Source organism: Dromaius novaehollandiae, chromosome W (genome assembly GCF_036370855.1).
Source record: "Dromaius novaehollandiae isolate bDroNov1 chromosome W, bDroNov1.hap1, whole genome shotgun sequence".
In the NCBI taxonomy this organism is placed as follows: Eukaryota; Metazoa; Chordata; class Aves; order Casuariiformes; family Dromaiidae; genus Dromaius; species Dromaius novaehollandiae.
Window position 1 is genome coordinate 57,933,880 of NC_088130.1, and position 60,948 is coordinate 57,994,827.

The 60,948-nt window shown below is 39.2% G+C and overlaps 3 protein-coding genes and 1 long non-coding RNA gene across 10 annotated transcripts; 3 read left to right on the plus strand and 1 right to left on the minus strand.

Annotated features, from left to right (window-relative positions):
• Window positions 1-791: 791 nt before the first annotated feature.
• On the plus strand, window positions 792-18,808 carry LOC112982183 (complement C1q tumor necrosis factor-related protein 3). Of its 2 annotated transcripts, none has more exons than XM_026098380.2 (6): window positions 792-1,493; window positions 6,627-6,738; window positions 9,323-9,477; window positions 12,230-12,359; window positions 13,801-13,900; window positions 15,327-18,808. In XM_026098380.2, exons 1-6 carry the CDS (start codon window positions 1,206-1,208, stop codon window positions 15,484-15,486), a joined length of 945 nt encoding a protein of 314 aa, XP_025954165.1. In that variant the 5' UTR covers window positions 792-1,205; the 3' UTR covers window positions 15,487-18,808. The 2 variants fall into 2 exon arrangements, with proteins under 2 accessions (XP_025954165.1, XP_025954166.1); XM_026098381.2 differs by having other exon boundaries at window positions 874-1,289.
• LOC112982184 (uncharacterized) lies at window positions 5,904-23,551 on the minus strand. Of its 3 annotated transcripts, none has more exons than XR_010385655.1 (2): window positions 23,031-23,551; window positions 5,904-8,127 (listed from the first exon to the last, which is right to left on the minus strand). It is a non-coding gene; the product is annotated as an uncharacterized LOC112982184 (long non-coding RNA). The 3 variants fall into 3 exon arrangements; XR_010385656.1 differs by lacking the exon at window positions 5,904-8,127 and adding an exon at window positions 10,680-11,245 and having other exon boundaries at window positions 23,031-23,534; XR_010385657.1 differs by lacking the exons at window positions 5,904-8,127; window positions 23,031-23,551 and adding exons at window positions 10,680-11,245; window positions 12,001-12,119.
• Window positions 23,552-23,585: 34 nt separating this feature from the next.
• On the plus strand, window positions 23,586-41,653 carry LOC112982182 (alpha-methylacyl-CoA racemase). Of its 2 annotated transcripts, none has more exons than XM_026098378.2 (5): window positions 23,586-23,962; window positions 25,081-25,224; window positions 28,112-28,272; window positions 32,825-33,011; window positions 40,825-41,653. In XM_026098378.2, exons 1-5 carry the CDS (start codon window positions 23,713-23,715, stop codon window positions 41,232-41,234), a joined length of 1,152 nt encoding a protein of 383 aa, XP_025954163.2. In that variant the 5' UTR covers window positions 23,586-23,712; the 3' UTR covers window positions 41,235-41,653. The 2 variants fall into 2 exon arrangements, with proteins under 2 accessions (XP_025954163.2, XP_025954164.1); XM_026098379.2 differs by lacking the exon at window positions 23,586-23,962 and adding an exon at window positions 24,148-24,453.
• A 143-nt stretch (window positions 41,654-41,796) lies between these two features.
• Window positions 41,797-60,360, plus strand: LOC135323505 (membrane-associated transporter protein-like). 3 transcript variants are annotated; one of them, XM_064500235.1, is made up of 11 exons: window positions 41,797-42,589; window positions 42,723-42,847; window positions 42,941-43,078; window positions 43,228-43,811; window positions 44,943-45,119; window positions 46,581-46,715; window positions 46,928-47,250; window positions 51,144-51,287; window positions 52,402-52,525; window positions 53,449-53,654; window positions 56,639-60,360. In XM_064500235.1, the coding sequence occupies exons 4-11, from the start codon at window positions 43,364-43,366 to the stop codon at window positions 56,861-56,863; spliced, it is 1,782 nt and encodes a 593-aa protein (XP_064356305.1). In that variant the 5' UTR covers window positions 41,797-42,589; window positions 42,723-42,847; window positions 42,941-43,078; window positions 43,228-43,363; the 3' UTR covers window positions 56,864-60,360. The 3 variants fall into 3 exon arrangements, with proteins under 3 accessions (XP_064356305.1, XP_064356308.1, XP_064356306.1); XM_064500238.1 differs by having other exon boundaries at window positions 46,928-47,013; XM_064500236.1 differs by lacking the exon at window positions 46,581-46,715.
• The last annotated feature ends 588 nt before the right edge of the window (window positions 60,361-60,948 follow it).

The following is a 60,948-nucleotide window of genomic DNA, read 5'->3' on the forward strand; positions in this document are numbered from 1 at the left end:
TTTAGGGAGCACCACAAAGATCCCAGAGGAGCCCCAGCCAAATGCGATGCAGGGTGGTCAGCCCCAAATAACCTGAGTTTGAGTCAGTCCATCCCATTGCGGGGCTGGGGATCATTCCCAGGGATTGATGCCTTTAGCAATGCTGTTGAAGCCTGTAGTGAAGTCTTTCTCACAGGCTAGGGAGCTACTTGCTCTCGGGAAGGCTGGTGGGGTGTGCAAGACTATGGGTAAGCATTTGCAGAAGGGTAGTCTGCAGTTGCGGCATTCTGGAGGATACTAGTGGGTGGTTCAAAAAATATAATAAGGATATTATTATACCTATATAATTTGATTCTTTTAGTATAAAATAAGCCCCCGGTAATTTATATTTACTTGGCAGCGAAGAAATAAAACTTGGTTTGGCAATTGCATTTAGCAAAACACTGGAAACTCAAGGGAAAAAATACTGCCTAGCTAAGTAGGTTGAACTAATGCTGAGAAACGGGGCTCTGTGAATCTGAATTCAACCCAGTTTTTCAGAGCTGCTTACCCTGTCTCCTTCCACTGTTGGCCAACTGACAGAAATTCAATATTTTTCTTTTACTGAATGAAAAGCATAGTCAGAAACAGCCATTGGGTCAGAATCATATGCAAAAGCTCCTCTTGTGCTTTTGTTTCCTAATTGCTCTTGGAAGAATTTTCGGACTGGGCTGACGCAGTTGTGTGTGTGAATTTCCTGGCAAATAAGGAAGGTGACTGTGTCCAAAAGACATTTTAGAGTGTGAATTCACAGCCTTTCCATGTCTAATCAAGGAACGTAAACCATTAGCCACATGTTCTCCATTTCCATCACATTTTTTCACACTTAAACAAAAACATGCCAAAGAAAAGGTGCTACATTTTTTAATGCCCCCAAATAGGAACCACGGGAGTCCGTTAAATGCTGTGGCCATTTCCAGCATACAAATCAATTTTCCTTGTGGTGGTGAAGTGGTGAATAATGCCTGGTTTGTTTAAAGAAGCATGACTGATTTTGGATGAAGGATCCTGTCAGTTTGGCATTTTTCATTTTATTTATTGCACACAACCGTATAAAACCTGGTACTGGTCTCAGTGCCAGGCTTACTAGTGGAAAAGCCGAAAGGACCACATAACTCCTGGTGCAGCAAAGAGCTTCTCCTTCTGCAAGACATTTGCTGGACTCCTGAGAAATTACTTTGAATAACATGGCAGAGAAGGATTTCATCAGTTGGCATCTGCTGGCTTTATTTTTTCTTCCATTTTGCCTGTGTCAAGATGAATACATGGAGGTGAGCAGAAGATCTTATAAACCAGTGGCCAAAGTATTGCAAAGTCACCACCAGACTGGCCATAAAGGTTCCAGAAGCAGGGAAATATTGAAACAGCGGAGTCAACTTATAGAGTGGACTGTTGCTAATAGCACTTCTACAGACCAAAAAGTCCTGAGACCAGAGGTAGATGATGTAGAACTGACTACCTCAGATAGAGTCCAGGTACTCTGAATTAATCTTCTAAAGATAACTTTAAAGCTAATGAGATCTTTTTTTCTAAGATTATTAGTGATATATTTATGAAATGAATTTTATTAAAGCTGTTTACTGGTCTGTATCCTGCCGGGTTGCTTTATAGGATCTTTTAATGAACTGGTAGAACCAGCAGTGTTTTGGGACACTGTTACCAACATGCACAGCAGCCCTTTGTTTTGCTGAAACTATGGTTCTATGCAATCGTGTATTGTGATATAGAGTCTCTTAATTATTTCAGAATATTTCTTTTTTAATATATTATTACCTTGTATTCTATTAACTCACTTGGATGTGAAGGAAAATTATGGAATTTGCAGAGATATCTGGAAGGATTCAAACAGCAGAGAATAAGTTTACATGAAAATTATGTATAGAAAATATATTCTTCTGAGCTTGAGACAAACAATGAAATTCTCAGTATTCACAATTATTATTTTAAGGAATAGCTTGAAAAAAACAGGCACTAATGTTGTATCTGAAATTCAAGTAGATTTAATAATGATATATATCAAATTGACTTTCAGTTTCAGTGGAAAAAAACATTTGGAATGAAATGTTTTTTAAATCAGCTGTAGTGCCTGCTTTTTAAATTGGAGCTCTTTTTATGCTGTTTACATGGCAATTTATATATTATAGTCATTAGCTCACAGCAAAAGGAAAATTGCATCATTCGATTATACATAAAATACTGCAATCAAAATTTAAAGGTAAATCTTTGAAGGACAGAAGATGAAGCTTTTTCTAATTTTAGGCAAAACAAAGTTCTATTCAAGTAAAGTTTTTGTTGATTGGTGTTTTTTTAAAAGCAACGATATGAATGTTTTGTTCCTATTTCTGATACAAATGATTGAGCTCTGAATGGTTTGCCTTTTAGCATTTGCATTTTACTTTTTCAGACCTAACCATGATATTCTAAATTCCAAAAACCAAGGGCATGCAGATGAACATTGAATAATAACCTACTTCATGATAAACAGAGAGATTTCATTTTAGTACTGTGCTAAGCTTAAGGAACTGAAACACTTCCAAGTATTGGAATAGGTTTAATACACCACTGTGTTCCCTGTAGTTAAATTTTACAGTGCATTGCATTTCAGATTTCTTGGGCAAGAGTTATATGTTCCTCCAATCCACTCATAAAAATAGGTATTTAACTGTAGGTATGTCAAATTGCACTTACAGTATATAAACAGTGTGAACAATCAGATATATAGCCCAAAGAGCCAGCTAGCATATGTTTGTGTGTGCTCCTCTTTCCTGCATAGAGCCTGCATAGAGCACTGCAGCTGCATACTACAGACCCTACAGTGGTGAAAGCTAAAGAAGATTCTCCTTGACTTCAACATAATTTCAGATAATGCAGGATTTAATATAAAATGATGATTTTGTTAAGGGTCAAATTCTCCCTCAGACACAAAGTGTCACTGCAGTCTTTGGGGTGCCTGTGTGTCTCATCAGACAGTTTAGTACAGCGTGTTTGGAGCTGCCTGGTGGGGAAGAAGTTGTGACATTAAAACTTGAGTCTAGCCAGCCTGAGTACAGCTGATGGCAGGTCATTTACCTGCCAGTCTCATCTCTAGGAAGCAATCTTTGCTGGGAAATGATGCCATTTTTGGCTTACTTAAATGAAATGGAGCATTAGCAGATGCACAACAGGGATAATCCACCATAGAGTGGCTGATGCAATAGGTATTTTCCATCTCGAGACTCCCTGGGTTTCCAGGCAGAGGGGGAGCAAAGGTGGCAGGGACATGTTTTAAGTTATATCAAACCTCTCCCTTCTCCTTGAGCTATCTGAAAGCTGTTTGGCAACTGCAACAGCTGAAAACACCCAGGCAGTGTATGGAAAAGTTTCATCCCTAAAATCCCTACTTTCTTGATTATCTTCACTCTGGCTAGAGAGTTTTACCCTTTTGCTAAAGTGTTTTAAACATCGCATTCACTATTGTGCCAAAGACGCGATAAAATTTTTCTTTGCTGCATTGCGTAAAAGGCCAGTTTCCATGCTGCTGGTAACTTCTGAAAAATATAATGTGCATTTCTCAAATGTGAGAACTCTTAATGAATGAGCAAAGCCAGACATGTTCCTCCTTCTTATGTTCCTATGTTCCTCCTTCAAGTACCCCTCAGCCTATTGGCCTTTTGCCCTGAATTTTGGTGGTTTGTTTACTCCTTTGCAAGAGAAGGGGCATGGAGGACTTTGGTGCCCACAGAGACATGTTGATTCTCTTTCAGCCCAGGAGCAAAGAGTGGTGGCTGCACATCACTCTTCTTCTGTATTGCCTTAGGCAATATAAACAGAAACCCAATTATTAACCAGGAAGTGGAAAGAGGGCTGGTTCTCCAATTCTGATTGCATCACAAGTTTAAATTAAAGGAATTTTATAGGCCATCTGCTCCCCAGAACTGCCTCCTATCTGCTAAATCAAAGGAAGTTCAGCAAATATCCTCGATGCCCTCATTTCTAGTTTTTTATCTGTGCTAGGATGTGACAGATGCATTTCACAAGCTGCTAAATCATATTCCTGTCCTGGAGAGCAATGCCAAAGATTCATTGCACAATAAAATTTATGTGCAAATTGCTGCATAGAACCCCTTTGGCAAGTAGGCTGCAATTAATCTTTATGTCCCATTTGCGTGTAATTTTATATTAGGCACAGATTTTTACTTCAAATATACTTTTCACAAAGTCCTCTGTTTTTAGAGATTAGAAAAATCATACTGAATATCCATTGTTCTTGGCAGCTGATTGTGAACATTTTTTTCTCCTAGTCAAAGGATTAGTAAAGATAATAAGTCAATATTACTTCACGGTTTGCATAAGTAGTTGTTTTGAAGTCAGTGGAACTGTTCTAATACAACCAAGCTGGCAGGACTTGCCCCCTTTCACATATAATAACCTGTTGAGCTGTCAGAGAGATAATGTCAAATTAGTTATGACCAGTACTAGCATCCATTTTACAACAACATTGCTGGTTAGCTAATAAAGTTGTTCGGGATTTCAGAGCGTTGCGTAAGGAAACAAGTGTTACCTCTGCAGAGAGAGTCTTACCCACTTGAGTAAGACTTCATTTTGATACAGGAAATCCAGTTTGCTGGACTCAAGCTTTTCCTTACCTATAATCCACAGTTCTAAGCACTTGGGTATTTCCAGGCTGGTACTATCTATTTGCTCTTGACAGATGCTTCTATAGTTGGCCTTCCCACTTACCATGAATATCAAGCACTGTCCGAAAAGGCCTGGAGATTTCCAGCTCAGCACAGCATTGAACATTAGCATTCCAGGGAGTGCAAAACATTTGCGTAATTCCAGTCCTCATGCTTTTGGCACCCCTTCAAGGATGGAAAACTAGCTGAAAGCAGGACTACTTCTTATCTCATATTAGGAAAGCTTTGACCAGTACATCTGGAGATTGTCAGTTTTGGTCCTCCTAACAACTGGAAGAGATATAACAGCAAAAAAGATACACATGGGTCCTCCAGGAGCAGACAGTCCAGCAGATAGAACTCACTTTTTCTCATACAATATAGCCCTTATCTGGAATTAAGGTAAAAAGATAGGACTGATCAACAACCCATAATCCAAAGTCCTTCTGACCACTGGCAGTCGTTAATGTTTCCATGCCTCTTTGAATATGCAGCCCGCTTTCTGAGCTCTCCATCTGGCCTTTTTCCCCATGGCAGCTCTGCTATCAGTGCTTCCAGTTGAACAGTGCGTGTGTTTGATCCATCAGAGCCATTGCACAAAAGGTGTTTTTCTATATCCATAAACAAATTCCTGAGCCTCTTGAAATTAATGACTTTTTGGGGGTGTGCTTGGCATCATTCAAAAGATGGGCAGTAAGCTTCAACATTTCAGATCAAGACAGCTGGTGGCCTCAAGGGTAGGAATACAGTGCAGCTATATGTTTATTTGGCTGTTCCCAGCTCACCAGGGGCTCATTTGCTGCAGTTAAACCCGTAGGTCTGCATTAAGCAAGTAATTTGAGGGTGATAAAGAACACTAGTGGAAAGAAAGGAAAGGAAGACAAATAGGAGAATGATTAGAAGAAAAGTGGCAGTCAGATTGGTGTGACTATCCCCTGCAGAATTCAAGCACTGCAGATTTGTACCTCAGGATAATAGCAAAGAATTGTAGGGAAAAAGCAACAAAGGAGTAAAAATGAGAGGGAGGTAGAAAAATAAAATAAAACCCAGGACCTCTACCTCAGCTGACCCATTGAAAGCTTTGTAACTGCTAAATCAACATGACAGCCTAGTTATAAAATCTAACCAGAACTGAATGAGAATCCATTAGTCTAAATACAGTAATTTGGGAAAGAAAGGCAGTGAAATAAAACTATTATCAAACTATTATTACAGTAGCTAAGCTGTGCATAATGAACTCATTAGTTTATTTATGTTGCTATATGTCTCATCATATAAACAGGTTTTCATAGTTACACACCCACAACTATAAATAATCAAATGTCCATAACACCATGTCTCATGGTCAGTTTGAGTTTTCTCATGTACCTCGGCACTTTGGCAGATTCTCTTAACTTTAATAGCCTGTAAATATGCAAGTCTGGAGTCATTAGCAGGTATTTGCTACATGGACAATTTTGTATATCTCCTTCCGTCAGTCCGATCCAGTTTTCTCCATGTTTAGCGGAAGACAGCTCATTGCTGAAGGCCAAAGGAAGGCCTTTGTTTCCTGCCACTCCTTGCACTTAGGCTTTTTTGTCAACGAAGGGTCTTTGCTGAAATCTGGGATCAGTGAAAAGCAGGACAGGAACCTAACTGATATATCCATTTAACTTTCATTACTCAGTATCATTTTATTTCCAAAAGCCCCATTTTTTAACATGCCAGCTTTTTTTTTTCTTTTTATGTTCATATAGCTCTTGGAACACTTGAAAAGCTTTTTCCTTAAATCTTCCAAAAATAACATCTTTGGGGAAACCCAAGTATGGGAGATTTCAGTCTAGATAAGAAGAGTTTTGAAAACTTATGCAAATATATAAACTGAGAATATATAATGAAGACCCTGTAACCAACATGCATATGATTGATGCATTCAATGAATGAGTTATTTAAAACCTATTTTTGTGCACTTAGCCCCCACAAACGGGACCACAGAATCCAGACTGCAGTACCTGCTGCCGTGGCGATTTTGGAGTTCGACTCTACCAAGGGCCCCCAGGACCTCCTGGGCCCCCTGGGATGCCAGGTAAAGATGTTTAATTGATTCTTGATCAGTCTACCTACAGGCTATAGATTCAGGATATTCTATGAGAATGGTAAGAACATCAGAATTTGGGGAGAGATTTGGAAGCAGGTTTTTCTGTAATTTCAGAGAAGAGAGGGGTTTTCAGTTAGACTCTAAAGTCTACTCCAGTGAAAAACGATTTGTTAATACAATTCAGCTTTCAGAAATTCATGCTGAGAGTAGTCTTTTTGCATTTCTAGGCCAAATTGTTCTCTCTTCTTAAAGCTGCATGAAGCTTCCATTAAAGTTGGGAGAACTTGTTCCCTCGGGTTGATTATTGCTTTCACCATTGAATATCCATCAATGCTAAACTGTGCTGCATTTAGGAGCTTTTTTATCTAGTGTACTGCAAGCCAAATTTTTACAGAGATACACATGCTCTATTCTCTCATGGAAATTTCTTCTTTCTATTCTTTCTTGTTGTCTTCCATAGTATAAAATAATTTATTTATTAAAAATGCACACAGAATAACAGGAGACATAAGAAAAGGGTATAATTTGATCTAGTAATTGGTATGGAAAAAGATGAACCTGCAGAAGGGAAAAAGACAGTTCTATGTTGGTGTAAGTTTGATATGGTGGTTACCTTCATGAAATGATCATTTCTAAAGCAGATGTGTAAAGTAAATGAACATATCACTGACTGACAGATTTGTCTCATCTTCCTCACCTTTCCTCTTCTGTTACTGCAGTGAAAATACTATTTCATTATCCTTTTGTCTCACAAATTTACTCACAGTTAACAGAGGTAACGGATAACCATACACAAAAAATTGAAGCAGTCTTTCCTTACGGTGACTTTAGATACTATGAGAGAAACATTTTCCAGTAATGGGTACATCTGACTTACTGTTCTAAATGAAGCGTTTAAAGAATTAGCTTCAGATTGCAAAAATACTGAAATAAATTGTTACTCTGACATGTTTTGATAATAGGCATAATTAGGTATTAGGCATATTTGGCATTAGCCTGCTATGAGCTAGAATTTATTTCATGCATCAATCCTTTATAAGAATAGCATTGATCATTAGAGACATAGGAAAAATGTAGTAGTGAGGCCTCTCATGCTGAAATATTGATTTATGTATTAATAAAGATTGACTTCTTAGAAGTGGGACAAGACTTTGTGTTATGCCCATACTTTCAGGGCTGCCAGTCAGTATGCTGCTGTGGCCATATCTGGGCACAGTACTGACTCAGCTTCACCTTCCCTCATGTGAGAAAGTAACTCGGTCGCACTCTCATGCTGCCAAAAGACACCACAAACGCTTGCTCCACATGCTCCACAGCATCCTTCTGTAGCCGGGAATTTCTGTCTCCTTCATCAGCTCCATTTTGTATCGTACACACCTAAGAGAAACGACAACAGCTGCAGTTCACTTGATTGATTCAAATATTGCTTGCAAAATTCTGTTCTAAACAGAGAAGTGGTTCTTGTTTTACATGAAGGATCATTCTTTTACTTTTTAAAGGCTATTGATTTCTCCATTCAAACAAAAATTCTCTTATTTACACCTATCATTTAGCTTCCTTGTTTGATGTCAATTTTTTTCTCAATAACTCAAAAACTTTGAAGAATCACTTACTCATCAAATTTGACCTCAGACAATACCATTCTTCTTGTAAACTCACAATTAGAGTAACTAATCACTTTGCATCAAAGAACAAGCAGAGCGGCAAAGAATCTGGTTTCAATTCAGGTAGAATTAGATCACTGATTACATTACCTAATCCCCCTACTAATTAATTTAAGGTCAGGATCTTGCTTCAGGTAAGCATAATAATTATTCAGTTATTCTAGCCTGCTTTAAAATTTTGTCAGTTGCAGACATTTGCTCAGCAATTTCCTCAGTAAACATCAGGAAGTAAGTAATAGTGCAGATGCAGAAATACCTTTTTACAATGACCCCTTTTATATGAAACCACTTCAGAAAAGCTTCATTATAGGACTTTTGTCTTTCTTTAAATCTAGGAATGATCAATCAACCCCTTTGAAGTAACCTGCACCCTGAAAATGTAGACCCTCAAATGTCTTTTAACTAGTTTAAGGTTACTGCCATTCTCCATTTGCAAGATGCATTTTAAAGATAGCAAAATGTTTCTCCAAATTATCCTATGAAAGCAACAGGAAACAAGATTTTACCCACAAGGAAAAGCAGAAGCGCCCACACAGGCTATCTGGTATGTCCCACGGGGCAGCAGCCTTTGTTTTCCCTGAGCCTTGCCTCTGCTGAGGTTTCCTCCTGCACAACTGCCTGGTCCTACAGCTACCAGCATGGGGACCTGAGACATCTGCAGTTTGTGCAGCAACACCAATGTCGCAGGAGGGTTAACTCTTCAACATCTCTTTTTGGAAACTTGCTCATCAAAATCTTAACCTTCGGCTTAACCACACAGCTTGTCCATCAGCAGTTCAGTATGGGTCTTACGACACTGAGAAGCGCATGTGTTGTGAACTGGTGGGAAAGGACCCCATCACAGGTATCTGTTAGAATACATTATGTGAAGTTCTTTAAGTCAAACAGAAAGCTCTGTTTCTTTTAAGGAAATCATGGAAACAATGGAAATAACGGAGCAACGGGCCAGGAAGGAGCCAAAGGTGAGAAAGGAGACAAAGGAGATATGGGACCGAGGGGAGAGCGTGGCCATCATGGACCCAAAGGCGAGAAGGGTTACCCTGGGATTCCCCCAGAGCTGCAGGTACAAAATCTCTGGCTCATGCTGTCTGCAGCAGTGCTCGGGTTATGGAGTTTTCTCCTCTGAAAAGCTGTGCCTGATTATTGTAGGATACTTGTGAAGCAAACCCATCTGTAACTGAATACAGTATAGAGTGACATATACAGTACTTGTCAGGACTGAGCAATGTGCTCTGCCAGATCTTCCTGGAAAAGAAAGACACCAGGGCTTAGCCCTTCCACAGAGTAAGAATCCAGCTGTGAAATGAGCAGGAAGAAGCATATACCGTTCCTTTTTAGGGCAGAAAGCCAATACCTGGATCATTAAAGAAGGATAAAAGGGACCATCATTTTCCCATTAAGCTATGGGGAACACATATAACTCTGCACTTCCTAGGGCATGCAAGAAGAGTAAAGGCATCACTCAGGCCCACGTTTTTGAGGTCTGCCAGGCCCTGTGAGATTTGCAGCAGCATATATATACAAATCCTCAAAGTATTGGGTCAAAATCTTTGAGTGAAGTCCAGAGTTTTTAGGTTTTGAAAAACGCCCCTCAGCAGCTATCTCTGTTTTCAAATATCTCAGCACCTTAAAAAATATTGCTCTGAACTGCATGGGTTATTTCCATACAGCTGCCATGAGGGAGAAGCAGATAGGTTCTGCCTAAGACTGAGCTATCCAAAAGCCAGGTGAGCATGATAACGTGGGTCAGACCTGAGCTGTCCGCTCTGCTAAGGGGTGAAGTATATTTGTTTGGGCTCACCGCTGTGTTAACATAATTGCATAGCTTTTGGATTAGACCTTCTTCATCTCTTCAGAAAAGGCATGAAAATTAACAGGAAAGTCACCAATAAACCAACATGTGTGTAATGTGGGAAAATTGCTTTGGATTTCTTGGCATTGTGTATATTTGAATACTCAGCCCTAGGTTGCATGGAGAGGGGATAATTGCACAGAATAAAATTCAGCCTGAAAATAGTTTCCAAAATTAATAGACTTTTGTGATAAAGCAGAATTATTTTAGCATTCTTAAAGAATTAACTAGGCTTAGTGTTATAGCTGAATATCTTGAAAGACGTATTTGTTGTAATTACATTCAACATAGATACTTGTGCAATTTTAAAATGAGCTATCAAGTATTTTTCCTAACAGTAAGTTAGTGGTATTGATTTAATTAAATACTGAATAATGAAAGGTGATCAAAAACAAAGGCTCATACTGCAATACTTGCTTTAAAGTAAAATTCTTTCACTATATTTAACAGATGTGCTTAAAAATTCTTCACAGTAAAGCATATAACTTCTTGTCAACATCATGCTTAGAATTTTACAGAGGGGATAGGGAGAGGAGAAAACACTTTTGAATACAATACCATTAAGTACAGGATTATTTTGAAAGACATCTGTATCCATGTTGATCTGCTACTTCAAAATAGGACATAGGGAGAAAAGACACCTTTTTCAACTCTTCTGGTGAGCCCAAGAAAAATAGTTTGGGGTCAAAGAGAATGTGAAATGGAATCTAGACAAAAAGTAATAAATCCCATCAAGCTGCCATTGCAGCTGCTTTGCTTTAACACATGATGAACTTTGATGTGATCCTGGCTGAGAAGCAAGAAGTTAAGAATTTGCTGTTACGGTAAACGCATCCATGCAGGGTTAAGGAAAATAAGCCCAGTCTTTCAGCTCACATCTGGTGCTCCTCAGATTTCCGAGCAGATGGCTTATGATTGCCAGTGTTGGATCCGACCTTGCATTTGATTTTGTCTGTTTCAGTTTCATTCTCGTTCAGATCTGAAATCAAAAGAAGGGTTTTTTTTTTCTTTTTAATTCCTATGTAGCTGAAATCTCATGAAAAATGTCACTTTTGTGAGGAGCAGTAACAACTGTAACTGAGCACTTTTCATCTAAGGATTTGAGAGACAGAAATAAAATGTCTGCCAAGTCCCTTCATGGCCTTCTAGCATCCAGGTGCAGTGTCTGTGCTTGTGTCACCTCCGCTGACAGTCAGCTGGGGGACTATAGCCTCGCAGACCAGATAACCACTTTCGCTGCCTAGGTGGATGGTTTTGCACTGCTTCCTATGAAACATTTTCCACAGCCAATATCTCTCACTGCAAGAAAATTAATATGAAGTTCTAGCACAGTTTTCACTTTCTTAGTTTCCTCTTTTGATCCCCACTGCCCTCTATCTTGACTGAGGAATATAGAGCACCTGGTTAGAGAGAAAAGGCAGTGATTGCTGAATCCCAGCCACTTTACTTCTAGGACACCTCTAATAAAAATGCTTCACGCATCTTTGAAGGTAGTTATCAAGAAATACTAATGTGTATGGATTTTATCATGCGTGATTTATTTCACACTTTCAGTTAAAAGCAATATCCAGGTTAAATGCACTGGGGAACATAGAAAAACTAATTAAATTATTTTTATGCAAAACACCATACGTTTCAATACCACTTTTCTATTGCATCATTCTAGAGAGAATTTAAGATTAATAAAATCCCAGACTAAGGTCCTGACCTGCAAATACTTGCTCATACACTTACTTTTACAGTCATGAATAGCCCAATTGAACATAAGGAAGTTAGTCCTCTTCCAGTTTCATTCAATGGGAGTTTTGTTACTGGAGTTTAATGGCCTTGGATCAGGCCCTAGAAGAACATCTCTGTCAGGAAAATAAACAGACCGCGAATAAGAGACGAAATTCTGTAGCTGATTCCTCCGTATTTGCACATTTCATGAATAACTGACTAAATAAGAACTGCATTTGTGTAGGTTGCATTCATGGCTTCCATGGCTACTCACTTCAGTAACCAGAACAGTGGCATCATCTTCAGTAGTGTCGAAACCAATGTGGGGAATTTCTTTGATGTCATGACTGGTAGATTTGGAGCTCCAGTGAATGGTGAGTGTTTGCAAAACAAAATAATGCAATTCTCGGAGCTATGGGGAGAAGCATGGCCAATAGTGATGAGAAAATACTAGTGCCTTTGCACAAGGCACTGATGAGGCTTACGGGAATAGTCTGCATAGCTCTTGCCTTCAGGAAAAATGAGACTGGAAGTGCAGCAAGCCAGGAGAAGGCTCACCAGTGGGATTAGTGCTGGCCCCAAGGCAGGAGGAGGATGCATGAACAGCACTGGGGAGAGAGCAGGACCACCTGCATTGAGACCTTAAGCGCTTCTGCTGCCGTGATGAGAGAGCCACGGTCTCATGTCGCAGTGGCAGCTTTGCAGTCATCTCCTCCTACCTCCTGTCACTTCTGCTGTCGCTACTTTCCCTTGCACCATGAGCTGTGCCAGATGTGGCTAGAAATGAGGCATTATAGGTTTTTCCTGAGTCATTTTTCATCTGTGTCAATCCCCCAGCTCCCACAGCTGTGGTACAGGAGGAGCAATGGGGGATGGATGGCCACATGCCTAACCAAAAATATGTCTAAGGGAAGCCTAAGACCACCTTCCTTCACTTGGCCTTTTTCACCCTTCCATTAATTTATTCCCTGCTGTGAAAAGTGACATTAGCATAAATGAAAGTCAGGCCTCCAAGTCTGTGGTGGCACTTGTCTTCTGGACAATTAGGAGTATATGTGATTTCCCTCACAGATGCCTCCCTTTCAGGTTAATGTATATGTGGGTATTAAACTTTCACCCATAATGATTTAATGACTTTGATACAAAATCTAAGCTCACAGCACTCAGACCATTCCAGGTTAATGCTACAGAACTCACTGCTGAGCCTCCAGAAGCTTGTCCTCCCTCCTGTGGGAGTCTCGTAGACCTCGTGACACATAATGTGGTTGTATTGACAGCATTGATAACGCCCTTCAAAGAGCTGAAAAGGGTGAGGGCAAGGGCTGGCCCGTGCAGGGGCAGAGAGCAAAGACTATGTCCGCACTGTGCAGGACATGGTGTGGCAGGTGTGCAGCAGCGGGTGCTGCTACAAGGCCCATGCCCTGTCCCACCTGGGACGGCCTCTGGGGCTGAGCCGGAGCTGCCCTGGACACTGCCCTTTCGGGAACGGGTGGGAGTGGGAGAGCAAGGTGAAAGAGGGGTCACCAGGCTCAGTCTCCGTGAAACTTCCGTTTCGGAGAGAAGGAAGGGATGGGTGGTCCTGCATGCGCTCAAGTGCTGTCATTTCTCTGGAATGGGATGCAGCTGAACTCTTGCCAAATGCAGAATAAAAATGACTCTCATTTTGGCACGCTGTAAGTGGAAGCGAAATACCCACTGACAACTGGAAGGCAAATCTAGCCTTGGCTGTTAGGTTTTCTAAGCAAGAAACACCAGTTGTAGCATGACTACCTCACTCTATGAAGCAAACACGTTATAAATTTTAAACCTTTTCAGGAGTGTACTTCTTCACCTTCAATATGATGAAACATGAAGATGTGGAGGAAGTGTACGTGTACCTGATGCATAATGGCAATACCGTTTTCAGTTTATATAGGTAAGTTGAGAGCCAAGCCATTTTCACTGCAGAAGATGCATTTGTACAGATGTGGTTGCTTTCTCACATTGCAAGAAATGTGAAATTGTTCCTTTTTTGAAGGAATGCACTAGGGTGAAAAAAACAGCAAAGAAATAGTATCGTATTTTGCCCTACTCAACTTGCAGATTTGGATCATACCTGCCACAGAACCTGTGCCTAAAATTTAGCCTTGATCAGAAGTTCCTTAAGGTTTGGGAAAGCCCTGCAAATCAGGTTTGGAGTCCTGTGGTAACATGCTGTTATTCTGTTAAAACATGTCTTCATCTTCATTTGGCCTATAAGGGAAAGGGAGTAATGAAGAGTTCAGCAACTAATAACAGTCTTATTAAAGATTAGAGGAAAGCAGGTTACTTTAAAATAGGGCATTTAAACTGCAATAGTAAGGAGTAAGTAACTGCAGGAGTCAGAAGCAAAGGTGCTCCATCTACTGGCTTTATCATTAACATATCTTGAATAATTTTTTTTTAACTGTTTGGGTTACTTAGAGAATAATCAGGAACAGGATACACTTCTAGCCTAGCAACTTCTATAAGAACCAGGTCGAGAGTTTGTAGCCAGATTAATACCCGGGAAAAAAAGTTTCTTTATTATTATCTGCTAAATAACAACAACAAACCTGATGCCAAAATCAAGCTTTTCTCTTGAGCCTTAATAAACAGACACAAAAGTTTAGACTCATCACACTGGATTTTAAGCACTTAAAAGACAGCAGCTTCATTGAAGTTGTCTCGGCTTCTTCAACAGCCAGTAACAGAGACATCTCCAAAGGGTATTTTGTTTTCCCTAAGATCTTGCAAAAGAAAAAGTACCCAACTATTTTTCCTGAAGCATTAATGTCAGAAAAGACAACAAGTGGAAGTAAGGAAACCAACACACATGCAAAGTCAGCAAGTGAGCCCACATCAGACAGATCTAGGTTCAAGCAAAGGCCCTTAGGCTGGAGTGAACTCTGTCTACTGGCAGCAGGAAGTGCAGGTACTCAGCTTACATGAGACTCCTGACCTGTGGGCATGTAAAATTAGCTGGGATAAATCCAAGGGAAAAAGAGCATAATGAGAAATCCAGAGTGTTGTGAAGAATGAGCAGCTTCATTTTAAACAATAAATTTGTTCTGTTGCTCTGGATAAAACCTGAGTAAGTTAAACTTCAAGAATTTCAGAAAGGAATGAAATGATGCACTTAAATAAAGTGCAAAATTTGACTAGCAGATCAAATGCACAAGGATGCCAAATTTTCAAGTAAAGCAGATAAAAGGTGTTAGCGAGCCTTGGAGGGAAGTTTTGCTCAGGATAACAACACGCTTTCTTGGATTTTTTTTCAAGTTATTTGCTTGATCATTGTCAATAAAGAAAGAGCTGAGCTGTTCTAAAAAATTCATCCTTAGCTATGAATCAAAAGGGAAAGCAGACACTTCAGGAAACAGTGCGGTGCTAAAACTTGCCAAAGGAGATGAAGTCTGGCTGCGAATGGGAAACGGAGCCCTCCATGGGGACCATCAACGCTTCTCCACCTTTGCCGGGTTTCTTCTTTTTGAAACAAAGTAAAAAAAGAAACAAACAGAAAGATATTCATCTGAGGAAGCTTCTTTTTTGAGCTGGTATTTTTCTCTGGACTACGGAATAGCATTATGGTGAAAAAGATCAAGAAGGCTTGTTTTGATGCAGTGCGTTGCTATTTGTGTATCAGAGATGAGCTGAATACATTGGGTAGTTGACACAATTACAGATTCACAGAAGATATATTGTCATCTAGGTTGCATCTAATGAACCATTAAATGTTGCTATTGCTTTCTTCACCAAAGCAACTGAAAAACAAAGGCAAAGGAGTTTAAAATGATTTAGAGAACAGTTTGCGCAGTTAAGTAAATTTTGTCTGTAAATATACTTAAGTATACATCAGGAATTGAACAATGGATTCGTGTTTTTTTGTTGGTTTATCCAGTTCGTTCTTTTTACATGTTCATTTAAGCTTGCATCATGGAAACAGGCCTGAACAAGTTCTAAGCTCAGCTGAGAGCAGATTTAGAGGAAGAAGTTTTTACTGGCCTAGAAAGAACTTTACAAACAGGAGAAAAAATGTGAAAATAAAGATGTCAAGAATTCAGGTTTACTGCATTGCCATCTCAAACCTCTGAAGGTGCATTTGGGGTCATTTTTGTAGATGTTTAGTACATATTTACTCTCTCTCTCTCTCTCAAAAAAAAAAAAGAGTAATAGTAATTCTAGCCTTAGTAGCAGCTTAAACCTAAGGTAATTTAGCCTGCAGGGTGCATGGGTCAGACAGGGGAACCACAATGTTTCTTCCTAGCCTTCAGATTTTTGAAACCTGATGTAGTTGAGTGCAGGGTGTCAAGGCAGAGTCCTAGATGCTGGAGAGGTTGGGAATTTGTTGGCAGCACACAGAGACAGAGAAACACATGCTTTGTGGAGTCTGGAGCTCTTTTAGAGGGATATACATTGTTATACTGCATATTTACTTAACAGTGAAGTTGCTGATACTGCCTCTTGGCAGGCTGGTAGGCAAAGCCATAGCTAACCCAGTTCAGTATTTAATTGGTGAAAGGAAACACTGGGTAGCTTAGAAGTTCTGCTCACAGTAAATTGGACCATTCTTTAGCATTAATATTTGCCCACCAGTTTTTCAAAGTTTGGACACCTGAAATCCTATCTTGCTATTTTTTATTTAAGAAGGAACCTATCAGCACCAAACAGGCTTCAGAAATACTAAGGTTTGATTGTGTGTATCTATCTTCTGCATATTCTGGCTCTCCACACAAAAACTAATGAAAGATAAATTACATTTTAACAGGGATTTGCACCAGACATTCCCTGACATTAATGTGTAACAAGCAGGTGAGGTTAGGACAAGTGTACATTCTGTTCAATATTTATTTGAACTTATTTTATATTGGATAAAGATACCATTACCAGTACAATAGAGTAAAAGAATCAAAATCTTCCATAAGAATTTGTATGTCCTTGAATACATTCTTAGTTTATGTAAACAGCATCTTGTGATGAAAAATGCATGCTGATATTTGATGATTATGACTTGCGATTTTTTAGTTTTATGCAACAACCACTGAAAATATTAATTTTAATGAACTATCTTCTGATGACTTAATTTTCTCTTTCTGAATTTGGGGCAGGTTTGCACCTGCAGATACAGACTTTCAAAACCTGAGACCATGTTATTTCAATAAGCATTTTAGTGACATTTTGGCATGCCTTCAAACTAAATTCCACCCACCAGGTAATCAGATAATGTTACTCTTTTGGAATAAGTGCACAAAGCCTATGTGATATACAGCGTAATGAGCTGACTTTCACAGTAAGAAAAATCTTGAAAAAATTATTATTTGTTGTGTTAGGAATGTTTGCTTACTGTGTAAAACATACATTTACCCAATAAAGTTTAATAGTTCTAAAACTATAATGATTTGTTCACATCTATATTTACTATAACATCTCTGAGATCAGCCAAGTACCTTTACTATTTGGAGATGGTGGGGATATATCCTTAACACATATTTCCTAAGCATTCATTTTGCTACCGAACTGGAGAAAACCATTACTGAGGGTCAACAACATATTTATTTTTTATACATATACATACATATACACACACGTGTGTGTGTAAATATACATGTATGTATATTTAAATTTAAATCCCTGAGGCCTCCATTGGGGCTTCATTTTCCTGTATGGTTTGGCCACTTTAATTCATTCTGGCCAGAATAAAGCACTTACAAACCGGTCACATATGATACATACAGTCATTGTAAGGTCCTTTACATTTTCTCTGGAAATGACCATGGTACAAAAGAACACCAGGCTTTGCCATTCTCATTTTATGTTTTTTTCACAAGTTTTGTACACCTTGCCCTGCTAAGGCAGGGTGGAAGGCAACTGAGAATCAGCCTGAAAGTTTCTGACAAACCACGGTTTGGTCTCAGTTCCAAGGTTAAAACTAAGAGGTTTTTACATCAAGGTTCAATCTCACGTGAAATCTCTGATATTTTCTCTGTAAAGTTATTGCATGCAATCTCTGCTGACTGTAGTGATACCTTAAAAATAGGCATTAGATATTAATTTTAAACATCCTTCAAAATATAACTGTTGATGTAAAAATCTCTGTATGTATTCCTGTCCCTCAGAATTATTTTTTTATATTCAGTAAATCAGATGAAATGCATATTTGTTCTCAGAAATGTTTATGAATAATAGTTGTCTTTGCATTGTTGTCCATAAATGAAAGGTGCTTCTTTAGTTGATGCTCAAAAAGTATGTTCTCTTTTCAAAGACTCTGGTCCTCCACTTTGAAATAGGTGATATCTTGTATGGTTTGTGTGTCAATGTCCCTGTTTTCTACCACTGGATCGAAAAAATCCAGCTCTTTGATTCTGCCATGGAGATAGCAAAGGTGACAGTGGAAGAGGCTCCATACTGTGCATCTGCATTTCAAATAGGGCAGGGCAAGGTCCATGAGCACACACAGAATAACGAAACCCATGTGGTGCAGAAGAGATTTCTTGTGTTAATTGGCGAAGAATTGCACAACCGGAGTTTTATTCTTCTGCTTTTCTGAAAACAATCCAGACTAGAGAAATGCCACAAAAAAAACAGTGTTTTAAAAGAATCACATTGTTACAAAGCCAAGACTGGAAATACCCATGCTAAAACCATCTTGGACATCTTAGCTTCTGTTTCCTCTGAATGTGTCTCACCATATGTTCTTCCCATTATATAGTCATATGCTATTTCTTAGCCTCATCCTGCAGCAGTTAGATGGTGCTTGCTCAATAAGGCATGGACCATATACTGGAATGTGGTAACAGAAGACAAATATAGGACAGCTTCATTCACTGACTTCACCTAAATGTACAGTTAATGAAGCACGGTCACTATAGAAAATGGAGCACACTAATGTAAGGAAAAACAGAATTAAATTTGCAACAGCAACCTGAATTTTAGCATTTTAAAATTTCTCAGAGCTTCATTTTCTAATCTTAATGATTCTTTGAAAGAAAAATACTCCAGCATACTCCTCACAGCATACTACAGTTGAAGAGAATTAATTGTGTGTTCCACCTCGAGGACTGGAACTTCAGGACAGGAGATGGGGCTTCAGAGTTTGTGCCATTCTGTCATGGGAAAAGTCTTGATTTGCAGCTGAAATTGCTGGATGGAAATTAGTTTGTCTGCTGTTCATTTTTTAAGCTACAAAAGAGTTAAATTATCATTGCTTTGAATAAAATCTTTCAGATAGTGCATCATTTCAGATCAATGCTTTCTTCCCTCCAAGATTACGTGCTTCTCAGAAAGGTCAGTGTTTGTTTTCTCAAATTACCAAAGGGACACAAAATAAACAAGAATGTGAATTAGTTATGAATTAAGTATCTTGTGGCTATAGCCAAGGCTCAAATAAATTGCTTACTGGTAGGGTGATGGAAACAGTTCATGAAAACAAAGGCATATCAACCAATTGCACTAGCAATATTGGAAAAACTGTCTATGATGAATGCTGCAGATGACATTGTCCAGCAGGAATGGCTCACTGAAAATAAATTAGGACAGGATTTCCAAACTGTAGAATGGAGGTACTCTAATTATTTCAAAATGGCAGGTAAATTGTCAGATGCATCTCCCTGGACATGTGTGGTGCCCAGTACAGAGCTGAAGTTCTGTATCCAAGCAAATGAAACCTGGGAATCCCCCAGCCTAGAGTTTTCAGGCCCTAAAATAGTGGTTAATAATAAACTTGCAGGAAAATATTTATTTTCTACTGATGAGCCAATATAAAGATTAGCTATATAAAGTTGTTGACCAAAATTTCTTCATCTAAATCAAAAAAGCACAATAATACCATAAGCCATAACTCAAAACAAAAAAATGAATGTTTTAGTTCAGCTACAGGAGTAAAAGTCCACAGTACAGAAGTCGTCGTCATAGACATCACTAACTGGCTCTCCTACTTTAACTGAGTAACTGAGGGTAAATTTTCTGACACTGCGGATGTTAGCAGCAAAACTCACTGACTGCAGTGAGGCTGAAACCTCACCCCACTGACTAATGGGACTAAACAACTCACAGACAGTAGTTTTTCTAGATATGACCATTTCAGTGAAGCAGCACAAGGCAGCTTGTACAAGTACTTTCTGAGGATGAGAGTAGGCTTTCATTCCTAAATCTACTTTGACAGATAGCACCAGACTCTCTGGAAGCATGAATTCACAGCTACTTTGGAGAGATGTATTTGATCTCAGGATAAATTCACTTTGGCGTTTTATTTTTTGTATGTGTGGCAGAATATACACTTAGAGAGTGAGCAACAAAGTGCGAGTCCACACTCACACAGAAGCAGAGAAACACGGAAAGGCAATGAGAAGCTCCATCTGCAAGCTGAAGAATGTACTGAAATTGCAGAGATTAAGCTGCTCCATTTGACAGAGTGCTGTACAAAGGACAGCGTGTCATAACAACACTCAGTATAAGGCCAGAAACGTGAAGTATGATCCACATTGTCTTTGCAGATATCAGGAAGTGTTAAGAATGGAGCACAGCTTCTATTCTGGCAAGGCATAAATGCAGACATCAGGATAAAGCACTCACGCTTGAAAGCTTTGATAAATTCGGGATACGAAAATACCACCATAAACTTCATGAGAATCTTGACAGTTGAATTAACTAGGGAAGTTTCACACCACCACTGCTCACATTTTTAGGCAATGCTAATTACCAAGTAAGATTTAAAATATTACAACAGATGTGAGCAATTCTTTTGCACTTCTTGCTTTTCCATTTAACAAAGCAAACTGAACTGTTATCAGTATCTCTTTAACCATGTATTAAGATGGACTCTTTACATCTGTGCGTGCACCTAATACACTAATGTGGTAGAAAAAGGGTGTGATTGTATGTTACACAGCTTGTAACATCATATGAATATTTTACCTAATAAATTCCTCACAGGGTCCAAGGATATTGGTAATATCTTTGGCTTCCCCTTTTCTGTTTATTGGGCTCCTTATCATTCATGGCTTTTGGTTTTCTACACTAGCCAGTTGTTTACAGAGCGTTGGGAAGTGTTTGGCAATCAGACAAGAAGCCGGGACTATATCGAGCAAGTGTTCTTTTTGGTCCTGCAGTTACACACTTGTCCAAAAGAGCAGGGAACTGGAATCAACACCCAGGTGGTTTCCCATTCAGTCCTATACTTCTGTATTAACAACTTCTGGTGCTTGTCAATGTTTTTCATGTTCAAATAAATGTCCTTGATTGAAAACACCATATATTTATACCTATTTTTAACAGGAATATACCTTATTATATTGCATTGATAAGAACTATTATATGTTCATACAATAAGACTAAATCATAAATAATACACATGCAAAGGGGAGAAACAAGGTTTTATTAACAGCTGTATCTTGACTTCACATTCCTGCCTTGGTATTTTTCCAATGGAGTGAAAAGTGAGAGTAATTGTAAACAACAAACCTGATATGAACTGTAAGTCTGGCATGCAATCTGGCCAGCCTGTATCACAGAAGTGCCTGTACCTCTGTGAGCAATATTTATGTAACACGCGGTATATATTATTTCATTTTTTCAACACTGTGGAATGCACGATATTAAATATAGGGAGTGTACATATTTCAAAGGATGATACAGATTCTGACTAATTGAAGTAATTTAATCAAGCTCACAAAAGCAGTCTGACAACATCTAAAGTGTCCTGTCACCCAGTGCAGTGTTTTAACCCTGTAACAACCTCCTTTTCCATATCTACTGCCTCTCCAGCAGTGAACTTGCAGAGACCTATTGATTGCTGTAATTTTAATGACACATGTTAAATGGTATCACATATATGTGCACTGCACTATTCTTATTGCAAGTTTATGCTAGGGGAAGGCTTCTTGTTTTTAATATACATTTTATGCTGGACAATTTGCTGCTTCCAGAGTTTGCTGGATTCAGATCACTAGCTTCCTTCCCTTGGTGAATCAGAATCTCTCTATTTCTCTCTCACAGCCGTTTATTTCTTAGTTTGTTAAAAGCTAATTTTTCAAAGTATTTAATGCTCATAAAGTGCCAGCCTCACACTGCTGAAACTGAAATCATTTAATAAGGTCATGACTAGAATGTTTCTGCCTCAGAGTACTCATTTTAACAGTGGATGACAGCAAAAAAAAAAAAAAAAAAAAAAAAAAAAAACAGGCGTAAAGCACCCTATATATGGGCTGCAAAATCCAGACATAATCCAGTCTATGATTATGGTGTTACTTGGATCTGATAAAATAAACATCATCAGGTGAAATGTAAGAAGGCAACATAACAGAAACTGCCTCTTCTTATCCAACACTAACTCCAAGAGCCTTAAGGTGAAAGGAGACAAATGAAACTGAAAATCATTTAAAGAAATGCAACGTCCCAGTAACACAATGGTAACTGTGGAAACAAACCTTAATATGGAATAGTGTCTCTAAGGGAGATGGATAATAAAGAAAACAAGCCAGTTGCCTTTGAATAAACATGCACATATTTTTCTCCCCACTATTTCTTGTGGACAGTGGCATAGCAATGGATACAATTAGTGAATGGGAATCAGATGTCCGTCTACTTGAAAAATAAAGGGCAGTCTGCAAATAGAGCTCTTCTGTTTGTTATTGCAGAAACAGAACAAATTCTGCATTCATATTTGCAACCTTTACCCATTTTTGTTGTCCATTTAACTTAAATAAAAACATAAAATGCCTCCTTGTTCTGTCTCCTATATGGTAACTGGAGATACTAGGAACAGGGTGTAGGTCTGAAAAGCCTTGTGAATCTAATGCTCTTTCATTACCTTATCCTGGCTGGATGTCCATCCCTGTGAGCAGCCTAAACAAAAACAAAACTACCAGGCCTCCAGTCAAATGCAGCTGTTTTTCTGGGAGGCTTTATAAGTGTAACTGTGCATGAATACAGGCTTTATTAAATCTGGTATGATTTAACCAAACACAAGTTACTGTGCTCTGTGCAGGGGAAATGGGCAAAGTGTCAGGAAGACAGGAAACTGTTTCGGGCTAAAACTCTTCAACACTCACCATGGGCAGAAGGTTGGGGCGACGGCCTACGAAGCGACAGTCTTCCCTTTGTGTCGCTACCGAGCTGATGGTGAGCTGCCAATGCTAAGGTCCTCACCACTGTTGTCAAAATCCCAGTGGCATATCAAACCTTTCGCAGGTTTAAGATGCTGCTGTCCCAGCTATCCACCCAGCTCCTCAGGAGCAGGTACAGCTGCCGCAGCAGGAGCAACAGGCTGAATCCGCCCGGGCTAAGGGCGGATGCGGTGGCACAGCCGGTTTTCCCGCAGCTTGGCGGACACACCGGAGCGTGACACGGGGCAGCTGAGGGGTGCACGGGCTCACGCGCTTTTGCCTTCCACAAGGCAAGATGGCGCAGGCACAACACACCTGACCACGGCAGCCCTAAACCACCCGGCAGGGAGGCTTCCTGAAAACCAGGTGGTGATTTCTGCGCTTCTTCCTGTCTGTCCTACCTAGGGCAGGTACCGAAAATGCACCTTGTGCAATCAACGCGATTAAAATCAAACTGCAGAGGAGGAGGAGGAGGAGGAACTTGTATGAAATACACGAAAAGCGGCTGCGCAGAAGACGTAACAGCCGGGCTTCGGCGGGGTTTCCACGGACCGCCGCGGCGGCCATTAACGGCGGGGGGGCGTGAGGCAGGGATCGATGTCTCGGCGCTCGGCAGGCGGCGGGCGCCATGGCGCTGAGCGGGGTGCGGGTGCTGGAGCTGGCGGGGCTGGCGCCGGCGCCGCTCTGCGGCATGATCCTGGCCGACTTCGGGGCGCGCGTGGTGCGCGTGGACCGCGCGCCGCGCTCCGCCGTGGCGGCCGACGTGCAGGGCCGCGGCAAGCGCTCGCTGGCGCTCGACCTCAAGCGGCCGGCGGGCGCGGCGACGCTGAGGCGGCTCTGCCGCGCGGCCGACGTGCTCGTGGAGCCCTTCCGCCACGGTGAGGCGGGCGGCGGTGCCGGCGCGCGCTGTACCGGGGGCAGTGGGGGGTTGGGCCTCCGCGGCGTGGGAGGCGAGGCAGTCCTTGAGCGTGTGCGGAGCTCTGTGTCGCTGGGCTCCTGGGCTGTCCCCGCCTGCTGTCTCAAGCCACGGTCATGAACCCAAAAACGCTGCTTTTCAGGAGGTTTTTCTCCCCCCTTTCATTTTCTCGTTGGTGACTGGGTGGACCTGGCGTCTCAAAATAGTTGCTAACTGGTAGAAGTGTGTTCCCAAATTTCTCTGCTTTCTCTTTAGCAGTTTACCGCTGTTTACTAAGAAATACAGCAGAAAAAGATTTTAAGGTATTGGAAGATGTAGTGATCTTATGGACCCGTTTGTGAAAGAAGCGTCGGTGAAAGGTTCAGGGGTAGAACAGGCCTTGAAGCATGTCAAGGGAGTCGATACCTCCTCCTCCGACCTGTGCCTCCCTGCGGCCCCCGTATGGATTACAGGGTATAGTCTGACCAAGGTTCCCTGAGCAGATAAATCGATGATTTGTGTGCAAAGTGAATGCTTCTTTGAAACCGCTGTTTTAGAAACGCACCATCGATATGTTAGTCTTGATTACTGTAGACTATGCTGACCAAAACTGTATTTTATAGATGTTTAAAAGTTCCTTATTCTTTACATTGTGCAAAGGAAAACTTGTTCTTTTGTAGTTGTTGCAAGGCGGCCTATTTGCCTCGGTGAGTTAAAGATACAGGAACACAAGGGCTACTGAGGGGGGGAATACGTGGGTTTTGCAAAGGAAATACCTTCTAATGAAAGATGGAAGTAATCTGGCAGACTATTGGGGAAGTAAAAAATTAAAAAAAAAGCTGAGAGAAAGGACCATAAAGCTTAATTTCCATTTAATTGGCTTGCATTCGAAATGCATACAGTATGCTGCTAATTTATAACATTCTGGCTCTTAACGTTTTAATATGGATACTGAATTAGAATGTATTATTTCATAAATTGCAATTCAATTCTGTTGCAGTGTAGCTTATACTTATTTTTAACTGTGAACCATGTAAATTTTGAGTCCCATGAAAAAAGAATGTGAATTAGGATTTGGTGCTTTTTTTTTCTTTTGTTCAGGTGTCATGGAAAAACTCGGTCTTGGTCCAGAGGTTCTTTTGCAGGAGAATCCCAGACTCATCTATGCTAGACTCACTGGATTTGGCCAGACAGGAAAATATGGCAAGTCTGCAGGTCATGACATCAATTATTTGGCATTATCAGGTAGGCTGAAAATTTCCTGTTGAAGTTCTTATTTTTCCTTAATTCGGGACTTAAGAATTTATTGAAAGATTCTTTGCAGATAGCTCAAATTACATGAGGTGTAGTTTGGTGAAGCAGCTGAGCTGATAGAAAGCCTCACTGGCTATGAAGGAGAGGTTTCTCCTCCATCCTTGCGCTTCTCTCTGCTCCCTTCTCTCCAGGCTCTGGTGCTTGTTTGACCCCCCTGTGAGCTGACTCAGCTCCTGAGCGTGTCAAAAACTGACCCAGGAAAAATGGGGATGTTTTTCTGCCAGATTGTTGAGTTGAAGCAGTTCACTAAGAGGTTGGTTGGACAAACATTAAAAAAAAAAATCGGCACAAGAAAGAGGAGGAAACTCGGGCTGGGCAGGGCTGTTCATTTTGGCAGCAGCAGTGAGCTGTTAGTCTGGATCAACGTGTCTTCTCAGACTGTAATGTATTTTTCTCGTTTTGTGCTGTTTTATCTGAACAGAGTTTTTTTTTTTCTCTTTAAAGAGAGAACTGAGGTCTGTATGTATTTTTCTTTTCCTTTGAGGCCTCTCTCCTAGAAAAGCACTATGTTCATAATCCCAGAAGGATTGCAGATTACTTTGCCTACATTGTGAGCAGCTGCTTTGAAGTAAAGTAAAACTGCACAGCATACAAGGCATTCTCTTGTGCTTTTCTGCTGCAAATTCCTCTCCAATTATACCATCCCAAAGGAAAGCAGATTTAAAATAAAGTGGTTTTTGTCTGCAATGCTACGTTGTCTTAGAATATTGTAAGACAGTATGCTCATTCAATGACTGATGATTTTACAGGTATGCAATACCAAACAATAGCAAAATTACCCAATTCTGATGGTAGCCATCAATCTGCAGTCATGCATGGTCCCACTTACTGCTCTTCACGCTGCCTGGACCACATGTGTTTGTCTCTGCCCCTTTTCCAAACCTATGGGGATGGAGAGAAAGTGGGCCAAAACCTCATGGCTTACCGCTGGATGGTGCATTTCTTTTAGCCCCAGGAAAGTGCCACAGCAGAACTGCTACAGATAAGGATATCTGGTACGACCATCTGTGGGGATCCACTTTATTGGAGGCTGAAATTCCTTCAGGGATGGATTCAGTCTCCGCTCGTAGCATCAGATTGTCAGGGTATTAAAAAGAGAAAAAGAGACCTTGTCTAAAACACTTTTGACTTTGTGTCTGCATGATTTGAAAGTATTGTGATAGTTTAATTTGTTACAAACTTAGGGAAAGGTTCAAGCATTGTCGTCCATTGCAACCTTAGTTGATGGTCTCTTCTGTTTAGTTTTTTTAATCAGTACAGTTTTGGTTAGTGCTATCTTACTGTAATTGAGAAAGGCCTGCTGCAAGAAGGAAATTTCAGGCAGACAGACAGTTCAAACTTTTTGGTATTTCAAATTTAAAAATATGAATTATGTATCAGTACTTTTAAAGTATAAAAGTCTATGAGATTTCCAGGTTGAAAAAGGATCAGGTAAAGAAATGAGTGAGTTACAGAGCCTTCACTGCACTACTTAACTAGCTAACTGATAGCGTTTCTCTTGCCAAACATCCCACCGTAAAAAATAAGTCTGGTTTTAAACGCATGGACTCTCCCTTCAATAAAATTAAATCTGCCTGAAATTTCACACAGTTAGTTTTTTCTGCCAATTTAAAGGAAATAGGACAAGGTATTCGGGAGGTATTGGTGCTCAAAATTGAGGTGATCTCACAGCTTGAGTATTCTCCTGATGGGCTTTGGCTTTCTGAAACTCAAAAATGGCTTGCATTAGGAATTCTGGATGTAAGTTAATATGATAATCTTTTGATGCCCGTGACAACCGTTAGACTGTTAACAGTCAAATCCTAGTCATGGACAGGGCTTTCTACATGTATTACAGTTCTGCAAGCTTTTTTATGCTGTATACTCAGCTACTTAAGAAGTGCATTAGACCATTAACTGACTAAACACTGCACCAGAATTGTGCGGTTTTCAGGAAATTGTGGCCATGTATGCTACAAGTCTCAGACCTTAGGCTATAAGCGTAGCTGAGACATGACCTTACTGGAAAGTTTCTTACTTCTGCGAAGGGAATTGTTATGAAGGAACCACAAAGAGTGAAGTGATAGTGAAAAGGCTGTTCAAGATGGCAAAGAAATGTTAGCAGATTCAAAGCTGTCTCTGAAATAATGTCAGTGGCCAGGTCTTGGCTCTGTTTCTTTTCTGCATGGTTTCTGGCAGACACAGCTTCACTGCATCTATGTTACATGCAAAAGGAGGTAACCTTTCTGTATTATTCACCCATTCCTCATGTATACAACCTTATTTTCAAAGATACTTGAAGAGAGAGGGTAGGACTGAAGTAGGGTTGTTGGTGTGAAGTCCTTTTTTATGATTATTAATTCATGGGTTATGTGCACAGAAGGCTGCAGATCTGCTTTTTTTTTTTATCTTGAAAGATTCAAAGAAGAAAAATCTACTGAAGTTCTTCTGAGATTTAACTCCTGCTCATAATGCCTATTGAATTCTTATGTGGGAAGTTCTAAGTAGGCACAAATAGTTAATATAATATTATTTCATATATGTATTTTTGTATGAAATACTGTTCCTATATAGCCAAATGATCAGTGCTTTATCTATGTCACCTTTATTAATCTATTTAATCAGATACACCTTCAGTAACATGATTTTGGATATTCTATTCTTTTGTGAATAAAGACACAGCTGGAGTAGAATCAGAAAACAGTATTGGGAGAAGTTTGCTTTGTCCTTAGTTTGCTCACATAGATTGAAGAGAATGATACTTTAATTGTAGAAGTGTAGAAACTAATATTTATAATTCATTTTATAATTACATTTACCTTGTTTGCTCTACTATCAGGTGTGCTGTCAAAGCTGGGTAGAAAAGATGAAAATCCTTATGCACCTGTAAACCTTTTGGCTGATTTTGCTGGTGGAGGTGTCATTTGTGCGATGGGCATTATTATAGCCCTATATGAACGTACCAAATCTGGCAAAGGGCAGATTGTTGATGCCAGTATGGTAAGTTTTGTCTCATGGGGAGGGTGGGTTGCTGTTTCTTTTCTACTCTAAGTCTGTAAAATGGGAAATGTTGGACCTATTGGTAAGGTTTAATATTAGGAACTTCGGAAAAGTAAAGTAAGTAATTTCATAAAATGGCTATTCCTTTCCCAAAAACAGATTTCACAGGTCACTGTTGCTGTAACTTCCTTATGGCATAGTACATACAGTCAAGTTCCTTCCCAGTGCCGTTCCCCATTTTCTTTTACCAGTCTGCCTTCTTCAAAAAGTGTTAGCTGTATATATTTGATGAGTAAGTTTGGTATATGGGAATAGGATGTATTATAGACAGCAACCATAATGCATAATAGCAAAAACAATGATCCTGATTAAAAAAAAAAAAAATTGCGTTAGCTCTATCCAAGACACATCTGTTTATGACTTTGTGATAGGTCATGTCTTCTGAAAAGCGCTGTTTTTGCTCCCACCCCACCCCCCCAAAAAATTACATTGATTTCTTGGCAATTATCCATGGCAATTTCAAACGCTTTGCATTAATACATTGTAGAAGAAATGAAGGGCTACATGCAAATTTGTAGTAGCTTAATCATGAATGCTATGGAATTTTTCACTGCAAGGCCACTCACTTGTATGTAGAGGAAAAATATTTATTTACATTTATCCTTGAAACCCATTGATAGTGTTATTTACGAGTATTTTTTTCTCACTTGCACTCTCTTATTTTTTTATTTTTAAAAGAACACTGCAATTAAAATTTGACCTCTCCAGAGATACTGTAATACAATGAAGGCTATCATTTGGACTCTAAATATAAATTTTAAGAAATCCCTTCATCATAAGAGGTCTTGAGGCTAGGGGAATAGCAACAGATGTTATTTGTCTTGACTTTAGTAGTTTTTTGACAGATACACAGGACATTCTCAAAAGCAGGCCATGGAATTATGGTCTAGATGAAAATTGCATGGGATGAGTGCAAAACTGGTCTAATCTTTTTACTCAGGGAGTAGTTATTAATGGTCAGTTATCAAAATGGAAAAAATTAGTAAGTGGAGTTCCACAGGGTGTCTTTTCTTCTTTCAGTGTTTTCTCTGATAACCTGAATAACAGACCTTTACAAATAATGAATAAGGGCCTCTACAAATTGGAGAAATGACGTGAAAATGTTGGCTGAAATTCAGGGAGACCACTGCTCAGTACTCCTCTTAGGCAGAAACAATTAGCTGCACAAATACAGTATGAGAACAATTGGCTAAAATACAATCCTGGGGGTTTATTGTAGTCACAAGCTGAACATGACTCAACAGTACCACGCTGTTGTGAAACACACAAACACTGTAATAGGATGTATAAGCAGGAATTATAACCAGCAATGTTTCTGAAGTAATTCTTCTAATCGGTTCATCTGTTCAGCATGTGTAAGGCCTCAGGAAAATATTGTGTCTAACGCTGACCATCATCTTTCAAAAAAAAAAATCACAGTTGGAGGAGGCCCAAAGAACATAGCAAAAATGACTGTGGGTCTAAAAACCATGACCTATGGTGAAGATTGAAGGTGTTTACATATTTGTAAAGTGCAAACTGTGAAGAGATAAGTTTTTGAATATGTAAAAGGCTGTTTCTTATGGTTGGGAGTATTATCTTCTCTGTCTGTGCTTTAAGTCATTGAACAAATTTGTTACAAGAAGAATGAGTGCAAGTCCAACAAACGTCCAAATGAGATCTCTGGCTAGTGGGGAAAGGAATGTGTGTGGTGTGTGTGTGTTTTTCTTTGTTTTTTTTGTTTTTTTTAATACCCCGAAAATGTCTCTCTCCCCCAATTTTTTTCTTGTCTCATTATTAGTTGTGGAATTTACAATTCCCTACTGATATTCCAGGCAACCTCTGAAATGCTTGTCCAGTGGCACCGGATTTAACATTTCTTTACGTTCCTTTCACTTACACAAACTTTCTGAGACAGTTGATGAAAGACATGCATATGTCATCCACAGCAAAAGCAGTTAAATAAACTGGGATGGTTGAGTCTCTTTCTATTTCTAAATTTGATTTGTGGACATAGTGTTTTTTTTTTTTAATACAGTAATGCAGCATTAAAATATTTGAGCTGTCATTTCATTTTAAAGTTTTATTTTGTAGGCATATTACTTATGTTGCTGAATAGTTTGGGCAATCTGAATATGCTAAGGATACATGGGGGAATTTTCTATGGTAAAAGAGAGAAAATGGATTTCTTTCTTTAGCTGCTTTGTGTCCCCGGGATTACTTTTAATAAATTTTCATCTTTTTTCATAGACAAAGAAGTGTTGTACTGAACTACTATTTTTTTTTATTGTAATGTACATATGAGGAGCTCCTCTAGTTAGCAAAGCTAAACTAATACAAAAAGAAAGTAAAGAGGCGATCAAGTCAAGGGCTAGATTTGCATCACTCTTCACATTTGTCCAGCATAATAGTCATGCTGTGTAAATAGTAGACAGTGGGTCCTGCGTTTTAGCTCGGGAGAATTAAATGTCTGGTCTGAACCAATTCACATTAGTTGCTGTCTCCTCTAATCGCAGGAATTGTATGCATCTGATTGCTCCTGCATGCTGAGTAGGGTGCTTCCTGTGAAAACTGTGGTAGGATACAGTCAGCGCAGGGGTGCGTCTGTGCTCCCACACCACCATCACGTGCAGGCACGTGAGTAAGGGCAGCTCCTTAGATTCACTCAAAATTCAGACACTGAGCCTTCCGCTGACAGTAGGCATCTGACCAAGCATGACTTACTCCTTGTGAAAAGAGCCACAGGAGAAGATGGTGGTGGTGACCACTGCTTCATAATAGCCTCATAGTGAGAGCATTTCACTGTCGGACAGAAAACTGGAGATCTGGGTTTTTCTCAGCCTGGAGGTATTAAAAAACCAAAGCTCCCACATCCTAGAAGAGCTCCTCAGTCACAAGACTAGAGGTTAGATTGCAGTGGGTTTGTTCTCAGTCATTTTCTCTGCGCTGTTTCACTCTGCGGCAGGAACAGAAGACTCACGGCGTGCGTAGAGGTCACCCAGCTGCATGCTGCTTTGGATCACCCATCCCTGCTTCAGAGGCTCCTGGCACTTCTAGCATTAGGGAGTCCTTAAGCAAAATGCATAGCCGGTATTGCTGTAATCGTTGTGCAATTGAGCTAAAGAGGAAAGTGATCACAGTGGTGCGTGTGGAGTCATCTGAGCCTGCCTTTGGGAGTTCAGGGCAGAGCTTAAACACCTTTTTACTTGTCTCTGAATCATGAAGGGGCTTGGGCACATGCTAGCTGTCCAGTTGCCGAGCCTGGGATACTTCTGAGGTCCAGTCAAAAAGAGATGCTATTTTACTGTAGTTGTCTCCAGGGCAGGTAGCAGGGTAGGTAGGGTACTCCTCAGAGTTCTGACAAGTTTAGACACAGAAGTCTAATTTGCAGTTAGAGCTTATTCTGAATATTATCCCACCTATTGTTACCTTTACTTCTGATGTCTTTCATGTAATTCTTTGGTAATGTGAGCAGTGCAAGATAAGATCATTAGTAAAGCAAACAGTGATTTGATAGTCTTGCAGTCATTTTGCAAACATGCAGATGAAGGTATGTAATATTCTCTCACAGGAAAGTACCTTAATTGACTTCAACATATGACTTAGGGCAAAAGTATTCCTGTCTTTGTGGCAAGAACTTGGGAGGAAGAAGACAAACAATATACTTTAAATGAAGAAACCTTCATGACTCTGCATACTTGAGATTTACATCTTTTTAAATTCATGCTTAGAAAGGTAGAAACTAATAGGTATTTCTACTTTAAAATTTAGCAGCTTTATATTTTGGTACAATCTCCATGCTTTGCTCTACAGACAATGTCAGATTAATTTTACACAGCTGAAAATACATGAACCAAAATGATAGCTACTGCCACATTTGGACAATTACTCCCAGTTTTCCTGAGAAGATAATTTCTAAGTACTTGCCAGTGGTAAGAGTGGGAAAGTATTTTTTTTGTTCTAACTTAGTGATCCAGATGAGCTTCCCCATTCGCATGGTATGAAAGAGAGCTTTAACTTCTGCTTTCCTTCCTGTTTTCTGCTTCTAAAAATAGCAGTTGTCTTATACTCAGGTAAGTTCAAGACAACTTACTGTTGACCTATAAATTGGTAATTACGAGACTGGTATAGGCATCCTGGTTTCTACAGACAGAAAGCTTGAAGGCTGACAGATACTCAGTGTCCTAGAGAGCAAGGAAGCTTGTCCCATCACCTAAAATGTGAACCTCTATGTGAACAACTAGTGGTTATGAAGTTGCTAAACTAGGAAACTGAAGCTGTATTATTACACTTAGGCTCCTTGTTATTCTTTAACACTAGAAAGTTTCACATATGCAATATAAACTGTACTTCACAAGTATAAGAAACAAAACTGCTTAACGGAAATTTTGTGGTTAAAAATCTTAACCCAGGGCAGACTTGCTAGTGAGTTTTTGCAGTCTTGTTTCATGTCAAATTAAAGCAATATGTCAGCTAATTTATTGAAGCTGTTGTTTTTTTGTGTATCTTGAAGGTAGAAGGAGCAGCATACCTGAGTTCTTTTCTGTGGAAATCACAAAATTTAGGTCTTTGGAACAGACCCCGAGGTGAGAACTTACTAGATAGTGGTGCTCCTTTTTATGAAACCTACAAGACCTCCGATGGAAAATATATGGCTGTTGGTGCCATTGAGCCTCAGTTCTACGAACAGTTAATAAAGGGTAAGTAGCTTGGAGCAGTTGTTTCGCATCTGCAAAGCATGATTGAATAAATTCTTTTTAACTAAACTTTGATTCATGATATTGGTTATATTTATATCTTTATAAAAGCCAAACCCTTTTGAAAACAGTTGGGTAGTATTGTAGCTTTTCAGTTGACTTCCTTCTTTTGTCTTGATTTCTTTCTTTTTCATCCCTTTTCTTCTGAAGTCATGGTATTGCTAGTCAGTGATGTGGCTGAAGCACTGTACAACTATATCGGAAACCAGTTTCAGATATTTTTGCTATACAATTTTTAAAAAAAACTTTTATATCATTTTAAAAATGAATGTTCAGTGGAAATATCCCATAGTATTTTTTGATAACTATGACCTTTTATAAAACAAAAGTCAGTTTTATAAATTAAATTTCACCACAGAACTTCAGGATGCTCTTAGAGTACAGCCATGGCTCTGACTTTTATATTTGACTAAAGAGTTTTAAAGTATGTTTATGAATGTAATTTATATGTCTTAAAAAATTAGATTGGGTCATGCAAAGTCATTATTTTGTGATGTTAACACTAAAATTTGCAGGTGCCCCTTTACCTTTGAACCAATTGCGTAGTTTCAGCTTTAGATCAGGTGTGCTCTTAGCTTCTTATTGGTTAGTTCATTTAAAAATAGATTTCCTCTGTTATGCCCCCTTGATAAATGGCTATGCTTTCCACACTGAATTTATGAAAGTTTAAAAAATCCACAAAGAATTTGGGATTTATTTTCTATTCTTAGTACTTAGGATATGAACAATGTAAGAAATCCCTTTTAACCTGATTTTAGTTCTCGTTAATGAGTAGGACGAAATCCACATAGGAGATATCTACAGTGGGTGTTCCTAGACTGTATTATGTGATCACTTTGATATGTAAATGACTTAATGTGGTAACTCTTGGCTGGGCGAAGGTGGCAGTGAAGCAGCTCTTGACTCTTGCTCAGCATCTCCCCACAGATTATTACTTGAATTGCAGGTTGGATGCCTTCTCACAGGCAGGTACTGTCAGTCAGCTGAGCCACTGTCAGTCAGCTGAGCCCCTGTCAGCTCCGTTGTGCTAACAAGAGCATAGTCAGTGCCAGGGCTTGCATTTCCAGGATTTTTTGAAATTCAGGAACACAGTCAAGGTGAGACGTGCCTTTGGTGGGCACAGTCCTAAAGAGGGAGGACGTCTTCTGTTCTTTTTGACATTGCTCTCTTGCAGGCTCTGTGCTCCCAAAGAAAGTCCTTGACCATTTGTGGCTGTACATGGCTGCTTCTATAAATGGCCATAAAGGACTATTTATTGCAGAGAATTTTCACTGCTGCAGAGAATATCCAAACTTGTATATGCTGATACATGAAATGCACAAAGCAGCCTCATGAACTGACCCATTGCCATGTCCAGCATGATGTTGTGCACCCAGATCAGATGCCAAGTTTGTGAGAACCATGTTTTTGGCTGATGAAGCTGGTGCTCCTCTTTCTCGTTGTCCTGGGAATATCATACCTGTTAGGCTCCAGATCTAAGCTACTCTTTGAAAAACAAAGTATAGTTGTTTTTTCCGCAGTTACTGATTCTTTGAAATATTATTCTCATCTAATCCCCTGGAGTTTTTTGCTTGCAATGACTAGAGCTGGGGAACAAAAATAATTAAATATAAAACTGTATCAAAGTAAAATGAAAAGCCTTGCTCTGAAAATTAGGGAATTTGGAATTTCAGTACGACTTCTTCAGACAGAATGCCTTTATTAAATACAAAGGAAAAAAAAAAAAAGAACAAAGCTACTTATTCAAATATTGATCTGGTTGGCCTAAAGTTCATGTCTGTGGTATTGTATGCTTCTCTGGAGATTAAGTTGAATAGCAATTGCTTTTAAGCTACAGGAGTTGGATGAAATCTCTATTTATTCAGGAAGAAAACACATTCTGTAATGGAGTCTGGGCTCAGGTTTTTTGCCCTTCTTCCTCAGTGAACCTTTCCCAGATGCTCCAGCCTTCCTGTATTGATCACTGTTGCACGGCCACAGTATGAAGACTGAGGACTTTTCCAGTCAGCCAGCCAGGTTGTCTAGGAGGATACCCTAGGATGGTTGAATCTAGTATTCAGACAAAGTAATACAATCACTGACTGGTCTCTGTCTCATGCAGATAACTCTTTACTGAGGAAAGTGTTGAAATTCTGTTTCCCTCTTGGTGGTTTCTCAGAAATTTGGAGCATAAAGTCAGAGCAGCAGCTGTGAATTCATCAGGCTATATTGGGGTACCCACATTTGGCAACTTTATTTTCATGTTTGAAAATATTTCCTATGCTTAAAACACACTGAAATGGCTTGATTTTAACAGCTGAAGTTTCAAAAATGTTTTTTCGCACAATAAAAGACAAATGTATTTGCATGTATATAGAAAGGCTAGTGTAATCACAGTTGTGGCTGTGTGCCTGTCAGCTTCTGTCATATTTCAAAAATTCAACATGCAGACTACAGTCTTACAATTAAAGGTAAAAAGCAGGTTTTTTATTGGATCACAATTTTTGCTTCCAGTCAATATTTTTTCTTTATTTATTTTATATCAGTGTTATTGAAAGCTTCAGACTATAAACTCAAGATTTTTTTTCACAGTGCTGCATTTAAAAGAAATGGTCTTTCTTCACTGTATTTTAAGTGCACGTTGTGAGTTGTTCGGATTTTCACATAGGAAACAATTATCCCCTTCAGTAGTTCTGATTGTAAGCTTCTGAAGCAGCAGTGTACTGAATTAGAACAACTGATTCTTCTTGTAGCTAAGAGATCTCTTTCCTTTCAGGGATATCTATTGCAGAAATCGAGTTCAGAATTTAAGCCTTTGAATGTTATACGGAAGAAAAAGCAGCTTGTGAGAACCGTACTGCTATTCCACAAACCCAAGGAACTTTGACTTAGACCGGGTGCTCTGTTCAAGGCATTAATTCCCTGCTTTGAAGTAGTTTTAAAATGCTGTGTTCCAGCTACAATTTCCATGATTTCATTTCATTCTTTTTTTCCATACTTCTGGTCAATTCTGTTGGTGAACAATTTGGTGCTGTTCCAGATAAAATATATTCAGAAGCCACTTTATGTCCATCTGTTCATATTCAGAGAATATGTTACTTCTGCCACTCCTGCATAATGAGAACACAAGGATGTGGGTGTTGCAGAAGTAATGGACAGAGTTTTAAAGACTGCAAATGTGAAAAAGGACCATGATTTCTGAACTGGATGTAGCTGCCCACGAAACTCTGATTAGCAGAAGTGAAACTGATTTCATTTTGCATGTTCTTGCCTTTAGTGTCTCCCTGTAGAATTAGGAACCCAGTGCTAGATGAGAGTGCAGGTAATAAAAGAGAGAGGAAAGTTCTTAAGGGGACTATAGAGCCAAAAGCGTTAAGTTTAAGAAAATACTGCATCTTAATTTTGAGAAAACTGTTGGCTTTAGGGATCGTGCTCGCTAGGGAAAGTGAAATTTCCACTTACCACAAATTCATGAGTTTTTAAAAACTTGGTTATGAGAAAAACTGGAGCTATACAAAATAGATAAGGTAAATGGCCATAAAAGCTGCGCTATTAGAAATTATATTCTGGGCTCATTATAGACTATTTGCTGTTCACAAACATGCTGTAATCTTCTTGCTTACATTAATTTTGTTACTAGTAAAGACAGCCAACTTGCATCTTATGAGAAATCTGATGGAAGAAATATGTGTTACTAAGGCTAAGTCTCAATATTTTGATAAAAAGAGACAGAATGTCTTCCAGCTGAGTTGTAAATTGCTTCTGCAAGTTTATCTTGATTTTTAGCAATATGTGTGTAGTTATTACTGTGGCCGGGCTAAGGGAAACATGCAGAACTTGGTATTTTCACATATCGGGGAGAAAGTAAAGGTGTAAACTTGGTTACATAAGATGAACTTAGTATAAACTTACACTGATATGAAAAGCAGAAACAGCCACTAAAGCTCTGAATATATATTTGATATTCCTTTTACAACATAGTATGATTTCTTTTTAAAAGGAAGGAAAAAAATTTAGAAAGTTCTTGAAAAAACATAGTTTACATCATTATGAAGGATTTCCACAGGGCTGTCCATTTTGTGATTATGAAGTACTGTATATTTTATTTAAAATATATTAATGTACTGTATTTCATACAACCTTTTTATTGGGAAATATGCAAAGTGGAAGAATAGTTTCCTTATTACAGTTTAGAGATCCTCAGTTGTACATAATTTTATTTGAATTTATTTATCGTGGTAGGTCTCAAACTTTGTACTAAAACTCCAGAGACCCAGGTTCTTGCTGCACCAAAACATTTACAATTGTAGTAATTACTATGCAAACTTAGAGTGCAGCTATGGATGCATTTGTAGTGATGCTCTGGTAGCAGTCTGGTTCTAATCACCCTTTTGATGAACCATCACTCTTTTCTTTTTTTAATAAAAATTGAAAGGAGGAAAAAGCAATACATAGCAACTTTAATGAAAATTCACTGCTGCTTTGGAATATTCTAGAGTTTAATTCCCTGTGAGAGTGAGAATGAATTGCATTTATGTAGAGCAATGGTATACATTTTCTGGCTGTGGTTTGGGCCAAAATTAAGGAAACCTATACTTAGATGATTCTGTTGATGTGTCATGGCAACATAATTTAAAAATTACTGTGCTGTGAGCATATAGCTTGGAAAAGAAAATCAGCAGGTTAGAAGAAGAAAATCCCAAACAAAATCCCTCTAGGGATCCTAAATATCCTTTTAAACTACTATAGCTGAAATACTGTGAGAAACTGCTTACTTCTGTTTTATCAAATCAACATTGCAGATTTATCTTTTGAATTTTATTGTTTTCTCTCTCTTGAAATAGGTGCCTAATTTCGCTGCACTTCATCTGAGAAGTTCTGTAGGACTAGACATTTGTAATTTGTTGCATTAATAAATCAATTGTAGATGTATCTCTCAATATAGCTATAGCAAACAAGACTTAATTTTTCTCTTTTTTATTTTCCAAAAACCACTGTTTCAAAGCTGTAGTGGGGTAAATTGTTGGTCTTTTCTAAAGAAAAATTCCTAGATCAAAATCTGAACAGGTCTTGATTGCCGTACCGGATTATCTGCGTAAAAGATATTTTGCTTTCGATTATATTGGTGAAATATGTCATTCTGTGGTTATCTCAAGTAGTTCTGTGCTGTGTAATTGTTTCCCTGTTGACTCAGTTGCTCCTGCTGTCATTCTGTTTGTCTGCACCACAAATGTTTAGCACAAGGTGGAAAATGAGAAGCTTCAGTGCTTAAATGCTGTGAGTTCATACTATTTAAAAGTTGAAGTCTTCAGTGGTCAGTGGAAAATGAGCATGTAATATTACATTCCAGGTTCTGCATATTGTTCTATTTTACTAGAGCATGTAGGGTTAGATTCTGCCAATTTTCCATCTGGCATGATCTTCAAGAATAATTGTGTAGTACGGTAATGATAGAGTTATATTCATAATGGTCTGATTCTGAGAAGCCAAAACATAATTAATTAATAAGCAAATCAATACTTATCAAACCAGTGTTTCCAATTGGTATGATTTCATGCATTGAGACAGAATCACAGATAGTATGTTGCTACTTAGCTTTACTTGTTGTGGAATGTAATTTTGTCTCACCTCCCAATTCCCAAGTAGACTATCTAGCACTATTCATCTTTAATAATATATTTTGAGTGAAGATTTAATCAAATTCATTTTGTGAACATCAGTAGCTTCAATTTAATTACGAATGCTGAACCCATATGAGTAATCTTCAATTGATTGTTACTTAAGATGAGAAGAATTGCTATGAAGAGTAGATTTTAAGTTTAGAGATTTCAGGTACATGTACTTGGTAACTAAGGAATAATGCTTACCTTTTAGTGATACTTAATTTGATATCTTTAGGAACTTCTAATAAGATATGAAACTGTTTATTCTGCCTTTGGCTGTGTTGATTTTCTTCTAAATATGAACTATTGTATGGCTGTATTTCTGAGTCTGAAGACTGGCAATTTCTGTGTGTTTTTCTTTGCGGTACCAAAGTAAGATTTAAGAGTATATTCGTTTTAAAACACACTATTTAGAGTCTCACTGAACAACAGTGAAACCCATTAAGTATTATGGTAACTTCATAATTTGGGGGAGACTGAGCCCCAAGAAGGACACGCAGTAGAGATTATCTGCAAAAGAATGAACTTAAAGAGCAGAAGAAAGGGCATTATCTTACTTTCTTCTTCCCTGTATGTTTAGTAGTTATGTTTCTGCCCCTTTCAGTGATGAGGAAACTGTGGAAATAGCATAAGATACAGAAAGCTTTTTCTGCCTATGTATAACTGAAGATGAGAGGAGTTCTGTGTCAATTCTACATGCAAACAGGCATCTGGTAGGCAAGCCTGTTATAAAAACTGGAAGTCCAGTCATCAGTCTGATAGCAGTCATAGCAACAGATACAAGAAAAAAGGTTCAAAGTTAAATGTTTGCAGAGCTCCACGTTTTCTGTGCGTTTTGCACAGAGCTGTTGTTTTCTAAAAAGTTCCAGTTTTATATTGGTTTGTAAAGCATTATGGTGATAGCTATTCTCAAGCCCTTCTTAATTTCTCAAATCTACATGTTTTCTATCCCTGCTTTTTCTAATTTTTTTTTCCTGCTTCTTTCAAGCTGCTGTAGTTGTGACCATTTGGACAGCCTTCCTTATACCACTTATGAGTTCTGTTTGATATTATGGACTCTGTACCCTTGTGTGTACTACCTCTGTTTTGAAAATGGGATTTAATTGCCTTTTTTCTTTTTTGTTCCTTACCTCCTTTTTGAGGTAAACCTTACAAGAAATGTTAACAACTCTTGCATCTCCTATATGCCTGTGGTAGGGTCCGGAATTGTTACCATCTCCTAGATAGCTGGCTGGCGTTGTTGTGGGACCTACAAGGCATGCATTTTTCCAAGCCTGCACTTCCTGAGTAGGCAACTAAGCAAATGTTTATGCATGGTGGAGGTCATGGACAGAGTGCCAAAATAGTCCCTGGCAAAGGGAGCTGAAGACTGTAAAAGAGCAGGTCTATTTCCAAACATAGGAGAAATTAAGGTAGGAGATTGGAGGAGTTCAGTGGTCTCAAAGAGGAGCAGGAGGAGAGTTTGAGCCAGGCAGTGTGCTGCGAGGTGAGAGCAGCAGTCTCTGGCAGGACTTGGCCCCACAGGCAGCTGCAGCCCCGCTACCTCATTCACATCTGGCCTGGGTATGTCCACACTGTCTTCTCCTCTCTAGCATGGAAATACCTGATTGCATTGGGCTCCAAATCCTGTAGCTTGCTGAATGTCTGAAGTAAGGCAGATTTACTGACTTCTGTGACGTAAGTATATTGCAGTAGCCCTGGACCTGTTCAATGGATGGTTGCAGCAGCTGGTGCTAAGTGTGTTGCTCCTGCCAGATAGATAGCACAATACCTATTAGGGAAAATGTTCCCAGGACAAAATGTTCTTTCTAGGCAGCTGCTGCTCTTATAAGACATTTATGTGAGCAAGTGTTTATTATATATACTTAGTTAAAAGGCCACAGCTGATGCAGTTTAGTTTAAGAGCACATGATAGAGCATGACATTCTTCTAGTCTCTCCCTGCTTCTCCCCAAATCATAGATATCCTAATGAAGTTTGAAGTGACTCTTAGTGTGTTGTGCGGCGTTGGGCTGCCTGCAAAATACTAGTTTCTCGAGAAATACATTTAGTTATGGGCAGCTCTTTAGTTTATCTAAGCTATGCTATTGTTAAATTTTGCTTTTCTCTTTTCAGGTCTTGGGCTAGATTCAAATAAACTTCCTAGTCAGTTGAGTTTCTCTGACTGGCCCAAAATGAAGAAAATGTTTGCATCCATATTTGCACAGAAGACACAAACTGAATGGTGCAGCATATTTGATGGCACTGATGCCTGTGTGACCCCCGTTTTATCTGTTGATGATGCTGCCTCGCATCAGCATAACAAACAAAGAGGTTCTTTTATCAAAAACGATCAGGAAGAGATAAGTCCTAGACCTGCTCCTCTTCTTTCACGCACCCCTGCTGTTCCATCTTTTAAAAGAGATCCCTTTATAGGAGAACACACGGAAGAGATACTTCTAGAATACGGATTTACTAAGCAAGAGATTGCTAAACTTCATTCTGATAAAGTAATAGAATTCAGTAAACCAAAAGCTAATTTATAATCTCTAACTATGCAAATCAGAAGAATTTCAGGCTGATGCAGTAAGATTTTATGCATTAAAATTGAATTATATGACAAATAAATGTTTGTATGGTATTGCTTTTAAATGAATGTTTTAAATGAATGAAGTTTAAATTTAATTGAAAGCAGTGGGGGTGAAGTACCTGTATACCTGGGTGGCTTGCGCTGGAGTACACAAACTGTGTTCCTAATAAGTCTAGAACGTTACTGAAATTGTGTCGTGAAGATCTACACTGTTTATTTTACTAAGCAGATGTAAATCCTCATAATGTTTCTTTAAATAGCATATACTGTGAAATGTTTGTTTCTTTTAATTCTTAGTTACAGTGTTGCTTTGTAATATATTTTGTAATTACCTGAAGGTAGTACTTTTCATAAAATATATGCTTCATAAATGGGTGATTGTGTTGTTTACTCATAGATTTGAAGGGATTTTTATCTCTGTCGTGCTGATTCATTTGCATTACCATGCCAAAACAATGGTCCATATAATGCTGTTGCCTTATGCTCTGCTATAGAATTGTTATGACAGTTCTATTTAAGAGCCTGACTGCATTTTCTTAATGCAGCCCCGTGATTATATTACATTTGGAATTTCAGTTTGCTTGGAAAATTGCTTCAGGATGAAATTTGTTGTTTTAAAATAGCTGCCAAGAATGAATCCTTTCCTCTCTTTTTGGAAAAATGGTAAGGAAGCTTAGCTGCACAAGTTTTAAACAATGGTTATTCCACGCTGGTTGTCATTTCCGTCAAAATTAAAAGTTATTTGAAATGGCCTTTGTTCCTTCAACTCAAAAATAATTATGTTTTTTAGAAAGAATTAACTATATGGCCTTAATACAGTTTTTTTAGTCAGGCGCGTCAGGAATTATGTTACGAGAGGTTGTTTAACTTTTGTTTTGTAGTGTTTACCTTGCTAAATATTAGTTTGTTACTTACAAAAACTTCCGAAGCTGAGATATGTATATTTGACATATGCCATGCCAAAGTGTCAGCCTTTTTACTACAAAAAAAACCTCTGACATTTTACTAGATGAATGCCTGCATGGGAGCAAGAATTATCTAGTAGGTCCTGACAAATTAAATAAACAATTAGCAAAAGTCATTTAACTTTCCAGCTGATAACTCTAATGAATTACTGAATGTTATACACCTTTGCAATAAGATTTGACAGTTTTCTCTATCCCAGATGTATCAGAGAACAATAAACATTGTCAAGTGTAATCTACAGTGCATCAAGGTTTTAACCCAACACCACTGAAGCCAATTCAAAAACTCCTGTTAACTTCAGTATAGATGGGATCAGCTCCCTTGCTCGGGTGGCTGACCTGAAAGGTATGGTTTTGGTATTGTCACTACAGATTTCTGTTAAAGCCTTCAGTTCTCTTGCCAAAAATACTACTTTTTATGTGGTGGGTAAGACTGTTTAAAAAAAATTAGGTGATCCTGATACCCTTTGTTTTTTCAGAAACCAAGAAAATAATCAGTTGCACTGAGGGTGGCACACAACCGACACAAAAGAAATACTCACCAGTTGCCTTTTGACAGACTTTTGTCAGGCTTTTTTATTTGTCACTAACTCTAGGGCAATAGGTAGGTTCACTTACTTATCTTCCTAAAGTGCATTGAAATCCATTGCTGAATGTATGATTGTAGATTTTTTTTCCCCTCCTTTCTAATCACCAGGAAACCAGCATGCTGTCTGGTGCTCAGGCTGCTTGCTGAATGGAGAGAGGGCTCTAGATTCTGGGTATCATCGTTGTCTTACAGAAACCAGAGGAATAGCTTGTGTCCAGCTAATCCTGTGCCTCACCCACATGATGTGTAGGTACCCTGTATATGCATGTTTCACACTTTAACAACCGTTATTTGGTCATGGGTAGCTGGGAGCTGTGCAGGCACCCAAGAGGGCAGATCTGCGAATGCTAACACATGCTTCCCCGCCCCCTTCCTTTCATAACTTGTGATCGCAGAGCCATGAAAGTATGCGAGTCCCTCCCCCAGCGCAGACAGATTTCCCCTGGCATATGATCTGAGCTCCATGTCAGCCGGAGCAGGCAGCACTGACTTCCCCACCGGCCGGCCGGCGTGCTGAACTTAGCCAGAGCGATGACTTTAACGAAAGAGAGTTTCTGTGGGGCTCTTCCACCCCCTTCTGAGGTGGCCAAGGCCAACATGGACAACATCAGGGAGGAGGAGGAGGAGGAGGAGGCTACGCTGCAGTCTGCGGTGGGGACTGGAATAATGGAGCCAAGCAAGCGAGGGACAGGAAGGCTGGTCATGCACAGCATGGCGATGTTTGGCCGGGAGTTCTGCTACGCGGTGGAGGCCGCCTTCGTCACGCCGGTGCTGCTCACTGTAGGGCTGCCCAAGAACCTCTACAGCCTGGTGTGGCTCATCAGCCCTATCTTGGGTTTCGTGCTGCAGCCCGTGGTAGGTTCAGCCAGTGATCACTGCACCTCTAGCTGGGGCAAGAGGCGACCTTACATTCTGGGTCTGGGCATCATAATGCTGTTAGGCATGGCTTTGTACCTCAATGGGGACGTGATGATCTCAGGTGAGTGAGGGGCATATGCTGTGCTGACAGACAAAACTCATTCTAGCCTTTTGAATCAGAAAGATTCAGATTTTTCCCTGTTAAAACTGGGTATTGCATTACTCAGCTGCATCAGAGGAGCTGAGGAACAGTACCATCTTTATAACAGCTCAGTCCTGATGCTGCCTGTTACGTACTGACTGTTCTCTAATTTGTGCATGTGATCACCGCATACTGTATGTTGATGTGATCGCCAGCCCGCTCATAGAAGTCAAGCACTGCTTGGGCCCAGAGAGGTTTTTAAGAACTAAAATGTGTCAGATTAAATTTAACAATAGGTGTTGCTTGTATGATGCAGTACACATCCAAACCGAATATACATTAATCCCTATTTGAGATGTGTTGGCATTTAAAATATATACCTATAATTATTGCAGCACCAACTTGACTCAGGAATGTGTTGTGTTGGTGAATAATAGAAATCAGCAGCTTCCTGGACACTGTTGCAATAGGAACGTGCAAAATCAAATAGGAGTGACATCCTTAGATGCTGTTGTATTTCAGTTTGAGATACAACTTTCTCAAAGTCTTGATGGAAAGTTGTTGTCATAGTGATTTGACAGTGGGGGGAGGAGTGTGTCTTTATGGGCTGATTTATCCTCTGTTCCTAGGTACCATTGATGTTGTATATACTGATATTCGTGTGCCCAAAAAGAGTTGTTATAGTCAATTTGTGATTATCTAAAACAATGGAAGGGGGGGAGAAATAGCATAAAATAAAAAAAGTGCTATAAAACATACGATTGAGGCTACTAGAGCATGCAATGTGAGTGTAAAGGAGAAAAAAGTTAGTGATGCTCTTGACTGTGGAGCTTGGAGTACCAAGAGCTTGTGCTGACCCAAGGCAGTAAGTCAGTGTAGCACAGCTCAGCCCTGCACAAACTCAGCTGTGCTGCTTCTTGCATGTCAGCTGGCACTGGTGGAAAGAGCTGTTGTGTCACTGCTCTCTCATAGATAACTGAGAAATGTTTATATTTGGATGTACCAGGAAAGATAAAATGTGATTTTTGTAGAACATGGCACTGTTGTGTACAGAAAATGCTTGTGAAGCAGGTGAAAGTTGTCAGAATGAGGGTTTTTTTCTTTTTGTAGCTTTCATCACTGAAAGAGAGAAGCAGCAGACGTGGGCAATAGTCACTACCATGCTTGGAGTAGTGCTTTTTGATTTTGCAGCTGACTTTATTGATGGCCCCATCAAAGCGTATTTATTTGATGTCTGCTCTCATCAGGAAAAAGAGAAGGGTCTGCATTACCACGCCCTCCTTACAGGTACTCAGATCCCTTCTTTTCTTTCCTACCTCTGGAGGGAAGGGAAGGCAATTGCATGGATTTTATTCTGACTACATTTCTAATCTTGAATGAACTGATCATCTGATCCTGTGCTTCAGTCACGAGTCTTTTGTTGCTGGATTTTCACTACTCCAAAGAACAGCAACTTGTGATTGCTGTTACAGGACTTCTGCTGCAGAAGGCTAAATTTTCACAGCAACATACCCATGGTTAAATTAAGAGCAATTAATTGGTTTAGAAAGTAAAATGGTGTTTATTCAGCTTGTTGTGATTTTTTTAAAGCTTTTGGTGAAGCAAAAATTAAGGAATGCAACTTGTTTCCTTGCCATAGATGGTTAAAAATAAACAACATTTTGGCTCAGTATGTGACACAGAGCAAGCGATACACAAAGCTATATAGTTGGTTTCCATTTGTCAGCAATGCTTCAATATATGTTAGCCTCTTATATAGAGTCCCTGTGTAAAATTCATAGCTTCATAACTTTCACAAAACAACATTGAGGAGTTCAGTCCAGACTCTTGCTTCATTTGGTTGCACTTATACATGTTTTGAAATGTTGCAGTTACTTGGTCCAGTACCTTGTGCTCTCTATAGCAAGATCATCTGTATCTAAACCCTTCCTGATGGTTAATTGCTCTGTTCTTAAAATCCTCCAGTGATAGAGATTGTCTAGCCCCCATAAGGCAATCTATTCCAGCACTTCACAGGCCTTGTTGTTAAGACAGTTTTCCCTAAAATCTAACTTTCAGATCCATTCCCTACAACTTAGATTCATTGGTCCTTGTACTATCTGGAGTAGACACAGAAAGTATCCTTCCTTTTGTCTCTCTTTTATAGCTTCTGTTTTAGATACTGAGTTATTTTAGCTCCCAGCTTAGTTCCTTCTTTTTACACTAAATATCCCCAAGATTTTGCTTTTCAGTTTGTCTTTATCATCAGGAATGTACAAAGCTGCTTCCAGTACCAATGCTCTGTACTGTACATAACAGTGTGCATCTTCCTGTGCTACTGAAACAGACTGCACTAATAACAAAAGGAGAAATTGTATTAAAAAAAGCTGAATTCTGATTTTATTAACTTCAAGAGACAGGATAGTATTGTCATTTTACCTTTACTCTGATTTTCTTTTTGTTTCTTGAGATGATGAAAACCAGCAAAAGGAAATTCGCATTTGTAGGTGTTCTTTTTTCTTTTTCTAGAGGTGAGGTACTTGGATTGTGATGATTACAAAGAATTGTTTTTGATTTTATTTCCTTTCTGAAAATTTAGGAGGAGGCAGTATTTCTGTTTGTATTCAGCTGTATAAAATATGTTTAACAAGGTCTAAAGTACAGATAGCCTTGATATAATACCAAAATTCTATTTAGTCTGTTTTGTGAAGTCTTTTATATTCATGGCACACTAAAATCAAATTGCTATAGAGTTTTGTTTTGTATTAGGCATTGTTTCAGAGAGAAGAAAGCCTCAGAGAATATTTGCTAGAGAAGGAGTGGAGACCAGTGTTGCTATATGTTCAGCCATTTCATGGAGAGCTTTGTCGACCAGAGCTGGGGAGATTTTTCAGGATACATTTGGTAACTGTTCACATGTGTGATGAGCTCAGTGTTGTAATTTCTTGTGATTCTTCCCGCATATACTGATATCTGAAGGGCAATTATTCAGTCATTTCTAGAGGCGATCACATGTTGAGCATATTGTGTGTTGTTCATTTATTTTATAAATGCCAATATTTTGTTTTTTCTCTTCCCTTTTTTTTTTTTTTTTTTTTTTTTTTTTTGCCCTGTAGGTCTGGGAGGAGCCCTGGGTTACCTGACAGGTGCTATGGACTGGAGTCAGACTATACTGGGACATTACTTGATATCAGAATTCCAGGTGATGTTCTTCTTCGCAGCCTTAGTTTTCCTAGTCTGCCTTACTGTGCACTTGTGCAGTATCCCTGAAGTCCCTCTCAGATATGACAGTGAAGAGACCAAGTTCTTGTTGGAAGTGGATGAACCCTGTCAGTATAACTCCATAGAGGAGATCAAGAATGGTTACCTAAAATCAGCATATACTGAAATAAAGGCTGCACCTAAACCAAGGAAATGCCCTGGTCCATCACAGACAGAGGTAAATGTAGAGATGATTTTGTAACCTTGGAGACCACCAATTACCCTTTTTTAATTACCTACTGCTGACTATTTGAAATGGAGCCCTTTCTCAGAAAAAAAATCTTCCACCAGGTTATAGAGTCAGCCTCTCTTTGGCCTGCTTTCTGTTTCATTATTTATACAGCAATTTCAACAGAAGGGACAGAAACAGACTGGTCTTGCAGGCTTTGAACATTTTGCAGGGATGAGGGAGAACCAGACTGGAGTTTCTGCTCTGTGCTGACACAGAGTAGAAACTCTACAGATCCTCCTCATGTGTATTTGTACTTTAATCTCTATAGAATTCACAACATATTGTGGACAAGAACTAGATACCATTAATCTTTGATATAAATCTGTAGCTTCCATTGAAGACAACAATACCTACATATGTAATATATATGAAGTGTTCCCTGCTCTGATGCTGCTGCTGCTCAGTGTTTCAGCAAGTACGTGTTGGAGCACTAATTCAGTTAAAACTGCTGTTCAGTTTTACATCAGCACTTCCTCCCTTCCAAGGCTTTGGTTTTCTTTTAAACTGTTGTTGTAGCTGTGTCTTTGGGAGAACTTTCAGGTGGGAGGGAGTAGTGAGTACTTGCAAATCATCACTGGCATTTTATTCATGCTGCATTTTCATGAGAAGTTGCTTCAATCTAAGGCAACTAGGAAAAGGCAAATCTGCCTGAAAAATATCTGAAGATCACATTTCCAGAATAGTCTTAGGAACAGATAATAATTTTTACTGTTTTGTTGATGATTTGCAGTGCTAGGAATCTTGACTGCACTTTCATGGTATCCTAGGTAAGCAAAAGCTAATAATATATGTTTAGTTCCTAGTGTAACAATAAGTAACAAAACAGTTGCCTCTTGTTTTAAATTCACTTTTGATCTCTTAGCATTATGTTTGTTTATCCCTGAAATAAGTCTTGGGAAATCAGCTAAAAAAATACTGAGAATGTGCAGATGGTTAAAGGTTATAAACCTAAATTCATGTTTAAGCTACAAATAAAAGGGATTTATTATATTTTACTCTTTATCATTTCCATTCTAGTAGCACTTAGTATTCCTGACCAAAATGACAATATTATTACACCAGGTACTACACAAAGGTGGAATAAAAGATGAACACTGCCTGATGAGAGCACCAGACAAACTCAGCAGGGAGCAGGCAGCAAAGCAACAGTTTGTCAGCAGAATATTGCTAACGCACTGCAGTGTTTCCCCCTTTCCCTGGCTTTGGCCAGCCACAGCAGGCAGCATCCCTTGCCAGCACTGTTCATTCTGAGCATCCTCATGATTGCCAAAGGTGCTGAATGCCTTTGCACTGTTTGGCCAGTGTAGGCTCCAAGAGAAAGGAAGGTAAACTAGGAAAAGAGAGCAGATCCAGTGAAAACAAGGGAAGCAGACTATGGAACGGGGTAATCTGTTGCTTTGCAAGAACTAATCCCACTGAATCAGTGACATCTGACACTCCATGTAAAGCTCTGCCGTCCACTCTCTTCCAGCTTGTCCCATTGCCCTCTTTTCTAAGCGGTTAGCTGGACAGCCTGTCAGAGGCTGAGTGCTTTGATCCATCTAATGTTTCTTTGATGTGCATGGGCTTGTATAATTTCTAGACACACTCTCACTGCAGAAATGGTCTGTCTCATGTGGCACATGTTTTCTGAGTTTATTCATTACTGTAATTGCTTCCTTGAAAAAATGGTTTGGTTTCCTGCTTTTCTGTGTCTCTTTTGCTACAGGCATTAGGGTCCTATTTCTTTTGAATTAAGGACTGTGCTTTTGCACGCTAATAGTCCCCATAGTTATTTAATAAGATTTGACTTGTTACAGTAGGAATAGACATCCAAAATGATTCTACTTTTGTTCTTTAATTTAGTGCCAAATTACTCAGGAACCTGCTGTCATAAAACATAAGTCATATTGATTCCCATGTATCCCTATGAAGCTTCCTTAGGCCTTGAGTTACAGTGATTTTATAGAGAAAATGGTTGGGTACTCTGGGCTGTTGAAGGATAAGTCACTTAAATAGAGGCCTCAGCCAAACTTCAGCTCTTCATTTAAAAATATTAGTGTGGGATTTGTGTGTTGGTATGTATTGAATATATGCATTAAACATTTGTGTTTCCATTTCCACTTTTGAAAATATCTGAATAGAAAACAACTATTTCTAGCTGGTTCTCAGCTGGTCATTTGTAATTACAGTAGTGTCCTCTGTAGTTCCCTGACCCTTTGTTAATACTTTGATCGGAAAGGTTGTTTTAAAGAACTGTGTGGAAGAGTTGAATAAATTATATATGCCAGATCAAACAATAGTAATTATCTTTGAAATAATGAGTTAGTTAGGTTTGACTAATGAGTCAATGTGTTTTGTTTGGTTGGGTTTTTTTTGTATTACTACAATAGAATAATAGAAGGCTTACCTTATTTAAAATGCAGTTAAAAGTGACAGTGATACCAAGACAGATTCCAAGGGATTTGGACAATATGCAGTTCAAGGTAAAAGTCAGCAACTTGAATTTTGGCATTCCTGTGAGGATTAAAAACCTCTCACTGGAGCAAAGTATTTTCCAACCTTTTACATGCTGATTATTCGTATAGCAGCTAGCAGCATTACCTAGTTCAGAGGACAGCAGAACTGTGAAAAGTAACTAGAACATCGAAGAAGGAAAAAATTTCATCAGCTTACAGCAAATTTAAGATAAAATTCTGCTTTCCAGTAACGAACATAACTTTCATGGTTCTTCCACATCTCATGACCATATTACTCCCCTTACCATCTCTCCCAGCACTGTTGCCTTCTAACATTACTAGAGAAGACAGGAAATGTCCCATCACTCACAGGTAAAACAACACAATTTTTTTTCTTTAAAAGCAAAGAATCATACAGGAGCTTTAAAGTAGTAAGGTTTATATGTCACAAATGTGTGACAGCACAACTACTGTATTAAAAAATGCAAGCTCATCATACTCAACATACAAGTGGTATGATGAATGTAACTGGAAAAGAAATTGGTAGAGAGAGTCTTTGGATCCAAGGCTGGGACTGAGGAGGAGGGAGATAAGGTGAGGTATTGAAGATGGTAAGGAATTTTTTTTTCCATTAGTGAAATTTTGTTAACCAGTCCCTGTAATGTTTTGATTTTGAACTGAGTCCTTTCTCCCATGGGACGAGGTGTTTAGGTGCTGGGGCACACATTCTCTGGGCACTAGCATTTTGGGTGGTGCTGCATCTCCTGTGATGTATCAGTCTCTCTCTGCTTGATGGGTGGGTAGATGGTACCTCATGGATCTCATGGTAATGATGCACCAGAAGAGGTAGAGTTTTCTAGGGAGCTTAACACAGAAAAGGGAATGTGAACAAGGGCTCAGAACCGCAGTATTCTTAATTCTCAGGACATATTTTGGTTTTCACTTTTTTTTTCCTATGGTAGCTTTAAATTTTCAGTGGAAAGCTGATTGTCTTCATGAACAAATTTTTTTTTTGAAACTCCAATTTTCCACTGAGAATCTGTTTTGGCAGAAAACTTTCACTTAGTTCTACAAATAAATAATAATCCTACTGATTGCTTGTAACAGCAGGAAATGTTTTTATCCTTAGTGATGTACCCCAGCTCTCCCAATGTTTCTGTGAATCTTTCAGATGACTTTATTAGGCATTGGCTCTGACAAATAGAAAATATATGGAAGGACTTTCAGTACCCAAGCAACCCTTTCCAGCAAAAACAAATAGAAAACTTAAGAAGTTTGGCATTTAAAAGATGATGAGGCCTTCTCCATTTGCTGCCAGCTATTTTACTAGCCATCAGGGCAGTAATACAGTATTATTGGTAAATAGCTTATTGTTAACTACTGTTAAATATTTGTGTTTAGACTCGGCGGCGGATGACCCTTAAATCACTCTTGAAGACACTTTTAAGCATGCCATCCCACTATCGCAATCTGTGTGTGAGCCACCTCTTTGGATGGATGGCTTTCCTGTCCAACATGCTCTTCTTCACAGATTTCATGGGACAGGTAATATAAAATCCTTTTGCTTTTCTTTCCTTGTAGCATTTCATCCTCCATAGAAAAAAAAATGAGAATGTGTTATAAACTTGAAGAAATGACAGTGGTGTCAGAGCCAGTTACATCCGGAGTGCCCAAATGAGTTTTCTAAAATAGCTAATTGCTGTCAGGCCCCTGTTCTAAACTGGACTCTGTTGGGTATCAGGCTGTCTGCGTTTGTAAGGGTATTCGTACCTATTTCACTGTTCAGAATGAAGCTCTCAGAGTGACTCCAAACACATCTGTTCTCCGCTCTGGCTTCAGGGATGGGCAGGTTTCCTGACTGAAGAAGCACAGATGTTGCTCAGTCCCCGCTTTTGGAGCTGCCTCCGTGCCCAGCACCGCCTGCCCATACAAGGCCATTCATCCGAAGGTGGAAGCACGGCAGCCTCGCTGGCCCTGAGCCTCTGCAGCTCTTTGCACTCAGTGAGCTACTTGGATCTGTAGCCCAAGGCTCTTGTCCCCTTTATCAGTTTTACTGTCCCTGCCATATTTGTTTAAACTCTTCCCTGGATGAGTCCCTTCTGCCAGTGATACGCCTTCACGTTACTCAAGTCCTCCCTCTTCCCAGCTGTGCCCAGGCAGTGAGACTGTATGTCTTTTCCCAGTGATGCTCACTTACCTGATCTCATCTGCTTCCTTCCTTCCAACATCCTGGCACCAATCGTGTCACTGCCACTTCCTTTTTTCTGTGGTTTCCACCCAATATCCCATATTTCCTTGCCTTTTTTTTTTCTCTCAGGGTGAGAGGGAGTTTTTGTTTCCTGCAGTGTATATGAACAACTTTAAAGAAAAAAAGTTGTTTGCCTGGATAAGGAACTGAACTCTCAGAGAGACTGGATGAAAGAATGAGTGTGTGTGGGTAAGCCTGAAAGAGAGAACAAAACAAAACAAAAAGCAATCGTAGATTAAAAAAAAAGAAAAAAGAAAAGGAGAGAGAGGCTAAGATGAGAAAGTAGGAGTGGAGCAAGAAGAATGGCCCAAGGACGAGACCCTGTGTTAGGGTGCCATGTAGCCCTAGTATGGAGATATTATATACATGCAGCACATTCTTGCCTTCTGCGATCTCTGTGGTCTCTTTCAGGTTGTATACCAGGGTAGTCCTTACGCACCTCGTAACTCCACACTTTACCATGCCTATGAAAGAGGAGTAGAAGTTGGATGTTGGGGGCTGTGCATTAATGCGATTTCTTCGTCACTCTATTCTTGTAAGTACTCAGGAATGTACTCCAACACTGTACTTTCAAACAGTGTTTAAATGTGTTTGCCATTGTTCTTAAAAAACCCATACTGTTTTTCGCATTAAAACAAATGTTGCATTCTCATTATTGTTAGAAACCTGTCTCTTAACGTGAACAATTCCTGACCAGACCTCATGATGTGGGGTCACTTTGGGAGTAAGGCATTGCTGTATATGTGGACTAACCCTGAGCTTTGAAAATCATCCTAAAGTTAAATACTAGAGTAAACTGGATGCCATGAGCATCATTGTAAGGTGCTCTTTACATAGCAGTCACGTAGCTGCAAGTTCTCAGAAGGTCGCTCTAATGCTTCTCCCTATCTGCCTTCTTCACAAAATAACTTTTTCACAATGCAGTAGAATTTCTGGCCAAAAACATGAACCTTGCTTTGCAGAATTGCGTGTAAACATGCTAGCCCAGTTCCCCAGATAGATGTTACCATAGTTCTTACCCAAGATTAAAAAAATTACTTGCTAGTCAAAAAATCGAATTAGTAGCATTTTGGTGGATGGATTGAGCATCTGAAAGAGGCTTGATGGAAATCCTTTCCCCTTTGGATCTTAAATACAGGCATTTATGTAGCACCCCTCTGAGCTCAGTGAGAGGTTATTGCCAAATGCTTGTGTTATAATCAAACAGTGAATTGTCAGGGTTGCCAGGAAGGGCAGTTCTTATAGAATACCTGTTAACTAATTCTTCTCTGGTCTTGCTTAACTCAGAATAAGAGTATTCCCAGAAAGAGGAATGTCAGGAAGAAGTATTCTGCTGCAAATCTATACTCACAATAATTTGAAGCAACTTCCAGAATCCATAAGATTTTTCTCTTCATTGTATCTTACAAAAGGAAACCTCTTATAAGTCTCATCACCATCTTCCCTTTCTTTTTGCAGACTTGCAGAAAGCCCTTCTGCCATATATAGGATTAAAGGGACTTTATTTCATTGGATACTTACTTTTTGGGTTAGGTACTGGATTAACTGGCTTGTTTCCCAACGTCTATTCCACTCTGGCTCTATGCTCCCTCTTTGGTGTCATGTCCAGCACGCTGTACACAGTGCCATTCCACCTCATTGCAGAGTATCACAGGGAGGAAGAGGTGAGTTCAAGGCCTAAGGAAGGGTAAATTTATATCTGGCAAGGTCTGTTTAATCTGTTCGGGGAGAAAAATTGGATAGAACTGGAGGAAAGATTTTAGTAATAATTTCAAGCTATTTATGGTGACACAGATGCTATGAAAAGAAAGTTTCTGGCAGAGAGAGCTTCAGGACTTTAGTTAACCATACTAACATTATAAGCTGAGTTGTAGCTATATAGTACGTTTTTGCTAACGTCCCATTCCAAATTCTCTAAATTCAGTCATGCATTGAAACAAACAATTATTTATCATCACAGCTGAAACAAAGGTGATCCCAGTATGTGTTCAGGCAGTACACAGACAACAGGGCTCTAGTTTGGGCTATAAGTACTGACATCCTGGGAATCAAATCTAAACCACTGTTTTGTACACAGTTGTGTTCATGCATGTCTTTGTTTTTAAAAGCAAAAGGGAGGGCTAGGGCTCAGATTGAGTAACTCTGCCAAACTTCGGTTCAGGGAGGCTTAACCTGTTCGTGTTAGTGGATTACTTGACTTCTGAGTCCCTGGAATTAATAACCAAACTGTAAAGGATGACAAAAATTTTAATTGACTACAAAGTGTTACAAAAACCATTTGCTAATAAAAGTATGCAATTCAAGTACAAACAATGTTACGTAGTTTAGTATTAAAGTAGATGCCTACAAGAATATGTTTCTTATACTAGAACAGCCATTTTTAAGAAAATTTACTTGCTTGGAACAGAACATTTGGTTGTCTCAGTCCTGTGGTTTGTGGCAGTGCCTCCGGTGATAGATGCTTTAAAGGAAGGTATAAGAACCACCCCAGCCCAGGGCATGAGGGGACCATCAAGGGCTTTTCTCCTAACCAAGCAGAGGGGAGTTTTTCCTGTGGCTTCATGCCTCAAAATAAATGTTTGCCCCTTTTCAGACATGTTTCTGTTCCCTGTGTTGTAACCGTTCCACGTTCTCATTATCTCTCTAATGTCTGGAGTTGGTTTTTGGTCCTCCCCAGCATGAAATCCTGCTTCCAAAGAAAATCTGGAAGAACCTGCAATCCTTATGTCATGTTACTGGGCACAGCAGGATCTTCGTGTCATGTAAAGTGTTGAGCTCTTTACTGGAAAAGTTGTCTCAAGTCTCTTAAGTTTGTGAGAGAGCTGGAAAGAAGAAGGATTGGGGAGAATTTAAGAATTTAGGAAAAATTCTCATTATGTCCAGTGATATTTGAAAAAAAGAATAAAGGAAATGCTGAACAGTCAAAACATAAAAAAAATATATCTGAGACTAGCACAGGGCTAGATTAAATCCTTGAGAATATATCCTGCTGTTCTGTACAACTTCCAAGCATCGTCATCGTAATGGTGAATGTAATAAAATTCAGTAGAATAAAGAGTTTTAGGAGGATATTTCAAGGTAATGAAATATTTCATAGAACTGATTCCTAATTCTTTAGTTTTTTCTCTGTTCCTTCCAACAGAGAACAATTATGATGAAGGATTTTAAAAAGATTTAACAAAGCACAGCGACTGAACCCAATTTAGGGTGAGATCACAGTCCAAACTTTGGGCCAGTCATCTTAGAGAGAGGAAGTAAAAGCTGAATCATAGTCTAGCTCTGTTCCAAGATAGCAGTGAAATAAAATATACTGAAGTGAAGTGTGCATGGACTTTAATAGGCTCATATCTTCAAATAATACTTGGAAGAGAGCTAATTGTTTCTACTTTGATGTGTGAAACATCAAGTACAAGATTGCATTCATTTGCACATTCATATAATTGTGCTCAGAACTACTGGCACATAGGCAGAGCCCAGCAAAATCGTTTTAAAAATACTGTATTTAAAGTTTGAAATACCTCAGATGAAATGTTAGACCATAGACATTGTTAGACCATATCATTCCCGAACAAAAAGTAGACAAAGATTATTTTCCACCACTATGCATTCTACCAAAATCACGTGCTGAGTTTTAAAATACTGGCCTTTCTATTCCTCTGTGTGCTGCTGTTCCCTAGCATCCAAATTCAGTTTTGTGTACTGGATTTGGAAGAGAATGACTGTTTTTCTCCAATACTCTTGAACTTTGTGTGGTAACATCTAAAATGCAATGGAATAAGGTCTTGGGAAAAGCAAAAAGCATCCTAAGGACTGAGAGCATTTGGATACCAGGAGACAGCAGCTCACCTACCATATAGCATGGAAGGTCTGTCTGTTACAATACATTCAGTAGCCTATGCAACAAGAACTATAAATATGTAAACTGTCAAATAACTTCATAACAAAACCAGAATAATTCTTTCCTGGAGGAGATGCTCTTATATAATAAATAAAGCCTGTTGCTCTGCTGTATATATCACTTGAATGTCCTTAGTTGATAATGGATTTCTGTAATGTAGAATCATAGTCTGAGTTTTGCTTTCAAATCTTTTTTCAGCAATAAAACCATTATGTTAAGATGTTAGTATTGAACTGTTTTTTGAGCTCTGCAGAGTGCAGTGCTCCATGACAAGCAGTTCTGATCTGTATGTGTGTGGGATGTGTGTGTATGACTCTTCTTATCTTAACGGCTCTTGGGGCTCTCCTTTAAGCATGTGAGAGTTGGAGCTAAAGTATCCTTGATGGGGTGTTGTGTACCTTGAAACTCTCATTGTGTCAGAGCTCAAATAGACCGAAACAGCAAGGAAAAGCCTGATTTTTCTCACGAAGTTTCTTTTCTCCCCCTGAGAGAAAGGATAGAAGGACACATGGTTGGTGGGAGAAACGGGACAATTTGAGGGGAGCTTGGAAAGCTCATTGTTGCTTGTAAAGGCTCTGAATGTAACCTCTGAGGGACTGGCAGGAAAATGAAGATGGGAAACAGAGACCTGTTGGCCTGTCTTGCTGCACCTGGGGATCATGGCAGGAGCACCGCCTGTAAGCATTGGCTGAGAGCTGCCAGTTTGCAGCATTTATATTTCACTGGGCTTTGTTTTGTGTTTATTTGCAGAACCTGAAGCTGCAGGATGGAGACCAAGCCAGAGAGCACGAGCGAGGGAAGGGTATTGACTGTGCTGCTCTCACCTGCATGGTCCAGCTCGCCCAGATAATTCTCGGCGTGGGCCTTGGGCTCTTGGTTAGTGTTGCTGGCAGTGTGGTCACTGTGATTTCAGCATCTACTGTGGCACTGATCGGCTGTTGCTTTGTTGCTTTTTGTGTTAAATATGTGGGGTAGAACAGTATGAAGTGACTGGAAGAAATCACCACAGGGGAGTGTTTTCTTTCTGCTTCAGTAGCACTGGTGCTGTTGCCACACTGAGATTGCACATCCTCTTCTTTTACCTCCTTGGAATCGTTGCAATTCCAGAGCACTTCTTATCCACAAAGGGGAGACTCTTGGTAAAGCTGGCAGCCTAATGCCTCAAATTGAAAGCTTCTCTATTTTGACTGCTTTATTACCTCCCTCATACTAAGCCCAGTGTATTAACACTCTGTTGCACATTAAGGCTTTTATGCCCATGCTATCCTGATACCCTACATGAGTAGTCATTAAGATATTCCTCATTATCAATTTGTGGAAGTTAATGAATGAAGTATGTGATAAATTGAAGCAGTAATAGGATGAAAGCTGTTGCTTATCTTATTTTTAAAATATATTTTAAGATGGGGCTATTCCCTTTAGTAGCCAAAAGCTGCAAGAGGATCAAACAGGTGTCAAAGGCCATAGTGCTGCCATGTTATGATTAGCAGTATTGTTAAATGGGATCAGTTACCTCCCAGCATACCATGGGTATGACAGGTGATTGGTATTTAAAATGATTGAAAGCTGCTGCTTAAAAGCATAACCCATTACAGTAAAGCAATTCTTTTATACTGTATTCTGCTGCTTATGTATAAATGAAATGAAAATACCAGCTGAGCTGGTCATAAAAGTCTGCCGAAAGATACTCTGCAAATCCATATTTAGGCACCTAAACAATCAGTCTACAGGAAGCAACTACAATTTCTTCATTCTTAAGAAGTCTGGCCACTTGGCCTCAATACTTCCGTTAAAAGAATAATCTAGGCCAAACTAAGAATTTTATGAATGGTCGTAAGCCACTCAAATCTTCATGTTGGATATTACAGTATTTACCTTAATTAATGTAGTATCTCTGTTTTCTCTATATTCCTGCATGTGTCTAGCTTTGAGTGAAATGTTTTTTGCTCTCTACAGAATATTGTAAATTAATTCAGTTCTGCAAAACACTATCATGAATTGTTGTACTGATGTACCTCTAACCAGTACAGTAAATCCTGAAGTCAAATTATTTGTCTTTAAGTGAGTATGGAGCTTCATTCTTATTTTTATGATCTTGCCAGAGTTTCAAAGGTCCTGTGTTTGTGAAAGTGAAATGTTGTATTTGTGCTGTGCATCCTCCATCCTGGAAATTTTCAAGTCCATTTACTATGTTAGGCGTTAAGCCACGCGTAGTCATCTGCTAATACAGTATTATTAATGAACAGTGACACAGAGAAAGATCGTTGCCAGATACGTTTCCCTAAATGTTGCACATGTATAATCAAGGCTGTTCAGTCATCCTGACTGTTGAGTTGATCAGCCACTAGAGTAACCCTGCATGAACAGACAACTATAGATATAAATGGTTAACTTCAGCATGAGGATGTCTCTGCACAGGTGCACCAAATTCATCCTTTTTTTTTGTTTTTGAAGAGTATAGTAAGTCATTTATTGTCAGGAAAAAAACAGATCTCCCTTAAAGTCTTAATTAATTGTAACAAGCCCATGGAAGGCTCATCTACCTTTCCATGTTGATGGTTGTGTCTCCCTGTATGCCCAGAAGGAGGGTTCAGTGCATGGCAGACCTTACCTTTCTCCACAGCTCCTTCCTCCCTCCCTATGAAAAAGCCATGTTGTATGGCTTCTTTCATTTTGTGGCTCTTTGTTAATCCCTCTCTTGTTGCACACCTGGAAGTGAAAAGCTTGCAAGAGTGAGCCTCTGGACAGTGCTCAAACCACATTGTACATGCTGGGATGGCCTGGAGCACAAGGGCCTCAACTGGGACACACAAGAGAAGCCAAAAAAACGCAGGACAAACATCTCAATTCAAACATTGCCATCATTAACTCATTAACTTACCTTAACTCAGTAGTATCTCACAGGAGGAGGAATTTTTAAGGGAACTGTAGGATAACTAAGGGTAAAGCTCTGATGCCAATGTGAGGCCATGGAAAAGAACCTTGAAATGTTTACCTGTCTCTTTATCAATGCTTTCTTTAAGGTTTAATGCCATCCAAGCATGAAAATTTGGATAGTCTGCACTATCTCTCTTCTGTTACACACAGAGAAAGCTGGCATTGATCCAGACCTGTGGACTGACTGTAGATCTGTACCGACATAACAAGAAGTGTGAACCTGCGAAGAGAAGGGAGATAGGAGCATCATTTATCAATGGTTCTATTTAGAAATCTGTTCAGAGGTGGCTGTTTCAAGGGATCAGGTTATCATCTTTCTCATGATCCTTCCTTTTAAAATTAATTGCACACTATAGTATAAGGAACAGAATTGATTACATTTTTCTTTGGAAGTCTCCTTAAAAAAGCTAGCTATGTTTGTTTCTGAGACTTCAAAATAATATTCAGCTTAATGGGTCTTTCTCAAAAATAGCAAGCAGCTGGAAAACTAAGCACAATTAAAAAAAAGATGTAAACAGAAGAATTATGATGGTGCTCATTCTGAGGCCAAAAATATATTTCAGAGGCCAGTGAAAGCTATTTAAAATGTTACAGATTCCTGAGAAGGGAGAAAGTAAATATTTCTAACAGCACTAGAGATATGGTACAGGCATTGAGGAACTGCAGTGTGGTTCTACTAATTTAAGAAGTTCTGTGTTTTCTGTACTAAATTAATGAGTTTAGACCTTGGATCAAATTATCAATATGATCAGTTATTGCACTTACTATCAGCTTGTATTAAGATGATGTGAGTGTCAAAGTTAGAAGGACACTGAGTCTGATCTTTCTCATCTAGTTTTGCTTTCATATGCATAGAAGATCTGTGGTGCATTTAGGCAAATGAATTAATTTAGTTGAAAAAAAGGAGACATTTTGAGATAATCAAGGCTCCCTCCTTCCCATTTCAATGGAGCTAGTAACGGCTGAAGGAAACAAAGCAGGAAACAAGTCAGCTGTCTTATCTTCCTGATGCTTTCTTTTTTCTTAGGAATGTATGTCACTTGTTGCCCTTTAACAAACTGGGGTGTCACACAAGTAAAAGATTCAAGGAAATTTTTGTTCTCTTGTTTAAAGTACTTGCAGTATTAGTAATGTCACAGTTGTTTTTTCCAATTTTCATTCTATCTGTCACAGTGATCTTATTACGTTTCTTTGACTTCCTTGAAAACAAGCAACTCAAATGGTTTGTGGGAGACACTTCAAGATAAAACTACATTAGTCAAGATGAATCATAAATGTCTCTGCCTTGGCAGAACTCTCAGTTATAGCATTGGTGCCTGCAAATCGTTAGGAGTCCCTGCAGCATGTCAAAAGATAGGGAGAAGGTGGTGTAACTAAGAGATGTGCCAATGACAGCATTTGATATTTCTGAACCGTAGATGGGTTGCTCAATGGAGGAAGAGGGTGGAAATATTTGCTGTAAAATTTCTTCAAATAATTTTTGTCATTAAAAAGCTATAAAAAATATATCTATAAAATAAACCATTTCCCTCTAAGTTTCCAGCATTCGTTTCTCATTTCCTCATTTCCTGCTGCTTTGTTTATTCAAGCAACAAACACTTGGGGCCACTTGTCAAGACTAAACTGTCAAAAACTCTTCTCAATTCTGTTGCCTTCCCCAGTGTACTTGGTTTCATACATTGCTTGTTTAAGGTATATTGTATTTCCATTAAGTTCCCTTTTGAAAATGAATTTATTAGTTCCCCATGTATTAATATTTTACCTGTCTATTAATGATAATGCCTTCACATCATGCAGAGACATCAAACTACAGTATTGCCTTGTTCGTCTCCATGTAACTACTTGCAAAGAAGGAAAATAAAAGTTCAGTGCTCTCCACTCCTGATTGCCTGAGAAAAGCAGATCCTGCTTGTCACTTTTAAGCACAGATCTGTTGTCTTTTCTAAAAAATGGGCAGCTTTTTGAAGAGATAGTTATCTAAGACACTGACTGTACTCCAAGGGAGAGAGGGACTGAGGCTGCTGTGTTAGCAGGGATGGAGTAATTTCTTCCCTAAATGCCGGGTGCTTGTTTGCCCCCCAGTGTTCAATGACATTATAGCACTTCTCCAGAGCCTGGCAGCT

Excerpts from the sequence above, each read along its gene's own strand:
- LOC112982183 (XM_026098380.2), top strand. The coding sequence starts at position 1,206 with ATGGCAGAGAAGGATTTCATCAGTTGGCATCTGCTGGCTTTATTTTTT. Across the intron at positions 9,478-12,229 it reads GGATTCCCCCAGAGCTGCAG|GTTGCATTCATGGCTTCCAT; the intron begins GTACAAAATCTC and ends GCATTTGTGTAG. Across the intron at positions 13,901-15,326 it reads ACCGTTTTCAGTTTATATAG|CTATGAATCAAAAGGGAAAG; the intron begins GTAAGTTGAGAG and ends ATTCATCCTTAG.
- LOC112982182 (XM_026098378.2), top strand. The coding sequence starts at position 23,713 with ATGGCGCTGAGCGGGGTGCGGGTGCTGGAGCTGGCGGGGCTGGCGCCG. Across the intron at positions 25,225-28,111 it reads CAATTATTTGGCATTATCAG|GTGTGCTGTCAAAGCTGGGT; the intron begins GTAGGCTGAAAA and ends CTCTACTATCAG. Across the intron at positions 33,012-40,824 it reads CTACGAACAGTTAATAAAGG|GTCTTGGGCTAGATTCAAAT; the intron begins GTAAGTAGCTTG and ends TTCTCTTTTCAG.
- LOC135323505 (XM_064500235.1), top strand. The coding sequence starts at position 43,364 with ATGACTTTAACGAAAGAGAGTTTCTGTGGGGCTCTTCCACCCCCTTCT. Across the intron at positions 43,812-44,942 it reads TGGGGACGTGATGATCTCAG|CTTTCATCACTGAAAGAGAG; the intron begins GTGAGTGAGGGG and ends TTCTTTTTGTAG. Across the intron at positions 52,526-53,448 it reads TTCTTCGTCACTCTATTCTT|ACTTGCAGAAAGCCCTTCTG; the intron begins GTAAGTACTCAG and ends TTCTTTTTGCAG.